Source organism: Ochotona curzoniae, unplaced genomic scaffold, assembly GCF_017591425.1.
Source record: "Ochotona curzoniae isolate NIBS_2020 unplaced genomic scaffold, NIBS_Ocur_1.0 contig_883, whole genome shotgun sequence".
Lineage (NCBI taxonomy): Eukaryota > Metazoa > Chordata > Mammalia > Lagomorpha > Ochotonidae > Ochotona > Ochotona curzoniae.
This window is the reverse complement of record NW_024466599.1, coordinates 22,208,848-22,280,936: the sequence shown is the minus strand read 5'-3', so window position 1 is coordinate 22,280,936 and position 72,089 is coordinate 22,208,848. Positions and strand designations below refer to the sequence as shown.

The following is a 72,089-nucleotide window of genomic DNA, read 5'->3' as shown; positions in this document are numbered from 1 at the left end:
ACCAGTGCCTGTGCTGGTTGTAGAGTGCTTTCTGTGTTTTTCTCTAATAGTTTGATGGATTCTGGATGCATCCTTGGGTCCCTGATCCACTTAGAGCTTGCTTGTTTAAAAATATAAGATGATAAATGGGAATCTTGATTTTTCCTTCTGCAGACTGCTATCCAGTTGTCTTTACTTTTGTTGAAGAGACCAACGTTTTTAGCCTGGATTATTTTCAGTTTTATTGCCAAAGATGAGTTATCTGTACATGTGTGGGCTCTCTTCTGGTGCTTTTATTCTGTTCCATTGTTCTCTGTTTGTGTGCCAGTACCAGACAGTTTTGATGACCACTTCCCTGTACCGTGTCTCAAGGTCTGAAACTGTATTCTGGCTTTATTTTTCTGGAGAGCTTTGACTCTGTAGTCTCATATTTCCAAATGCTTTTTCTATCATTTTTTCTACTTCTGCAAACAACGGTGTTGGGATTTTGATTGGGATTTCTTTGAATCTGTATGTTATTTTTGGTAATGTGGACATTTTGACAATATTCCTGCTGATCCAGGAACATGATCAATTTCTCTATCTGTTAACGTCTTCTTCAATTTTTTTCTTTCCTTTAATATTTTGTTATTTTCATCATAGAGATCTTCCGTATCTTTGGTTAGGTTTATCTTAAGAATTTAAGATTCTTCTCTACTATTTTTTAAAAGATTTATTTATTTTTATTGAAAAGTCAGATATACAGAGGGGTGGAGAGACAGAGGAAGATTTTCCGTCCACTGATTCACTCCCCAAGTAGCCGCAACAGCTGGTGCTGGGCAGATCCAAAGCCAGGAGCCCAGAGCCTCCTCTGGGTCTCCCATGCAGGTGCAGGGTCCCAAGGCTTTGGGCCATCCTCAACTGCTCTCCCAGGCCACAAGCAGGGAGCTTGATGGGAAGTGGGGCTGCTGGAATTAGAACCAGTGCCCATATGATCCTGGTGCATGTAAGGCGAGGACCACAGCTGCTAGGCTACTGTGCCAGGCCCTGTAGTATATTTTTAAAATATGCATTTGCTTTTATTGGAAAGGCAGATTTACAGAGAGAATGAGATACAGAAAGATCTTCTGTCTGCTTATTCACTCCCCAAGTGTTCATGATGGCTGGAGCTAAGCCAATCCAAAGAGCTTCTTCTGAGTCTCCCACATGAGTGCAAGTCCCTAAGGTTTTGGGCATTGCTCTACTGTTTTCCTAGGCTACAATCAGCAAGCTGGATGGGAAGTGGAGCAGCCGAGACATGAACTGGTGTCCATCTGGGATCCTGGCATGTGCAATGTGAGGATTTGGCCACCAGGCTTTTGTGCCAGGACCTCTTCTGAACTATTTTAAAGGATACTGTACAAACAAGGTCTCTTTCAGCCATGAGTTATTTGTATATACTAGGGTCATTGACTTATGTTCATTAATTTCGTACTACTTTGCCCAACTTTGAGCTTTTCTTTACTATGGAAGAATTTTCTTTTGTTTTCAAAGACAAAGGAAAGCTTGGCTGGGTTATTCTTGGCTGACAATTTTTCCCCTTTAAAATCTGGAACATGTCACTCCATTCTCTGCTGGCCAGTAGAGTTTACTCTGAGAGGTCAGCTGTGAGTCTGATTGGTGTTTCTCTGTATGTTAATTGATTTTTAAATATGAATATTTAAGGATCTTTTTCCTATGTTTGACTGAGCAGAGCTTGATTATGATGTGTGATGGTAAGAATCAGCTCGTGGTCAACTCTATTGGGGATTCTGTGCCCCTTCTGTATTTTGTTTCCCAATTCTTTCTTCATATTGTGGAAGTTCTCAATTGTTTTTTTTTTTATTGAATACATCTTTGAATCTGGCTTCTCCTTCTGCCCTTCAGGCACTCTCATAATTGTTATATTAGACCTTCTAATTGGTGTCCCTTAACTCTTACATGCTTTTCTTAGCTCAACTCAGTTCTTCTAGCTTTTTGACTGTTTCAGAGTTATTATTGAAGGTGTCTTCCAATTCTGAGATTCTTTCTTCTGCCTCACTCATTTTATTTTTGAGGCATTCCACTAAATTTTTAATTTGCTGTATTGTGTGCTTCATTTCTAATAATTCAGCTTGATTTTGTTTCAGTTTTGCTATTTCCTATGTAACACATTCATTGAACTCCTATATGTATTTCTCATTTTTTTTAAGATTTATTTTCATTATTTTTTTATTGGAAAGGCAGATATACAGAGAGGAGAGACAGAGAGGAAGACCTTCCATCTGATGATTCACTCCCCAAGTGAGCGCAATGGCCGATGCTATGCCACCGAAGCCAGGAGCCTCTTCCGGGTCTCCCACGTGGGTGCAGGGTCCCAAAGCCTTGGGCCGTCCTTGACTGCTTTCCCGGGCCACAGGCAGGGAGCTGGAAGGGAAGCGGGGCCGCTGGGATAGACCCTGCGCCCATATGGGATCCCGGGCATACAAGGTGAGGACCTTAACCACTGCGCCACCGCGCCGGGCCCTGTATTTCTCATTTTTAAGCAGCTTTATTGCTATTTAAAGAAATCTTTATCCGGTAGTTCCTCAACATCTTCCACAGTTAATTCTGAAGTTGACATAGAATTTTGCTGCTTTGTGGGAGAAGTATCAGTAACCTTATTTGTTGTGTCTCTGTCTCTTCTTTTGCCCTTGATTATTGCAACTCTGCTTAGTGAATTCTTCTCCTTGGGGCCAGTTTTTAAGCTGTGTTGTCCAGAGGTCTACAGGTCGATTTACTGATCCCATTCAGTGTCCATTCTTCATTTTCCATCACTTATGACTCTCCTTCTGGAGTTTTAGTCCTGGGCTCCCATGCTATGCTTGTACTATGGTCTCTGCAGCCCCCACACATGGCTCACCATTCTCCAGCCCCTGTGATTCCATGCTGTGGCCACACCATTGTCTTCTCAGCCTTTCTCCTGTGCCCAGTTCCAGTAGCATCTAGGATTAGGGAGATTCCAGTTGTGACGTTAACCTTGATCACAGGGTTGTCAGTGGTGCCCATTACATGGAATTTTCCCCCCTTTCTTCTTGATGGAACCTCTGGCAATTAGGTCTGGGTGCAATCCAATGCTATTTTGGATGAAACCTGTAGGAGACCAAGTCAGTACTGTTTTCCCAGTGGGACCAGTGCAATACATTGATCTGGAAGTGAGTTCTCCCCTGGCTTGGCACATATGTAGCTTGCTGTTGTCCTCTCCCAGAGCCCCTTCCCCAGTTCACAGAATGGCACCTGATGTGGCACTGCTGTGGGTTTGCACTGTGAAATCCACCCGGTTCCCATACCTGATTGTTGGGGCTCTGCCACTCTGCTTTTGCTCATGGTCAGATTAAACTAGTCCACAAGACAAGTGGTTCTATGGCTGGATTCTCTTCCTGAGTTCCTGGTGAACTCCCCTTCCCACCTGGCTGCTGGTAGAGTGCCAATAGCTGCTGGGATATCTGTTCTCTGCAGCACTGCTCCTCTGTCTGCTGCTTCCCTGTGTCCAAGGGTCTCCTAACCCTCATTTCCTGGGATCACACCTCTCTGCCTCACCTTGGCTAATTCTTCTCTGTTTAAACCTATTCTAACCCAATTCTGTCATCATGAAACTTCTTCTTGTGTGATTATTATGAACTTGCAAATTCTTAGTTTTCAATCCTTTAGGATTAATTGTGGGATTTCTCCAGTTTGACTAGGGGGAGGCTACTCAAGCTGGTTCTGATGTCCCTGTACGTAGTGAATGTTCTAGTATTCTGTTTCCTCAGCAGCCACGTGGAGTGTAGGCTGGGCTTTCTGTGCTGGAATCAGAGCTTAGCTGTCCTTGTTACAATTGCCTGTTCTGACCCGCCTCCCAGTTTCTAAGGCAGCTTTCTGCCTTGAACTACCATCTCCTGTTGGCCACATCCATACGGGACAGCAGAATTTACTATGTCTACTACTCAGGTATTTCCATGTGACTTTCTTTACTAGCCTCTAAAACTTGCCTGGGTCTCACATGGATGCCACAATGACCCCCCACCCTCACCCCCAAATCAGTCACAGCACAATTCCATGGAAACCATGTGGGCTAGCTTCAAAGTCCATCAATTAGCCTATCCCAAGGGTAACGTGGCTTGGTAATGGCCTTCTGTCTTGCTTCTGAGCTACCAGTTAAACATGTGTGTAAGAGATAGCCAGCCCTCTTCACATCACACCTTTAAGGCATGCTACCATCCTGTCTCTGGAATCTGCCAGTGACGTTCATCTGGCTGGAACAATTGAGCCTAACTTCTTTCCTGATCAAGGTTACTAGAGGGTGGCTGTCTTGGCAGGAATAAACTGGGACAAGTTGGAAAAGAGCCACAGGAACAGTTGCCAATAAAAACAAGCTGCCTGTGAGAGGAACACTGGGTCAACGATTGCAGAGGTAGGCTGTGAACCACCCATGAGGAAGTGATTGATCTTAAGAAAGTGATTGATCTTAAGAAATAAGATATACTTATTTCATGAGTATATCTGCTGGAATCCCTTAGGGGAGCTGGGATTATAACTGCTCTCCTGAAGAGACCTGAAGATCAAGTTGAGAATTGTGACATTAGAATGTGTCTTCGCCATTAAAACATTGTTTTGCTTTCTTGTTTAGCAAGGTGTTTCAGCCACATTGTATGCTTTGTCTGTGTCAGCCTCAGAGCCATTTTTTCCCCCCTGAAGCACTCCAGCTGCTTTTAATGGGAGTAGTATTCGAGAGCAAGATCTGGGCAGTGGGTGTGTTTACTGCTATTACTGTTTTTGCTATTAGTGTTTTTGCTTCTTATTTTATATGCAGAGCTAGGAAATATTTATGCATCTGTGCCTGTGCATACATCCACATGAATATACATGGGTATGCTGTGTACAGAATTACGAAGTTTTGAAGTCACATGACCATTTCCAGTTGCAGATTTTCCTTGCAGGTTGGTTTATGTTGCTTTTTACATTCCGTTTTAGAATGTGCCTCACTTCTTCCACAGGGAGAACTTGATTCTTAACAAAATCAATGTCTTCATGCATTTGCTCATTGTCTCAATCCTGTATTGCTCTTAAGATAGTTCTAGAAGTGCTCCATGTAAGAATAACTAATGAAATTAAAAACAACTGTCCAAAAAATGCTTGGTGCCTTTTGTTGAAAATAAGTTGCATGGTTCTATTTCAGAATTCTCCATTCTGTTCCATAAACCCACCTCCTATGATAGATTGCCTTTTGGGTGTATTATTGAGTTCATTTTATTAATAGCTTGTTAAGGTTCTCCTAACTATATCCAGGAGGAACTAAAGCCTGTTTTTTTTCTTGTAATGTTTTTGTCTGATTCTGAAATCAGAATCATATTGATCTCATAAAATAAAGCGGAAGGAATTGCCTCCCATCCTTCCCCTTTGTTTTAAATACCTTGTGAAGATATAACTTATATATCTTAAGTATACATATTTGAAAGCTGCAATTTTATTTCTGAATTATCACAAAATGAAATTTTACAATATTTTTAATCACCTAATAAACTTATGCCCATTTGTAGTCACACCCTTACTTCTGGTTTCTGCCTGTCTTCAAGCCCTAGACACTTAGCTCCTTCAGGCTCTGTACTTACTCCTTCCAGACGTTGAATATGAATTAAAACATGAGGTATTTTGAGAATGGCTTTTGATTTTCATCTTTAAAAAGATTTATTTATTTTTATTCTAAAGGCAGATTTTACAGAGACAGATGGAGAGATAGAAAAGATCTTCTCGCTGCTGATTTGCTTCCCAAATGGCCATAACAGCCAGAATTGTCTTGATGCTGGGAGCCAGGAGCTTCTCCTGGGTTTCCCACATGGGTGCAGGATCCCAAGGACTTGAGTCATCTTCTGCTGCTTTCCCAGGCCATAAGCACAGAGCTGGAGCAGAAGTGGAGCAGCTGGGAACAAACCTGTGCTCATATGGGGTGCCAGTGCCAAAGAGTAGAGGGTAGCTTGCTGCCGCACTTCACCGACCCTACAAATGATTAATATAATGTTTGGGGTTTCACGTTGTATTATATATCAGTGCTTCATTTGTTTTTATGACAATAATATTCTGCCATGTGACTAATTCACATTTTACTCAGTCATTCATCTGTTTGATTAAATTTGGGTTATTTCAGCTTTTCGACTATCATGAATTTGACTGCCATGAGCATCCAGTGTCCAAGGTTAGTGAGACTATATGTTCTCATTTCTGTTAGACTAGGACTGGAATTACTGGGTCATGTGATAGTTTTAAATTAATCTTTTTGAAAAATTGGTAAGTTATGTTCCAAAGTGGCTATGCTGTTTTTCCATTCCCATTAACAATGTATGAGAATTATGATTTTTCTAACACTTGTTATGGTATTTTTGATTATGGCCATCTTATGGGGCTATCAAGTTGTTTCTCGCTGTGAGTTTTTAAAATTTATTTATTTTAAAGATTTCTTTATTTTTTATTAGAAAATCAGATATACAGAGAGAAGGAGAGACACAGAGGACGATCTTATGTCTGATGATTTACCCACCAAGTGGCTGCAGTGGCTGGAGCTGAGTCAATCCGAAGCCAGGACCTAGGAGCTTCTTCCAGGTTTCCCTCATGGGTGCAGAATTCCAAGGCTTTGGACCATCCTTAACTGCTTTTCCAGACCACAAGCAGGGAACTGGATGTGAAGTGGGGTTGCTAGGATTAGAACTGGGGCCCATATGGGATCCTGGCACTTGCAATGTAGGGACTTTAGCCTCTAGGCTAACATACTGGGCCCACAAAATACATTTCTTAAATAAAATGTTGTGAAAGTCAAATTTGCTTGTTGATTAATAGGCTATGGAGTGCACACTGTGTTGGCAGACGTGAAATCAATGTTAATATTCTTGTACATCTTCCGAGATTTTGGTGATGAGATGTGTTTGCTGTGAACAGCAGCATCTGAAAGAGCTCTTGAGTTCTCGTTCTTAGTGGATACAAGTAGTGATATCAAAATATTTGGTAAATAGATGTAATAAAGTTTAGACCTTTTTGGGTTCCATTTATTGAGCATGAGCAGCGAATTTAGTGTGTTCCTCAGGGTCCTAGGTAAATGACATTGGCTTCAGTTTGACATCACCTGCTTCTTTAGCCCCTAGTGAGAGGCAGCGTGTCACTCGGAGCTCTGAAGCTGGGCACTGTCCTCTATATTTTGAAAGTCAGAGATGGCATCATTTTCCAATAGAAGCCCGTGTTGTTTACATTAGAAACCTGTTATTTAGCATTCCCCTTCATCAGCTATCTTAACCATACTGGGTCACTTCACCACCATCCTTGCCCCTCCACCCTGTACTTTCCTTGAACCTCATGAATCAGGCTCTGAGAGAGTCAAGCTTTTTCTCTACAACTTCTCCTACTCAGCTTTCTCCACATCATTAACAAAGTTGTTTCATTTTATTATCCTGCTCATGTTCATTGGCATAGCACTTTAAATCTCCTTCAAGAAGTTTCCCCATGTATTTACTGCTTGGCTAATTGATCTGAGAATTCTGGGGACTGGAAATTCAACCAAGATGGAGATGCCAGTATCATGTCAGTATTTGGGTTGGAGATGGCCACCTTCTTATTGTAGCTCATGTGATGAAGACAAAGAGATTTCTTTCTCTATATTTATATATATTTCTTTTCTTAGTCAGTTTCGGTGCCATCTGTACAACACTGCTTAACCTTACTTCCTCATGGTTCCGTTTCCAGATATAGTCAGATGTTTGAGGGAATACAATTAAATCCACAGCAGGGAGTATGACATCTAACAATACTAAGTTTTCAGATTGTGTTTCCATCTGTTTAAGTCTTCTGTAATGTATTTCAACATTTTCTTCCAGTTTTTAGTATGTAAGTTTGTTTTCTCTTATTAAACTTGTATTTAAATATCTTGCTCTTCTTGGTGTTATTGGTTCTATAATTTCACTTCAGATTTTAATTGTAAGTGTATAGGAATACGGTTGGTTTTGTCTATTGACCTTTTATTTTTAACATTGTTGGACATACTTACCAGTTCTAAAATTTTAAAATCAGATTATATATAAGATCATGTCACGTGCAAATCCTCATGGAGAACTTTGTCTACCTCTGAAGCAGTTTTAAACACTTAACTCTTTGTGTTTTGGTCTTCTGGTATTCCTTTCATATCCCCATTTTATAGTATTTTCTAGACCTTCAGTTTTCCTATGAAATCTGTGACTATTATTTATGACTTATGTTATCGAATGTTTTAGGAATGTCCATGAACATTTATAACTTAGAGAATAGTTACAGTTGTAATATACTCTTCAGAAGAAGTAAGAAATCCTGCAACCTCAAACATTCATAACTCTTTATCCTTTATCATTATGTATATGGTACTTCAAGTGAATTCTAAATTTTGTAAAATGCTATTACAATACAACTGATGTCAGCTTTTATTATTATAGTGCTTTATAGGCTGGATGGCTTCAAAAGACAAACAGTTGTTTTTTCAGTTTTGTGGGCTGGAAATACCAAGGTCAAGGTGCTGGCTGACCAGGTTCTGCTGTGGGTCTTTTTCTGGTTTGCAGATGGCCATTTCCTCACTGTGTGGATCCATGGCCATGTGAATTCATGGCCGAGAGGGATCATCTTTGTTTTTTTAAGGATTCTTAATCCCATGTGTGAGGGCTCCACATAAAGGATATAGTTACCATCTTGAAGTCTCACTTCCTAAACCATCAAATTCTGGGTTAGGGCTTCAATGTATGAACTTTGGAGGGTATGAACCCCCAAATCCATCACATATGGATTAAAGAATATTAAGAGGGACATGGAGGCCAAAAGCAGTGCTGTGTCATCCACCTGGCTGTCCATTTCTGATCTTTTGTATTTTCTATTGCTAAGGATCTTATTTTCATCATGTATCTTTGCCTTTCAACCACAGGAACATTCAGTACCACTTACTTTAGTGTGGTGATGATTTAACATTAAAAAGATTTATGTATTCATTTGTATCCATTTGAAAGGCAGCACTTGCAAATGGGGTAGGGGAAGAGAAAGAGAGAGAGAGAAAGAGACAGAAAGAGGGGAGAGAGATCTGCCATTCATTGATTTATTTCTCAAATACCCACATACTGACAACAGTTGCGCCTGGGCCAGGCTGCAGTGAGGTGCCTTCTTTTCTACCAGGTCTCCCTGGGTGGCATGGGTTCAAGCTCATGAGCCGTCATCTGCTGCCTCCCAGGTGGCATTCGAAGGAAGCTGGATTGCTGCATCAGAAGTGGTACCTCGATAAGGGTTCAGAGCCATATAAAGATTTGCTCTTTGTATTTGGCCCTCAAGAAATCAAATAGGTTGAGCTCCAGTGTGAGCTTCTTTAAAAATCTGAATCTGTAAATTTCTATTTTGTTAATTGAATTTGGAAATATCTTGACCATTATTTCTTTGCACACTTTAAAAAAAATCTTTATTTCCTTTTGAAAAGTAGTTACAGAGAGAGAAGGAGAGATTTTACATCTCCTGGTTCATATCCCAAATGACTACAGTGGCAGGAACTGGACCATCCAAAGCCAGGAGCTAGGAGCAACTTCAGAACCTCTCACATCGGTGCAGGGGCCCAAAGTCCTGGGACATGTTCTTCTGCTTTCCTAGGCTACAAAAAGGGAGCTGGGTGGGAAGTGGAGCTGCTAGGATACAAACCAGCACCCATATGGTATCCCAGCAGATGCAAGGTGAGAACTTTAGCCACTGGGCCATCACGCTGGGTCTGTCCACTAGCACTTTCAACCATTGATAGATATGTGGCTACTTTTAGTTTGTGATTATTATATATAAAGCTGCAATGAAGATTTGTGTACACACCTTACTGTGATCCTACGTTTGCCTTGCTCTTGACTAAACACCTCTAAGTGGGTATATCTGACTGCATGTCAGACTTAACTGTAAAATGAATGGAGGTTTCATATTTTAAAAATATTGTTTCCATAGCTTTGCTGAGTTTTGCCATTTCTCTGCTAAGATTTTAATGTGGCAACAGCAGGTCATGTTTTATGTATTTCTAGGGTTAGCTATTGTCCTTTAGTTTTGTTCTTTTGGAGTAACGAGAGCCCCAAATCCAACAATTTTCCCAAAGGGAAATCTGGGGACCCATGCACATGATCACTTGGCAATGAAAGCAGGAATTAGTATGGTACTTCTCCTTGCCCTTAAATATCAAAGATTTCTAACAAACCATCAAGAGCTATAGCAGAGGCATGGATCAAGTTATCTTTCACCAGCCCTGCTGACAGCTTAGTCTTGGGATCTGTAGGAGAGATAGTGATAGAGAGAGACCGAGAGACAGAGAGACCTCCCTTGCATCCACTGGTTCCCACCTCTAATGGCTGCAATGGCTGGAGCTGAACCAATCTGAAACCAGGAGCCAGGAGCTTGTTCTAGATCACCTGCATGGGTGCAGGGGCCCAAAGACATGAGCCATTCTCTTCTGCTTTCCCAGACCATAATCAGGGAGCTGGATTGGAAGCGGAGCAGCTGAGTGCTCGTATGGGATATTGGTGTTGGCAGATGGAGGATTAGCCTGACACACTGGCCCATAGTCTGTGCTACTTTGTTATAGGAGCCCTGGCAAACTATTAATACCATGATAGCTGCTTGTCTACTAATTGTAAAATTTGGTTTATCTCTGGATGGGATAAAATTGATTTTCTTATCTATTGAGAATGGATATAATTTTATTTTCCTTTCTAATATTCTGTCAGGTGATTTTGGGCTGTATCTTAGAAATGATTCGTGTTAAAGTGTGCAGATCACGGATTGTACTATTTTTCTCCCATTGATATTATTTCCTTTGTTTCAGCAGGTTATGCCTGTCGACTGAACTTGAACTTCAAATTCTGTTTCTTAGTTCTCTACTCAGAACATTTGTCTTATATTGAGCTTATATTGTTTTGCATCTGTACCGTTCACGCATCAGCCTGGGGTCTGGGTAGGCAGCACTTGGTGAGGCCTCTCTCTGATTCCCCCATGTCTAAGATTATTCATCACTGCCACTGCTGTGTGCGTCATTTATGCTGTCTTCAGTGGGGGGTCAAAGTCTCAAAAGGGGGAACATGTACCAATGGCTGTCCATGTCTCCTCTTCAAAAAGCCTGTGAATCTCCATCAGTATCTGTCTGCTATTGTTCATTTTTCAGCATCTTCATGTAGGTTTATCTCTTGCTTAGTTTGGTCATTGTTTTCTGCAGTGTGTGTGTGTATGTATGTGTGTGTGATATTTCCTTATTGAAGGATATTCTCATTGATATTAAGTTGTTGGAATGTTTTTCCCTTTCAGTATCATAGGTATATTTTCAGTTGTCTTTTGGTCTGTGTATTTTCTGGGAATTCTGTTTTTTGGTGGACTACAATTTACATAAATGCATATAATTGTTTTTTTTTTTACTACTTCATTGCCTGTTGTAATTTACTGGATGTTTCATGTTCATGGCAAAGTCCCAACCCACTCATGTGGCTGTATTTGAAGATGGGGCCTCTAAGGGGGTCCTTGAGGCTAGTTGAGATGGTAATGATGAGTTTGTGATCTAATAGGACTTCTGTCTTTAGAAGAAGAGACACTGGGGAGCTCATTCTCACATCTCCCCCACCTTTCCTTCACTGTCTCCTCCCTGACTGCCTTACACATGCACCAAAGTCATACAACAGAACACAAAAAGAAAACAGCTGTTTGTCAGGAAGAGAGCCTGAACTAACGGTGAATTGGTCAGAGACTTGTCTTGAACTTCCAGCTTCCAGAAGAACCACAGAAAGTAAATTAATTTTGTTCAAGCTGCCTAGTCTACAGTAGTGTATATGGGGCGACAATAGAATGGTTAAACAAATACTAGGATACTCACATAATGGAATGCTATCAAACATTGAGACAAAGAAATCATAACTATATAACATGCATGAATTACACACACATGCACAGAATAGATTAATCTGACTTTTAATTTTCTCAGTTTTTGCTGTCTGGCCTGTTGGCCTACAACAGTTCAGGGACTGCCTCTTCTAGGGCGAATTCCTGGGACTGTAAAAGACTCCAGTGGCCCTTTCACATGTAAGCCTACTAGTCCATGGCTGAGATCCCAATCACCTCCAAGAACTGATTTGAGGGCCATTATTCTCTGGGATGATCAGTCGAGAGCCAGGCAATGTAAGCTCGAGACCACCCCTATGCCCTGGAGCACTGGATGTATTCAGGCTAACTCCGTGTGCCTCCCTTGCCCTGTCCTGTAGAAGTCAAACTAGAGATCTTAGCCCAAATGTTCTAATGTCTGCTGTCCTCTGACTGACTCTTGGCGTTTCCTCATGTGCTGCTCTATAGTGTGCAAGATCTCTTCTAAAAACCTGCGAATACACACTTTTTTTTTTCACAGCGGTCATTTATATGTCTGCATGCTTTACCATACCTATTCAAAACACAAATTGCTGATACTTTAAGCATATGCACAGGGTCAGAAGTGCATCATTCTGCTGGAAGTTCAAAATCAGGTGAAACTCAGGGTGTCAGAGATCAGGGTAGCATTTCAACTGGGCAGGGAATGTCAGCTTATATGGGAATTGGAGGCATGCTATCTCTTGGCTCAAGAGAATTCATGTGCTTCTCCTGTTTTGCTTCTATTGTTGACATTAGAGAGGCATATGGGAGGAGGTGGTGGAGTTGGGTTTTAATTTACTCATCTCAAGAGAACCAGCCTCAGCAAAGGCTCTAGATCCAAATGCAGCCCGAAGCTGGCCTCTAAATTGTCCCCCGAGAAGAAGGGATGAACACAGTTGAACTAGCCAAAGCCCAGCTGCATCAAGTGACCACCAGCCAACCCACAGATGCACAGCTGAGAATGATTTTTTAAATTATTAAGTATTGACTTTATGGGTTGCTTGTTTTTCAGCAAAAGCTGTTACAGTGCTGGAAAAGCAATAAAGAAACTCAAAATTGGGTAAAGTTAGAAGAAAAGTGGGGTGGTAGAAGGAGGATTGGTAAAGGACAAATTTCATTTAAAAAAAAGGGGTCATTTCATTGATCTGGATTTTGAATTGTTAATCATTACTCATTCTAAACTGCAGGGCCTCATGAAGTGTGGAGTTGCAGAAGTCTGCAGTTGGCTCTCTGGGGAAGTCATGTCTGTTGACAGAGACGGCCAGCAACATGGAGTGAGGATTTGAGTGTGGGTGGGGTGAGTGGAGCATAAGTGGGTTCATTGTGAGGTAGGATTGAGTTTGAGGTCTCTAAAGGCATTCAAGTCAACTTTTCCAGTCCAGTGAAAATGCAGATGTGAAGCTCCAGTCTCTGCTGGAGGTGTAGGGTTGGTGTCCTCAAGACAGGCAGTAACTGAAGAAGCCAGAAAACGAATGCAAACACAGCTGGTGGAAGCCACTGGGGTAGCTGACACCTGATTATTCCAAAGTGCTTCAGTGAGTCCAAGTGAATCCCATGTGATTGGTTAGAAACTAATGCATGATCATCATTAGGATTTTTTTAGAAAAAAGATTTATTTTTTATTGGAAAGGTGGATATACAGAGAGGAGAGACAGAGAGGAAGATCTTCTGTCCGATGATTCACTCCCTATGTGATCGCAACGGCTGGTGCTACACCAATCCGAAGCCATTAGCCCCCTCCGGGAATCTCCTGCGGGTTCAGGGTCCCAAAGTCTTGGGCCGTCCTCGATTGCTTTCCCGGGCCACAGGCAGGGAGCTGGATGGGAAGCGGGGCTTGCCGGGATTAGAACCGGCGCCCATAATGGGATCCCGGCTCGTTCAAAGCGAGGACCTTAACTGCTACGCTTTTGTGCCGGGCCCATCATTAAGCTTTTAAACTAATTAGGGCGATAGTAAAAACCTACTGGTCAAAAAGCAGAGGATGCTTTCTAGCACCTGCAATCACATGTCCCAGGAGTCAGAAAACACAGTCAGATGGAGCATATGAAGGAGCGGGCCCTTTATTGGAGTAACTGGTCTAACACTGAACAGCTGCTCTAACCCACGTTCTTTGGGTTATCCTGAGTTCCTTCTGGGGGGCGTGGTGATGGTGGTTTGCAGTAGAGTGGAGAAGGATGAAGAAAACTCCAAAGGAAAGAGAGCTGGAAATGGGGGAAGGGCCAGAGGAGAAGATGGGGATAAAGTAATCAAGGGATGAGGGGCAAAAAGATGGGAAAGTGAGATGAACAGCAGGTGGGAAGAGGAGTTCAACCTGGAAGGAGAAAGCCCAGCCCAAGAAAGAAGCAAGGGAGCAAAAGAGGAAAGAGCGCACCATGCAGGAGGAGGCAGGCAGGCAAGTCTGAGAGCGGACTCAGAGAAGGAAAGAGGTAGGAGACCAGGGAGAGAGAAGGGGGGACGGAGAACCGTGTCTGAGTGTTCCAGGCACCAAGGCCACCATCTCCTGACTCCGGGCTCGGGAACTGGGAGAAGGCGTTCCACGGGAGAGGCTCCAGACTTCAGCCTGGTCTAAGCCAGCGCAGGGGCATCCCAGGGTAGCGGAGGCTGGGGCGCATAGACAGGAGTACGACTGCCAGCTGCAATCTGGTGCGTTCGCCCCTGAACCCAGGGGACGTGTAGCTCTGGTGGAGCCGGTAGCCCAAGGGGCATAAACGAGGATGCAGAGTTTGGTACCTGTGGAGGCGGCGGGGGTGGGGGTGGGGGGAGGTCTTGGTGGGTCCACAGCCAGCGCCGATGAGGAGAGGGCGAAGCAACCTGACCAGTCCCGGCGAAGCAGCCCCTGGGTAGGAGGGAAAGGTGCAGGGTTGGGTGGGAGCTGCGAAGTGGGGATGAGGGTGACGGAGCGCAGAGCACCGGGCAGGGATTGTCGGGTTAACGGCACAGGACCTGGGTATCAGCCGGCAGAGTAACCCCGGTTAAATCTTCGCAGTGGTTTTCTCTTCTGATTTCGTAGCCTCAGAAGTTGCAATAGCAGAGTGATGGGTGAGAGGACAGGTGATCAAAGGGCAATCTGGAGAGTGGTGGGGAGAAGACAGGGTGTACTGGCAGCGGCACAGGATGCTTTCCCGCCCCTCCTTGGTCCTCCCCTTCTGCGCTTGTTGCATTCGGAGGCGCCAGCCCTCTGCGCTTGGGGCATGCGGCGGAGCAGAGCCAGAGCTCGTCGGCCAAGGTGGGAGGCACGCTGGAGGGGCGGGAGCCGAGGCCAAAGGGGGCGGACTCGGGGTGGCGTCTGTGCTCCATAAAGGGGCCGTGGGGGCTATGCTCTGCTCTGAGCGCAATGGCCACTGGCGGGGAACACAGCACGATGTCTGTTCCATGCCAGCAAAGCCCGGCGGTGCTGGCAGGCAGCGTCACTTTGACCGTCCTGGGGGCCTGGATCCTGTACCTAGCAAAGCCTTCGAGCTACGGGAAGCACACGGAGAGCCTGGTGCCCGGGGCTGCCAGTCTGCCCGCCCGCGCTGCCTGGTTTCTTCAGGAGCTGCCCTCCTTCGCGGTGTCTGCGGGCATCCTGGCCCGACAGCCCCTCTCTCTCTTCGGACCTCCTAGCACTGTGCTGCTGGGCCTCTTCTGCGCACATTACTTTCACAGGTAGCGTTTCCTTGCGGGAGCCCAGGACCCTCCAGGAGCTCCGGTGGAGCACGCGGGCGGCGCACACGGAGAAGGAGAGCGCAGAGCGGACAGCTGCAGGGCATTGCAGAGCTGCACGGGTGTCCAGGGGCGGGCTGGCTGCGGCAGAGTGGAAGGGGTCCTGGGACGGAGGCCACCTTCCCCGCGCCTCCGGCACCAGGGACCCTGTCCCTGTCCCTCCTCTGGCTGCCACAGGGAGGAGGTTAGCTGTTGGTAGGAGCTGCCACACCACCCCTTCCAGCTCCACGTTGCTATTGCAAAGTGTGGCAGATAGTTTGACTTGAGAATCTCTATGTTGCCACTCCCTGTAGCCAACGGGTCAGAAGTCTGATCCACTTAGTCTTGGCGGGCCTGAGAAGGGAGACAGGGACTAAAGAGATGGGAAAGTAAATCGGGGACACACTCACCACTAACTTAGCAACCAGTGCTTGGAACTCAAATTGGGAATCAGTGTGGAGTTTCAATGTGCTTCTAAATGGGAAACTCCAAGCTCAGAATTTAGCTGTCTCACCTGGGGAAAGGGAAGCACGGAAGCAGGGAAGCAGGGAAGCAGAGGGCATTGGGATCTGCAAAATCACTGTCCAGGACTCTCAGAGGCGGGGGAGGGAAACAGCTTGTTCCTTGCCTGCAGGGCCTCCCCGTTTAGTGTCTCCTTGTCTCGTGTAATCCCACTGGGACTTGGTGGCAAATTAAGCGCCGCGTCCACCTTACAGGCAGAAAGTGGGTCTGATTCAGGTTTTGTTGCTGTAAGAAACTGATACAGCCAGTGGCTGGCGAGATGCCAGTCTGAGTTTGCATGTCTCCTCCTGGTTCAGGGTGGACAGATACTCCAGGTCTGGGCAGGACAGAGGGGAGACAGAGCTCCTGGCAGAATAAAGTGGCTAAACTGGACTAAGTCCTCAGACAGAAACACTGCTTTACGTTTAGTAGCCTGACCCTTGGGTCTCAAGAGCAGAGCAATTTAGATTAGAACTTACATTGAAGAATGCCTCTCACACACCAGGGACAAGGGATGCCTGATTTCAGGGAATGGGAACTCAGGAATTTCAACCTTTTCTCTCCTAATTTCTGTCTCCTGGATCTTTGAGTAGGGTTTAAAATCCATGGAATTTTAACCAACCTCTCTTTTAAAAAGATAAGTGTTGGCAAGCATGATGAACCAAAATTTTTGTCCGTTCGATATATTCGCAAAGAAAAAATGGATGTTGGATGCCAGAGGTGAGAAAGCAGCTTTTGATTTAATGTTGCTGATTTAGGAGAAGAATGTGTTTTTGTTTTTTTTCTTTGACCAGAGTTTTGACTAGAAACTGTGACTGTACTGAGAGTTATTTTTATTTTCATATGAGCTACCATCAGCAATCTAAACAGTATTATGAGGTCATTTCATCTCAGAGTGATAATGGCTAGTTTTTTTTTCTGACAATCCTATTAACATGCATTTTAGACTTTTTTTTTTTTAACCAAAAAGGCACTCTGCACAATGAATTACAACCAGTAGATTAAAATGAGAAGGCAGGGGAGTAACTATGAGACGAATTACCTTTATGCTGCTCTGCTTCTGGGGGCATTTGAAGACGTTGTAAAACATTTGGGGATCAGCTTTGTGTGAGGGAAAATGGCCAGCTGAAGGCACGAGTTCAAGTTACTCATTCCCCTGCGTCAGATATGGGGTTTGTCTCCCTTGTTTGTGTTTGAACTCCTGTTTATTTATTTACTTGTGTTGAGGGCACAGGACTGGTGGGCTGTTGTTTTGAATGCTTACTGGGAACTGAACCCTGTGCTGAGCCCTCAGTGAGTTTCTGCTGACTGCCCCCACACCAAGCCTTGATACAGTGGCCAATACTTCCATCTCTGTTGTTAGGTGAGAAACTCAGGCAAGATTGAATAACATGCCTGTGGTTACAGTTTCACAATGAGTTCAAACCCGACAAGTTAGAATCTGTATTTCAGACTCTTCCAACGAGGAATGTTCAGTGCTTGTTCTTGCTACCTCCTGCTTGCTCTCAAAAAAAAAAAAAAAGATGGACAGATCTGAAATTATTTTTAAAGTATAAAAAGTCATGATCAATGAAGTAAAATAGAATATACAAATACAGAAAAAATTCCCGATTTTAGCATCTAAGTATATTAGGCGTTACTGTTTGGATATATTTTCATCAAGTCTTTTATTTTTCTGAGTAGATATTTACATATCTGTTATTTCAGATATATAGTGGTTTATTCTACTCAATTACCTAACATTTTATGGCGTTTTCCACATAATCATAGAATTTTTGTATCACCTTAACAGCTGCTTGCTATTTCATCTCACATAAAATTAATTCATCTAACCATTCAGTTATGGTTGGACATTTGCTTTACATTTTTTGTCCAGCTCATATACAGAAGTGGTAAGTATTGTTGTGTATAACTTCTCTGCAGAAGCAGGAACTGTTTTATCAGGATTCCCAGATGTGGCCCGGAGCTTCTGCATATTCTTGGGAACCTTGGTGTGTGTCTGCCTTGAGGCTTTAGGAATCATTTGGCTGCACAATGAAGGTGCACCAAAAAGAAAAGCGCGAGGTTGTGTTGGCTTTACTCTGGGATGTTTGTTGTGATCCGGAGCTTGGGGGGAGGGGCCAGCTGCCGGCAGGGAGGAAGCCTGGCCTGGGTTCTGTCTGCAAGATATGTCTTGGGTTAGAAGTTAAATCTCATCACACTTTTCTCATAGAGCAGACACACTGGCACTTAAGTCCCATGGGGGGAAGGGTTTCTGGTGTCTTATCTTCATGGCTGCGTCTCCAGTGTACTAAGTTCTGGTTTGCATCATTGGCTGTCTGATGTCGGAATTAAAACACTACATACAACACAAGTATACAGCGACTGTGAGAGCTGGCGAGTACTTAGGAATTGGGATTGCTGAGGCTGCATGAGTAGATCAACTCAGATAATTCTCTTTTCAGGATCTATCGTACTTGTTTGGGTTGTTCAGCCATGTGCAAATGCTGCTGTCTAAGCATGCTACCCAATCCCTCTGCCAATGTCAGTTGCAGTCAGGCTTTTTCTCTCCTCTTGTTGACCTGCACTACAGCCCTGGAGTGATCCTTTGCCCCAGCTCTCTGATTTATTGTTGCCATTGCCACAGAGTTGTGATGTCCAAAGTTGTGTTGTCTTCAAAGTTAGATGTAACCTTAGTCATTGGGTGACAAAGAGAATTCTTTCCTGACCCCAAAAGCAGCGTGAAATGTACACCTCAGAATCTGAAGCCAGAGGGCTCGTTCTTGAGATGTTGATGCTGAAACACATTCTCAATGTGCTTAGCCCAACAAGGCCTCAGTCAGCTACCATCCTGCTTTATTGGGGGGCTCACTCTCTAGCAGAAGGAATTCTTCCTTGTGCTGTGAGATGCAGGTCAGGCATCACTTCCTCCAGGAAGCCTGTCTGAATTGCCTTTTCTTTCTTTCTTCTCTTCTCCTCCTTCTCTTCCTTCCTCCTTCTTCTTCTTTCTTCTTCTCTCTTCTTTTCTTCTTTCTCTTCCTCCTTCCTTCCTTCTCCTTCCTTCCTTTCCTTCCTTCCTCCTTCTTCCTTCTTCCTCTTCTTCCTCCTCCTTCTTCTTCTTCTTCTTTCTTTCTTTCTTTTTTAAAGATTTGTTTTATTTTTATTGGAAAGGCAGATATACAGAGAGGAAGAGAGACAGAGAGGAAGATCTTCTGTCCGATGATTCACTCCCCAAGCTGCCACAATGGTTGGAGCTGAGCCCATCCAAAACCAGGAGCCTCTTCCGGGTCTCCCACGTGGGTGCAGGGTCCCAAAGCTTTGGGCTGTCTAGATCGCATTTCCAGGTCACAAACAGGGAGCTGGACGGGAAGCGGGGCTGTCAGAATTAGAACTGGCACCCATATGGGATCCTGGGCGTGCAAGGCGAGGACCTTAACCACTATGCCATCATGCCGGGCCTGCCTTTCTTTTTTTTTAAAGATTTATTTTATTTTTCTTGGAAACTCAGATATACAGAGAAGGAGAGACAGAGAGGAAGATCTTCCATCCCCAAGCAGCCTCAATGGCTGGAGCTGTGCTGATCTGAAGTTAGGAGCCAGGAGCCTCTTCCGGATTTCCCACATGGGTGCAGGGTCCCAAGGCTTTGGGTTATCTTTGACTGCTTTTCTGTACCACAGCAGGGAGCTGGATGGGAAGTGTGGCCACTGGGATTAGAACCGGTACCCATATGGGATCCCAGCACCTGCAAGGTGAGGACTTTAGCCACTAGGCTAACGGGCTGGACCCAAGCTCCTTCTTTGTAAATCTGATTGTAATGAGGGCCTTGGGCTTTTGTCACAGCCAGTCCGGGAAGTACTTCCATGCTGGGTCATCGTTTTCTGTTTTAGGAATCAGATCTCCTCTGTTCAATGTGTTCACTTTATAAGAGTAAAAGATGAGTGGTTGAGTCAGGGACAACTGGTGATTGGGAACTTGAATCTCTTCATGGACCCCTACCAATGCTTCTCTTAATTCATGAGATGTACAGGTGTCTTAAGGAAGATTTAGCTGAAAGGCAGAGTGACAAAGGGAGGAAGGAGAGAGAGAGAATGAGAGAGAGTGAATGGGAATCTTCTGTCTTCTGGATTACTCCCTAAATGACGATAATGGCCAGGGCTGGTGGAAGTTGAAGCCGGAAGCCTGGAACTGTATCAGGGGCTCCTGTGTGAGCGGCAGGGGCCCAAGCTCTTGGGTCATCTTCTGCTGCTTTTCCAGGCAGCAGAGCATCCAGCACTTGAACTAGCACTTGGTTATGAAATGCCAGTGTCACAGGCAGTGATGTAACCCATTCTGCCACAATGCCAGACCCCAGGTGGCCTGTATTCAGAAATCATCAAAGCTCCTAAGGAATTGCTCATGGCTGAGAATCAGAGCGCTACTCACTGCCCGCATGGAAACACTAGACAGCTCTCTCCTGTCACAGACTAAGAAGAAAAGCTGAGACACAGTAAGCGCCATTGTTGTCATGACTGAGCCATGTGTCTAGCACATTCACAAGGCAGAATTTGGATCAATTAAGACTGAAAGATGTTTTAAAATGAGGATCAGCCGTTTTCTGTAAAATGCCAAGAATTAGCTATTTTAGACTGTAATAGTCCACCTTTGCTGTTAGGGCAGAAAAGCAGCCATTGACATCTTTTGAACATATGGGTATAATGGTATTCCAATAAAACTTTATTTGTAAATACGGCCAGTACATAATATTTGGCCTTTGGGTTAATCCCTCTCTTTTTTTGAACACTTATTCCCCATCCTTAAGAAAACTGTAAATGTTATTGTTTTACACTCAGTGTTGTGGTAATTCCATAATAAAATTTAGTAAATTTTATAGCAAAGCAATGGACGTATTTTAGAAAATTTACTCTTTTAAAAGTGGAAACTTGGAGACAAATAGTTTTTGAAAATTCTTGGGTTCCAAGTCCTTTATTTGAATCCTAAATGGAATGACATCATAAGCACATCTGAAAGATGTAGGGCTGTGTTTGCCAAATATGTAAATAAGGTTTGGCATTCTTGTTCATTTCACTTTACCACATTGAAGAAAAGACCAGCTTGCTCATTTTAAACCTAACTTAATATTACTTAAGAACACAAACAAAATAGGAAAAAGGGGATCCAGAGTGGCAAAGGGATTTGTACCAAGTTACATGGCAAAAAAGGGGCAGAATGGGGTTTGAACCTGGGAGTCCTGAGTTTATCAAAGCTCTGCCTACTCAGAGCTTTGCTGGATCTGACGTGAGCTGTGAAGAGGCATGGCACCTGGTGCTTGTCTTCCACAGCGAGAGCTGCATCCCTGGGAGCCTCCTAGTCTTTCAGGTGTGACTCAGTATGCTACCCTGAGCACAGCAGATGGGTGGGAAAAGATCACCGCAGGGGACCAGGATTCTGCCTGTGGGGGTCTCGGGGGCCCGGGACTGGTCTGTGTTTGTGTGTACATGGGATGGATGGGTGGATTGACTTTTTTTTTTAAGGGATCCTAAAGGTCACCCTTCTTCAGTATCCCATTTAGAATGAACTGAGTGATAGACTGGGGAATTCAACAATGAGAGAAAGGTGACTACCTCCCTTGCTCCTGCTAAGGTGGTTTGTGAGTGTGATGTTGGATCACATGTCCTCCCAGCATTGCACTTCAGAATTACTCAGCAACACCTGCAGGGCTCTTGCAGTGGTACCAGTTCTGAAAAGACAACTGAGCTGGGTACAGGATGATGAACGCTCACTCTGTGAGAGGGCCTGCCCTCAAATGGGCCCATTCTTTTGGAGGACTGGAGGACTGGGTGAAGGAGCGTGGGAAGACCCACAGGGATGTCCCTGATAAGAGGCCCTTCGTAAGTGGAAGTGGGGAGCATCCATATGCATTGTTCCTACACAGTGTACAAATGGCATCTTCCCACTGGTTTTTGCCAGGGGCTGAGCTTTCTGCTCCCCAGTGTTCTGCCTTACATCTATGGCAAAGGGGATATGAAAGTTTTGACTTCAGTTGCTTCAAAATATTTCTGTGCTCAACTCTGGAGCTTGTGATAAGACTCAGCACTAAATTTTGAAAACCTCTGATCTGAGGCCAGCAGTCCACTTTACCTTCCATCTGGTTATGGGAGAGGGAGAAAGGGAAGGGAAGCCAATATTTATTGGGCTCTGGGTGTTCCAGGCATTAAGTTCTGTGCTTCACGTTGCTTGTTTTGGTTTGCCCTTTTCATCACTGTTACTTGGTGTTGCAGCGTGGCATTTCGTGGGTGGGGGAAGTAGAGTGAGTTTGGGAAGGCAAGTTTTGGAGTTGGTCCCAAAATGACAGGCCACTCCCTGACTTGCGGATGGAAAGTGATGTAGTGTCAGGTAAAGGAACTCATTTGTAGATCCATGACTTAGAATTGTGCTGTAGTCCAAAAATTGAGTTTGAGTTATCTTTCTACTTTTCAATTCCAAACATCTTCCATATTTATATTGTGCTACCCCATCTTAAATGCAGGCTCTGGGTCATTTTCAGAATTATTCCCTTCTGCTTGTTCTGTGCTGTCAAAACCAACCAAGGCGTTATTATGAACAGAATAGGGTAAATGTTTGATGATATTTTTTTTCAGTTTGACTATGAGACATTTCATTTTTTAAAAATGTGTGTGTGTCTACAATTTCTATCTCTGTCTTCAAGTAGCAGAGTGTGGTCTTAATTCTATCCTGCAAAACACATCCACTCTATTCTTCACTCTGTCAGCCAGTGTTCTTTACCTGTTCAAAGTTATGTGTCTCATAAACAAATCCAAATGCACAGTATATTGTTTTTTTTTTACTGAGTTTTGAAAGGTTTTATACCAGATACTAGTGTTTTAGTACTCATGTTTCTTTTAAGATCTTTTTTTTTAGACTTTTAAAACCAGAGTTATAGGGAGAGAGGGAGAGGGATTGTGTGTGAGAGAGACTGAGAGATAAAGGAGAGAGAGAGAGAGAGAGGAGGAAAAAGGGGGAGAGAGGAAGAGAGAATGAATGAATGAATTTCCCATCTGATGGTTTACTCCCCAAATAGCTGTAGTGGCCCAGACTGTCAGAATGAAGTCAGGAGCCCAGAGCTTCTGTCTTGTCTCCCACATGGGAACAAGGGCCCAAGGATTTCTGCTATTTTTCCAGGCCCATCAGCAGGGAGCTGGATTGGAAGTGGAGCAATTAGTGCCTCTATGGAATTCTGATGTGGCAGGTGGCAGCTTGCCTCACTTTGCCAAAACACCAGCCCTACTGCCTAAATTCTTAGCAAACACTTGCTCCCAGTTTGTGTCCTATTTTTTTTTCAGTCCTCTTAATTGAAAAATTGCAATTTTAAGTTAATAAATTCATTTCCTAAGTTTAACTCTCCATTAAGTAGCAATAACACCACATGGCAAGAAGAAAATAATAACAAAAACAAAACAAACAAGAAGCAGAAAGAAAAGAATCAAACGAGAAACCAAATAAAAAGCAAAAAAACTGGTTCCTCAGAAGTGCAAGTAAGGGCTCTATGCAACAGCCAGATCCCAGAATGTCACTGAGATTTTAAATTTTAATGAATCTAATTTTCCTGTTTATTTCTTACAATTTAGAACAGCCACTTATCTTAGTAAAATTTGTTAAAAATACAATTTTTCTCCAATGCATTGCCTTTGCACGTTTTAAAATTGGGAAACTGAGCTAGGCATTTAAGATGCTGATTACAGAGGCAGAGTAGCATACTAGAGTGGAATGCAGATCTGGTTCCTAATTCAGCCCCTTGTGGACTCGAGTTGGCAACAATAATTACTCAAGCGATTCTGTTCCTTCCATCCACGTACAGACCTGGGTTAAATTCTTGGCTTCCAACTTTATCCCCAGCAACCCTGGCCCAGCCCTGGCCATTCCAGGCTTTTGAAGGAAGAGTCTATGGATGGGGCTCTCTTCCTCATTCTCTCTGCTAACCCTGTACCTCTTTGAGTTCATGAGTTCAGGATCGGCTGGAGTTCATGATTGGAGGTGTGTCCTTTGGCGCGCAGATGGAGGAGGGAAGAGATTTGTGCTGATGCAGCAATGTTTGAAGCGCAGCAAGGTTTGAAGTACTCTCTCACCGTTTTGCTGCAGATTAGGGAAAAGACACTTTGGTGCTCTGACTAAAGTTCTCTCAAAGTTCTACTGGAAACTGGCCTCACTGGTAACTCTTCTTAAGATTCCCAGCTAAATAGACGATGATCCTCTGAACTTCACTAACTCAACTTGACATAGCACCACCTTTCTTCTTATGCATAGTTTTACCTTGCTCTGGTTCTTTCTCTTTTGGATGCAAGCTCCAATCCACTGCCCACTGATGACCCAGCCCTTATATAGATCATTTGGAGAAATGTCTGTAAATTTCTGTAGGGATGTTATTTGTAGTGGCCTTTCCTATGAAAGCCTAAGGAATAAACCTCTCTGTTCTCAAATTAGAAGCCATGAAGACCCCACTGAACAACTGGATAATGTTTATGTATGTTGGTTTTTTTACTCTGGACACTTAAAGTCTTGGTTACGAGAAAGTTACCTGTCTATGGATTTATAAATGTTAATTTTTTTGTCCTATTCTAGCAAGTATATATAACTGGTTGGCATTCAGTTTGGGTGCTAACCTTAGATAGAATCTATGTTGCTTTTTATACCTTTTATTTTCATTTGCCTCTTTTTTCTGTAAATGTCACTTCATCATGCTAACTTTATATATCTGTTTATGGCTGTAAGTCTTTTTATACTTTTTTTGGGAGAGCTAATTGGGAATAATTAAAGTGGAATACGTATTAAAATCTTTTCCTCTATTCAAATCTATGTTGAAATATTCAGAGAATAAAGGGAATTTGAGAATAAAAAGGAAGTCTGGCACAACAGTAAGGAACACTTTTCAAAAAATTACATTAACCATCATTAGGAAGAAGGGATACGAATAAAAAAATGGGCTCCCATTGAAACTGTTAAATATATCTTGACAATGGGATGTTGGACTTTCACAATTGTCTATACCTACAGTGCCAGTGTACACTTAAGTAGCAGAGTGATGAACTTGTGACTGTTGTAAAAGGACTATATTCTTGTAATAGTACTGGGAAAACCAGCAGTGGGGGAAGAGGAAATGGGGAGGTGGGGGAAATCTCTGAATCTATGGAACTGTAGCCTAAAAAATAAGAAAGAGGGGATAGTGAAGGGGTCAAAGTGGCATTTCCAGGGAGATTTTTCCTTTACTGGAAAGACACTGTAGGACTTTCTGCAGATGACTTTGTCCTGGTTGAATTCTGGAAAATATGCAAGGAACTGTTTCATCCTGGACTTTGGTTGCAGCAGATCAGGTTAGAATGCTGATGTCTGGAGCCTGGAGACCAGGCAGTTGTGGAGGCCTGAATATCAGGCAATAGATGCTGATGAAAACCGGAAGGCAGAATTATGGGTATCCAGAGGGAGACCGGGTATATTGTTGCTGTCTGTCAATGTGGATGCATTCAGAGGTAAAAATAGAGCTATGTACTGGGTTGACTAGTGGACTTCTCAAAGACCCTTTACAGATGTAATTAGTTTCGATGAGGCCATACTGGGTTATAATTGTTATGTAGCAGATGCCATTTGTGGTAAGTCCTGACTATGATGGCCATTTGGGAAGATGGCCAGTCACTTTCTCTGTCTCTCTGCTCTGTCACTCTGCCTTTCCAGTAAATAGAAAAAATATATTTAAAGAAGAGATCTGAGGGGCTAAAGCCACTTCTGTTGTAGTATGCTAAACTTCTGCTTATGGTGCCAGTGTCCCAAATGTGCACTAGTTTGTGTCCCAGCTACTCCACTTCCCATCTAGCTCCCTGCTTATGATCTAGGAAAGCAGTGGAGGATGGCCCAGACCCTTGGGCCTCTGCACCATCTTGATTCCTGGCTTCGGATTGGCTCACCTCTGGGGGAGTGAGCCAGATGATGGAAGATTTCTCTCTCCCTCCCCTATCTATAACTCTGACTTTCCAAAAAATTAAAAAAAATCTCAAAGACTATAAATATGTGGAATAGCACATTAAATTGCCACTTGTGACTCTGTTACCCTATATATGGATGCTAGTTCATGTCTGGGCTGGTCCACTTGTAATCCATTTCCCTGCTAATGAGTTTGGGAAAAGCTCATTAGCTCATTAGAGGGAGATGGTTCAAGTGTTTGGGCACCTGTCACCCACGTGGGAGTCCTGGATGAAGACCCTGGCTTCTAGCTTCAGCCTGGTCCAGTTCTTGTGGCATTTAATGGGGAGTGAACCGGTGGATGGAAGACCTCACTTTCTCTTTAACTTTGGATTTCAAAGTAAATACGTTAAAAAAAAGAGAGAGAGATGGAGTCATACTGGATTAGGGTGGGTCATAAATACATTATTACTGGCATTTTGAAGAGGAGAGACAGACAGTGTAAAGGCAGCCATGTGAGGACAGAGGTAGAAAGGTGAGTAATGCCACTGCAAGCCAGGAAATGCCTGGTGTTTCTGGCATCACCGGAAGTTCAAGTCAAGCAACTTAGAGGGAGCACAGTCCCACAACTGCTTAACTTTGGATTTCTTGCCTTCAGAACTGTGAGATAAATATTTTCTAGAATTGTTTTAGAAGTTGGTTTAGCCACTGTTTCATAAAGCAGCAGTAGGGAGCAAATATAAAAAGGAGGAATCAAGGGGAAGGATCAGGTATGTTTTGGGTGAGGGCAACTCAAAGGTTAACAAGATGGGTTCTTGTAGCCGAAGGGTCGTTGTGCTTCCCTATGCCCAGGGTCTGGCTAAGGAGGGAGGCCCAGGTTCTTCTACAGTCTGGAAGTACTTCTCATATGTTTTGTGCACATTGGCCCCCCAAATAATAAGATTCCAATTAGAGAAAGTGATCCATAGCTGAAAAGATTTGAAATCCACCGCTATGTGCTGATGTGTAGTTTGTTTAGGGTCTTGCTTCTCAAATTCTTTATAGTGCTAGCCTGGCAAAACTGACCTATGTCAGGCCTGGAGCAGGCTACAGGAGTTCTCTCACAGGCTGTGGATTGCTACAGAACAGCCAGAAGTTGGTTCTGTTTTAAAAGCAATAAGAACTATTGTTTTCTAGGGAAGTCCCTAAAATAAGATGTCCCCTCTACCACCGCTATCCCCTTCTGGATTGCTATTTTGATTATTTAAGATTATTTTTACTTGAAAAGTGAATTTACAGAGAAAAGGAGAGATGGAGAAAGATTTTCCATCCACTGGTTCACTCTACAAATGGCAGGAAACAACCAGAGCTGAGTTGATCTGAAACCAGGAGCTTGGGAACCTCTTTTAGGTCTCCCTTGTGGGTGCAGGGGCCCATGGCTTTGGGCTGTCCTCTGCTGCTTTCCCAGCCTACAAGCAGGGAGCTGGATTACAACCTGATCCCTCTGCACTTTTTTATTCCCTGTCCCCGTTTCCTCAGCACTCAAATAAAAAGAATGTTGATTACTAGGTAAGCTCTACATTGCATTTTCCTCATGAGCAGCTTTTCATAGAAATGGATCAGCTCCAATACAGGGGAAAGAAAGGGACTTAGTTGATTGGAGCCTTTTACTAGATCTGGCACGCCAGTCACTGTGGGAATAACCTATAGAGAGGCTGAAACATCTGAGCAATGCAAACAAAGAAAAAAAAAACTTACCACTGGAAGTCGTTATGTAGTCATCTTTAAATCAATCGGGAAGAATCCTTAAAGTCACTGTGGCTTAAGACTCTGTGTCCAGCATCCTGACCGATGTGTCATCAGGGAGCTTCTTTTCCTTTATTGATTCTAAAACCACTTGGGTGGTTTGGATGTTCAGCCAGGGCTGTGATCCTTTGATGGGGAAATATGCCCACTAGATGACAGTTTCCCCCCCGCCCCCCACTGTGAAGCTGCAATTCAGCCAAGTGCTGGCCAGTTAACTGTGCCATTTCTGCAACCTGAACTTGAATCCCAAGTTGCTATTTTACAGCTGTGTGACCTGGGCTCAGTTAGGTTGAAGTGCCTGTTCCCTTCTTCATGGAACAACAGCAATAATGATAATAATACTATCTATCTCCAGAGTTGTAACAAATAGTGAAGGAATTGTTGTGTACAAAGTGCTTAGCATGTCACCTAGATATGTAAATATGAGTTGCCTGTGTTCCTGTGCTGGCATTTCCTGATTAGATGTTTGCTCTAATATTGCTCTAGCAAGGTGTATTATTTCGTTTTGGTCATATAGGCTCAGGCTGAGTGGTTTAAAGGAACAGACAGTTTTTTTTCCTCTCACCATAGTGGAGGCCAGAAATTTGAAGCTGAAGCACCAGCAAGCCTACACTGTCTCTGGGAACTTGGAAGGAAAATCTATCCTTGCTACTTCCGGCTTTTGGTGGCTGTTCCCTTACCTTGCCTTCAGTCTTCGCATAGCCTGTTTCTCTGTGGGTCTTGCTACTTATCTCATGTGTATCCTGTTTGATGATAGATGCAAGTATAAATAGGACCAACATGAATTCTTCTGGATACGTTTGTTTCAAGAGCCCACCCCATTTTTTTTTTTAAGATTTGTTATTTTTGTTGTTGGAAAGTTAGATATGCAGAGAGGAGGAGAGACAGAAAGGAAGATATTTCATCTGATAACTTACTCCCTGAGTGCTCACAATGCCAGTTGTGAGCTGATCTGAAGCCTCTTCTTCAGAAGTGGGTGCTGGGTCCCAAAGCCTTGGGCCACCTCTGCTGTTTTCCCAGGCCATAAGCAGGGAGCTGCATGGGAAACAGGGTCACCAGGATTAGAATCAGCACTCATATGTAGAATCCTGGTGCGTGCAAGGCGAGGACTTAAGCCGCTGGGCCTTCAAGATCCATTTTTAATCACATACTTTACCATTTAAGAAAATATTCAGTATTTTCTATAGTGTGATACCCACAAGTTCTAGGGATTAGGTAGTAGATACAACTTTTTGGGGGGCAGGCATCATTCAGTTCACCATACAAGAAAACATAAAAAGGGTAAGGTTGGAGAATAGGCATTGAGCATATCAGTTACAATGACCATCCCCCACACTGCAGTGCCTTGGTTAAATTCCCAGTTCTGAGTCCCAACTCCTGCTTCCCAACAATGCAGATCCAGAGGAGCAGGTATGATGGCTCAAAAAACTGGCTTGCTGCTCTCAAGGAAGGCATCGAGTGTATTCCCAGTTTCTCTCTGTCTCCGTTACAGACCTTGCTGTTTGGGATTTGAATCACCTGACTCATTCTGTGTTTAGTTACCTTAGTGCTTGGCCTGTACATCCCATTCTCTAATATGTACAAAACTGTCATTAAGTAACAGGTACCATATGGCAAAACTAACAAATGAGTGTTTGTCAGTGTTTGTGCTTATTGATTTGCGCCCTGAGAAGTGAGCCAAGGACACAGAGGACTTGTCCCACTGCCCTCTGGCATGCAGAGAAGTTCCCACGAGGAAAAGCCACTCTGGGGGTTCTTCTGCATAGAGAACAAAATAGGGGAAACTATTTTATACTTATATGCAATTAAACTAAAACCCCATCGTTTCTCACCTTATACTCAGAAGAATCTGATGGTGATTTCCGAAGAGTGTGTACAGTGTTATCAGGACTGAATTCCGAGTGACAGGAAAACTTATATGAATAGGGTTAAGAAAAGCCTCAATTTATGAACTCCTATAGCTGGAAAATTCCAGCTTCAGGTTCAGATTGTTGCAGTGGTTTCAAAGATACCACCAGGACCTGGTTTATCTTCCCAGGTCATTGTTATGCCTGTGTTGGCTCTACTTTAAAGACCGTCTTTCAGTGACGGCAAGAAGATACCTATAGTCTCTAAGATATTGCATCCCTACAGGCTCAAGGCATATGGAAATAAGCATTTCTGGAAGTAACTATGGACAAAACTTTGGGTTCATTGGGTCACATGTCATGCCTAAAATGACCAATGTGACAGGAACAGCTCCTGTTCAGATTGGCAGAGAAGCATGGTGAGAATGATATATGCTTCCCCCAGCCCTTAGGTTACGGCGGGGAAGGAGGCAGGTCAGGCTGAAGGGCAGCGTAGGTCTCATAAATAGGGAGGACGAATGGGAGGCAGAGAAGCAAATACAATAGATGGTCCCTGTGAGTGCAGTGAGGCCCTTGGAATAAGGTGTGTGAAAGCCAAACCTGACTTCTTTTCAAGAGCTTATGGGTTTTCCAGTTGTATTTTTCAGTTGTATGAGGGCACTTCAAAAAGTTCAAGGAAAACAGACCTGATGAATTTATTTTGGTGCAAGGCATTTAAAAACCCATGCATATGAGAAGCCTGCAAAAGGTTTGTGGGAATACACATGATAAAATCTGATGTATAGGGCCCGGCGCGGTGACGCAGTGGTTAAGCTCCTTGCCTTGCACGCCTGGGATCCCATATGGGCGCCAGTTCTATCCCGGCAGCCCCACTTCCCTTCCAGCTCCCTGCCTGTGGCCCGGGAAAGCAGTCGAGGACGGCCCAAAGCTTTGGGACCCTGCACCAGCATGGGAGACCCACAAGAAGCTCCTGGCTTTGGATCGGCATAGTATGGGCCGTTGCGCTCACTTGGGGAGTGAATCATTGGACGGAAGATCTTCCTCTCTGTCTCCTCTCTGTATATCGCCTTTCCAATAAAAAAAATAATAATAAAAATAAATCTTTAAAAAAATCTGATGTATATATACACAAGGGGATACTCTGGATGTAACAAAATAGTGCAGTCCTGTCATTTGCAGCAAAATGGTTGGAACTGGAAGGCACCATCTGAAGTGAAGTAAGCCAGACACAGAAAGGCAAAAATGTCCTTTCTTATTTATGTACACAGAATGCTGCTGATTAGAGGCTGGGAGGAGTGGGAAGGAAAATGGGAGCTTGGATTAAAACAATAGGGAAAGTTCAGATTATGACAAATATAAGAAGCATTGAGCATGAGTTTTTTTGTTTTGTGAAATTGAAACTGTCCTGAAATTTAAAAAGTAAGGAAATAGTATTCATGGATTTCAACATTTTTGCATCAAGAGAAACCTTCCATTTTCTGTGAACTTTCTGAAGTTTGTATTGGTCACCATTTTCCTTTCCAGAGGGACTTCTGAGGAGATTGTTGGCCTCAGGTGCAGATCTTAAGGGATTTGGACAAAGGAATGGTAATTTTCACAATAAAGCTGAAAAGGTGGGAAGGCTTGGACATTTCTAAGAGAAACAACCTTTTGGGATATGGCCATGCATATCTGCGGTGGGGAGGCAGGATAACACCAAGGATGCAGGAGAAAGAGGGAAGAGGTGATGATGTGAGTAGATGGGGAATGCTCTGCTACCTCCTAGGTCTGGGTGCTAGGATGCAGTGGTGGTCATCACTTTTGTTCTTTGACTAGTGTTGCACTGAGAAACTCACGATGTATTTTCTTACTTTTGGAAAAAAAAGGGAAACTTACACATTAAATTCTAGTATATTCTGGTATATATTAAGAATTATATAATTCATATATCAAGAATCTTCTGATGTTGAGACATTGTAGTCTTGAAAAGATATTTCACAGTTACACTGTCTTATGTTCTGTAAGGTTTCATATGACAAATCTGTGGGTAGGCTTTTTGAGGGCCCCTTGTGTGTGATATGTCATTTTTCTCTTGCTACTTTCAAAAAGTTTGCCTTTTGACACTTTGTTTATGGTTTGCTGTATCTCTACTTTAGGTACTTTGTGATGTGGTCTCATTTCCCTTACATAACTTTGGAAATACTCAAGTTTTTTCTTTAAGTGTTTTATATGTATGTGTAATTTATCTATTTAAATAGCAGAAAACAGATCTTCCATCAACTGGTTCCTCCCCAAACACCTGAAATAGCTGAGGCTAAGCCAGGCTGAAGCCAAGAGCACAGAAGTCAAGCTGAGTTTTCCACATGGGTGACCTGCAAGCACTTGATCCCTTACCTGCCTCTCATGTGTGCCTTGGTAGCAAGCTAGAAGGAATAGCAGACCCACGACTTGAGTGTGTTCTTATTTCAATGTGACCTTTTTTGGTTTTATGTTCATCAGTGGCACTTGCAATCTGTTTTTTTTAAAGATTCATTTTATTTTTATTGGAAGGACAGATTTACAGAAGGAGAGACAGTGAGAAATATTTTCTTTCTGTTGGCTCACTCTCCAAGTGGCCACAATGTCTAGAGCTGAGCTGATCTGCTGCCAGGAGTCAGACCCAGACTTCTTTTGGGTCTCCCATGAGGGTATAGGATCCCAGGGCTTTGGGCTGTCTTTCACTGCTTTCCCAGGCCACAAGCAGGGAGCTGGATGGGAAGTGGAGCAGCCTGGGCTTGAAACAGTGCCCATATAGGATCCTGGCAAAGTGAGGACGTTAGCCACTAGGCTACTGTGCCAGGCCTGCAACCTGTTTTTTTTTTTTTAAATAATTCTCACGGAGGTATTCTGGTGTGTATATCAGTGTAAACTTAGCGATTCTGTAGGAGAATGAAGGTAGACAATCTCTTCTGTTTTTCTCACGTCACTCTTCCGAAGAGCAGATGGTTTTAGTACTGAGGACATCCAAATTGTAGATTTCATTTTATGGTGTTTTGGCATAAATTTAAGACTTTTTTTTTTTTGTTTTGATTTAATTCCTGAGGATTGTCTTTGGGTTGAAAGGCTGTCTTCCTTGTCCTGAATTGTTTTTGCTCTTTTATCAAAACTCAGTTGAGGCCCTTGTATTTGATACAGTAACTCAAGCTGCTGCCAATCCTTACGCCAATTGGATCTCTGGCTGCTAAACTTCTCGTTCAGCTTCCTGTTAGTGTTTCTGGGAAAGCAGTGGATGATAGTTCATGGGCTTGGGTCCCTGATAACCATGTGGAAGACTTGGATGGTGTTTCTGGCTCCTGACTTCAGCCTGACGCAGCCCTGGTTGCTGCAGCCAGCTGTGGGAGGGGAAGAGAGGGACAGTCAGTCAGTACTAGATTTCTCTCACTACCCCGCCACCCTACCTAAATAAGTTGTTTAAAAATCAATTGGACCTGTTTGTATAGGCTTATCTGTCCTTCCCCAACACCACGTTGATGTATTCATTATAGCTACATAATAAGTCTTAGAATCTGGTGGGCTAATTTCTTTAGTTTTATTCTTCATTTTAGAAAAAAAAATTTTTTTTCAGTTATCCAGGTTCATTTACCTTTCTATCTTAATCTTAGAATTCTGCTTGCTATATTTATAAAAAAAAAATACAGGTTTTTACATTAAATTACTTTGAGAATTGGCATTCTGACTATATTGAAACTCCTAATCCATCAACATAATATGTGTGCATTTAAAAATATCTTTGGAGCCTGATGCCATGGTCCAGTAACTAAATCCTCATGTTATAAAAACCAGGATACATATAGGCACCAGGTAATGTCCCAGAAACTCCACTTTCCACCCAGCTCTCTGCTTGTGGCCTAGAAAAGCAATAGAGGATGGCTCAAAGCCTTGGGACCCTACACTGGAGTAGGAAATCCAGAAGCTCCTGGTTCCTGACTTTGGATCATCTCAGCTCTAGACATTGCAGCTACTAGGGGAGTGAATTATGGGATGAAAGATCTTTCTCTCTGTCTCTCCTTCTCTCTGTAAATCTGTCTTTCCAATAAAAATATATAAATCTTTTAAAAAGCCTTTGATTTCTTTTATGAATTCATTTTAGTTTTCACTGTAAAACTCCTATTTGGCTAGCTTTATAAGTTTGGTTAACTTTATAGAAATGTATTTTAATTTATGAGATATTGTGAATATTAACATTTTATTTCAATACCCACATGCTTATTAATAATATATAGAAGTTTGGGTGTATATGCTGTTCATCAGTGGCACTTGCAATCTGGTTTTTTTTAAAGATCACCTTTTAGCTGTGTTTTTTAGAATTTTTCATTTAGACAATTATCTCTTTTATGACAGGCAGATTTCTGATTTGTAGGGCTTTTAGTTCTTGAGTGCTTTATTGCATCAACTAGAATTTCCAGAAGAGTGGTGGGAATTGATGCTTTGTTCATAAACTTGGGGAGAAAGTATTTAGTCATTGACTATTAAGTAAAAAGCTGCAGATGAGCTTTATCAAGTTCAGATAGTTTTCTTCTTTCTCTTTATTTGAGAGATTTTTAAAAAATCACTAATAGACATGGAATTTCATGAAATTCTCAGTGATCAATATGATCAAGTTGTTTCTCTTGTGTTCTATTAATATGGTAGATTGCATTGGCTAAGTTTAAATAGTAACTTGCTGACTTGCAATTCTGGATTCGGCCTCAATTGGTCATTGATGCAGTAAAATTAGTTATTGGTGCATTTTATGAAATATTTTTGTGTTGAGTATTAGTGACCTATATTTTTTCTTTTTCCTCTGTTTGAATCAGGATAATATGAAGTTTGTGAAATGAATTGAGACTATCCTTGAATTTTTGATGAACACTCCAGTTAAGCACAGATGACCACAACAGTCATTGTGGGGACCAGGAGAAAGCCAGGATCCACGAAGCTTCACTAGTTTTTTCATTGCTTTTCTTGGGCCACTGCAGGCAGCAGGCTTGGAAGTGGAGCAGTTAGAACATGGAACTGGCGCTTACATGAGATGCCAGTGTTGTAGGCAGCGGCTTTACATGCTCTGCCACAACTCTGGCTCCAGATAAGTGATTTTCAATTAAAACCTGGACATTCTGTGTATTATGTTATGAGATTGGATCTAGTTTCAACATTTTATCTGCCATCCTCTCACACTGCTATTGGTAGTGAAAGAGAGCCAGTTTATTTTTTTGTAGGGGTAGAAGAGCTCCACTGTCAGGTTCATGTTACTATGTGGGAATGAGAATTTTGGGACCTTAAAAATCCTCGTCTATTACATGTCCTGATGTAATATGAGTGTTTCCTTTCTATTTTCAAATGGGTTTCACGAACATAATGTACTAGGTATGGGGTAACCTTATTACTGCTAGGAGGTAGAAAATATCCCAATTCTCTTAGGTTTTCTCTATCACTACCCAGGCCAGGACAAAGATGTTGGGTTAAGAAATACAAGTTTCTCCCTGTCACAGCCTGATGAGGGGGTAAGTCACGACTTCCTCTAAGACTTTGCTGGTGAGTAGGGATTGGCATTCTGCCCCTGTCTTACTCTCTTTTTAAAGAAATTTTGATTTGAGAGCCAGAGTTGGATAGAAGGAGAGTCAGACAGAAAGGAAGGAGAGAGGAAGAGATAAAGAGTGAGCAAGAGGTCTTCAGTCGGCTGGTGCACTTCCTAAATGGTTGTGGTGGCTGAAGCTAGGCTAGTCTAAAACCAGAAGCCAGGGTCTTCTTTTGGGTCCCCCCACATGGGTGTCTGCTGCCTTCCCAGGCCATTAGCAGGGAAGAGCATCTGTTTCCTGAAAATGATCATCTATTGGACTGCTCCATTGTTTGGTCCCTTGGCTGTATAAAATTTCATTGGGCTCTTTTGTCTGTTCTTGTTGCATTGTGGCTGTCAGCTTCATCAGCAACAAGTCTAGCATGTGGGAGGCTGTAAGAAAACCCAAGGGCTGATCACTGTGTTTTCCCTCAAAAGGCTCTCTGTGTTTTGGACTTTAAAACTTTCCTAACCTTCCATCTGCTCCTTCTATAATATCCAGGGAATTCATTAAATGTAACAGGAGAAACAGGGACAAGTGAAAGTTATGAAGCACATTTCATGGAATATAGTTGGTAAATCACATGTTTACGATATGTATGATTTAAAGCATACAGCTTACTTCTCCATTCAGCTCTTATTACAATCTACTGTGTGCCAGACAGTGTTCAAGTTATTGTGGATGCTGAAGAGAAACATTATATTTCTTTCTTATGAACATCACGTTCTGGTTGAAAGACAGTTCACAAGCTAAATGTAACCTCTTGGGTACTAAATAGCGTTGTTGGAAAAAGGAAAGCTAGTTTATGAGAGCAGCAAGTACTGAAAGTGTTGTAGATTTTGTATTGTACATTAGGTGGTAGGAGAAGCTAGCACTTAGGCAGAAATTTGGAAAAAAGTGATAGGGCAGTCCTTATAGATATGGGGGGAGGAGCTCTCCAAGGCTGGAAGGAGGCCAGAGTGACTTGGGTGAGGGGAACTGGGCCGAAGTAGTAGATGGGTTCTGAGATACAGTAGATGAACCATGTATGAGAGAGTCAAAGATTTCAGCTTTTGGGGGGGCCATGATGGCATTTTTCAGAGAAGACATATGGTCCAACTTATAGCTATGCTTGTTCTGCTTGTAGTTTTACTTTTTTTCCCCAAGTGTTAGCTTACCTAGAGAGTGGACTGTAGTGGAGGGAAGTGTGATGGTCAAGTGTGGGGGCTGTTGCAGATACCCAGGTGGGGCTGAATGATAGCTTGGACTCAAACTGAGTAGTACAGTTGGACAGATACAGTTGTATTCTGCAGATATTTTGTGAACAGGACGTGCTTTACTAATATATTTTTATATGGAAAGAGAGAATATATTAAAGGGGGGGGGTAAAATGTGTCAGAGTTCACCAAATGTCTGTTTTTTGGCAAATAAAGAGTTGGAAAACAGAAAACATTCACTGAGTAAGGGATGGATGGGAAAGACTTAGGGGCCCGAATAGGGTAAGGAATTAGTTGCCAGATTTTGTATGAATTAGGATTAGCACATCCAGGGAAATGGGTGTCTAGTAAGTTGGCTGCATAAGTCTTAGTTCAAGAATTGCAGACAACTTGTGTGATGACATGAATTTTGAAGTTGCTATTTGATAGATTATAGTTTAGTCTATATTGAAATATCAGAGACTGAGAAATTTATAATTAAAAAAGGCAGAAGGGTGTAAAAGAGCAAATCATCAGTTCTCTTTTATTGGCATTAATCTACTTCTGAGGGCAGAACTCTCAGGACCCAAATGCTTTCTTGAGGACCCTTCCTCCAAATACTATTGTGTGAAGTTTTCAACACATGAATTTTGAGGGATACTTTCAGGCAATGGTAATGCTATGTAATGATGACAGATTGTGACTGTAGATGAAGGAGACAAAAATCTTGTGCCTAGAGGTCTCCAGTGTTTAGAGTTCAGGACGATGAAGAGAAGCCAGTGGAGATGTGTGAGGACAAATCGAGTAGAAAAATAAAAGGAATGTGGTGTGCCAGCAGCTGAGTGAAGGCAGCGTTGCCAGAAGGAGGGCGTGAATAACCTGCCAGGTAAAAGCAGAGTTGAAAAATGGCTCCTTAAAGTTTGGAAATGTGATAATGTGATGGTCTCTGATGGCTTCACCAAGATCTGTCACCATCTCCCCCGCCCTGGGGAATAGGATTATAGGAAGAAGACAAGACACAGAAGTAGTGCACATAGATCATGGTTTTTTTTTTTCAGCCATAAAGGGAAATAGAAATGGGGAAGAGTAGATGAAAGAAGACATGGAGTCAGGGAAGGAGTTACTATCATGTAGAGCAACTAGGTACAATACGTGGAGTTTGAATCAATTTTGATTGACAATGAAGGCTGAAATTTCATATTGTGAAAAATCTTCAATAGACCTGATCATCTTAGCAATTACATTTATATTTGAAAAGGATTTAGTTGAGTATGAGCTGGCATATGCAAGATGTGTAAGTTTAAAGGTTTTTCCTTTAATTTAATTTCGGTTTGCAATTTCATTTAACCCTTTCCAATAAGAGACCCCTTAAATGAATATTTACTTAACAGTCACAGAAAATCTTGTTTTTACAGAGTATTTGCCAGTCTCTGTTTCAGAGTAAATACAAAGGAACGAGAATTTTTGTTAGAAGTATAGGAGGTAATTAAACAGATATGGTTCTAGAATGGGTAAACTGAGTCTCAAGTTGTAGCAAGGACTGGAGATTAAGGTAGCCCTCCCTCATACCTCCACACAACCAATTGCCAGTCTCTTGGCTATTTGTTTTCCTTCTTCTTCTCTTCATCATTTCTGTGTTTTTCTACACTGAAGCATACTATCCTGTACGACTTCCAGCATTCCAACAGCAGACATTCAGATCCGGAGAACATCACATTGCCTGGGACATGTAGCTTTGCAGAGCCTTTGCCTGTGCTGTGTATTTATTGAACATCCTTTCCTTTGTCTGCTGTAAATCCAGTCTCTCTTGGCCAGGACCAAAGGAATGAGCATGAGAGAAGTTATGCCACTTCTATGATGAAGAGTGCCTCTACACAGTCTCCCTCACTGTCTTCCTTTGATGGCTGAAAGCTATTTCTATCACTGTTCTGCCATTGAATTTGAGAAGCAGTGGTTCCTACTAGTTTGTCATCTGTACCATGTCCAAACAGCAAAAGAAGAATCAATCACTGAACTCATTCATGCTTATGGCCTAAGATTTTCATTCTTTTGCTTTTATTAGCTCTTTTAAAAATGAGACTTCTAAAGACATCTCCTGTACCCAAATTCAATTTGATCATGAGTTTCTCCCCCTCCCCCCAGATTATTAGTACATCTTAGGGGAGAGAGAGAGAGAGAATGAATGGGAATAAGAATATTAAAGGAGATGTATTCTATAATATGGCAGCCTGGGGCAGCTTCAATGGCAGTGCTTAGAAAAATTAGAAACTTGGGGGGACTGGTGTTGTGACATATTGGATAAAGCTGTTGCCTGTGGTGTCAGCATCCTGTATGGGTGCTGGTTTAAGCTCCAGATACTCCCTTTCTGATCCAACTACCTGCTAATGCACCTGCAAAGGCAGCAGAGGATGGTCCAAGCGTTGCACCTCTGCATCCTCAAGGGTGACCTGGAGGAAGCTCCTAGCTTGTGGCTATTGTTGCCTTTTGGGGAATGAACCAGCAGATGGAGGTTTCTCTCTTTCTGTCCCTGATATTTGTCTTTTTGGGATTGGCTTATTTCACTGGGCATAATGGTCTTCAGTTGAGACCATTTGTTGCAAATGGTAGACTTTCCTTTTTTTAATGGCTGAGTAGTATTCTATCGATAGATGTGCCACAGTTTATTTAGTCACTTCTCTTTCAACAGACAGACATCTGGGTATTTCCATATCTTTGCTATTGTGGATTATGCTGCTATAAATAAAGGGTTGCAGGCCACTTATTCATATTCAGATTTTGCTTCTTTTGGATATATTCCCAGGAGTCAGATGGCTGGGTCATCTGGTAGATCAATTTTTAGCTGTCTTAGCAATCTCCATAGTGTCTCCACTAGCCTACACTCAACAGTGGAGTAGTGTATCTTTCTTTCCATCTTTATGTGGGCAGGTGTTGTTTATAGAGTTTGAAACATAGGTCAGTCTCACTGGAGTTAGGTGGAACTTCAATGTACTTTAAAATTTTAAAAATTTATTATTATTATTTTATTATCATTTTACGATACAGTTCCATAGGCCCTGGGATTTCCCCTACCTCCTTCCTAAATCCGCCCCCCCCACTCCCCCATTGAATTCTCCCATATCATTACATTAGTATAGTTCCTCATAAACAGTCATAAGTCCATCTTTGTGGGCATGGACAATGGCAGAGATTCCAGCATCCCATTGTCATGACACATCCAACAGTTTTACTGGTCCTTACTTGATCCAGAAGTAGAGATGCACACTGCACTCACATCTGGACATGACAGTCTCCACTACACAGTCACTATACAATTACCCAAGTCAAAAACCACACACACACACACACACACACACACACACGTACAAAATCAACAATATAAAGAAAAACAGAAATTTGCAAACCCATGAAGTTAAACAGCATTCCACGAGATATAATAGTCTCAATTACCCAGTAATTATACATCTCCTTAAATGAAAAGCCACAAAATAAAATCAGCATCAGGAGGAAAAAAAGAAATTTACAATATCACAAAGTTAAATAACATGCTACTGGAGGACTACTATGTCGCTGAAGAATTGAAAAAGAAAATCCTAAAAATGATGCTACTGTATCATCTATTAGTGAAAATTTTAATGAGAAAAGGAATATTTTGAAAAAATGAAACTACAAAAACATCAATATCCATGAGATGTAATTTCGGCTCATTTTTTTTTTAAGATTTATTTTATTTTTATTGCAGAGTCAGATATACAGAGAGGAGGGGAGAGAGAGGAAGATCTTTTGCATGAATATTCACCTCTCAAGTGACCGCCACAGCCGGTGCTGTGCCGATCGGAAGCCGGGAGCCAGGAACTTATTCCAGGTCTCCCACATGGGTGCAGAGTCCTAATGCTTTGGGGCGTCTTCTACTGCTTTCCCAGGCCAGAAGCAGAAAGCTGGATGGGAAGTGGAGCTGCCAGGGATTAGAACCTGTGCCCATACGGGATCCCAGCACGTTCAAGGTGAGGACTTTAGCTGCTAGGCCACCATGCCAGGCCCTCTGCTGATCTTTATTAGTGAGATAAAACTCATGGAAACAACGAATAGATTTTTTTTTAATCCAGTCTATTTATGACTTTGGATTGATGAGTTTAAGCCATTTACATTCAGGGTTAATATAAATAGGTCCTGTCATTTTAGCCATGGATTGTTCATATATTTAGTCTGCTGTTGTTATTTCACTAGGATGGTCTTCAAACTTGCCTTTGGTTTTGGTGGGTGCTATTCCTCTTCTCTGTCCAGAGAACATCTTTAGGTATTTGTAGGGCAGGTTTGGAATAGGCATATTCTTGCAACTTTTCTTTACTGTGGAAAAATTTTAATTTCTTTTCAAAGACAAAGGAAAGTTTTGCTGGGTACATTATCCTGGGCCAACAATGCTTTGTTTTTAGAATATGGACTATGTCACTCCATTTTCTTCCGGCTTGTAGAGTTTCCTGTGAGAGGTCAGCTGTGAATTTAATTGCCATTCGCCTATATGTCATTTAATTTGTTTCATGTGCACATTTAAGAATCTTTTTCCTTATGTTTGATTGAAGAGATCTTGATTATCATGTGCTGTGGTGCAGATTGCTTTTGGTCAGTCCTGCTGGAAGTTCTGTGCCCCTCTTGTATGTTTCTTCCCAATTCTTTTTCCGGATAAGGGAGATTTTCCTTTTTTACTTCATTGAATACATTTTTAAACCCAGTTTCTCTTTCTGCACCTTCTGGGACTCCCATAACTCTTACATTTGGCCTTTTCGTAATGTCACTTAATTCTTTAGTACATTTTTTGCTTTTTAGCTTGACCCAGCTCTGCTTCCAGCTTTTTGATAGTTTCTCCAGTGTGACAAGAAATATCTGCAAATTTTGAGATTCTTTCTTCCGTCTCCTTCATTCTATTATTGAGACTTTCCATGGAAGTTTTATTTTGTTCTATTGCATCCTTCATTCCCAATAATTCAGCTTGATTTTGTTTCAGTTTTGCTATTTCCTGTGTGACATAGTGCTTAAATTCCTTTAACTCCTGTATGTGCTTCTCATTGTTGATAAGAAGCTTTTTAATGAATTTTCTGAATTTTGTATCTCCCATTTTCTCAATGTCTTCCTCAGTTAACTGAGGTTGGAAAAGGCTTTTGTTGCTTTGCAGGGGAGTTTTCAGTAATATTCGTTATGCCTCTGTCTCTCCTTCTGCTCTTGGTCATTGTACTTCTGGTTAGCAGATTCTTCTCTTTAGGGCAAGTTTCTAAGCTCTGTCACCCACAGATCTGGAATTCGCTTTTACTTAATACAGTTGGTACATGTTTTTTTGTTCGCAGTCACTTGTGCCACCGTCTTCAGTGAGTTTCAGATCTGGGCTCTTATATTAGACTTTCATCACAGTCTCAGTAGTCTGAGCTCCTGACTTACCAGTTTCTACCTCCTGTGATCCTGTGCTAAGGCTGTACCATTATCTGTATAACCTTTGTCCCACTTCTGCTTCAAGCAGTTCCCAGAATTAGAGGGATAACAGGTGTCCTGAATTGCTAGGTTGTTGGTGGTGCTGATCTTGCCGGAACCTGCTGGCCATTAGTTCTGAGGGCCACATGGACCTATTTTGAGTGATAAGTTGCCAAAATCAGTATTATTTTTGATGTGGGACCATTGCAATGCACTGCTATCAGTGAGTTGGCCCCCAGTTTAGCTCATGTGCAGCTCACTGTTGTCCCTGCAGTCTCAAGACTTTTGCCACACTGTACAAAATGGCACCTGATGTGCTGTTTGTGGAGTTCTGGATCTGCTGGGTGTTAAGTTTGGGGTCTACTTGGAGCTATTTTCGGTGGAATCTGTAGGATGTCATGTCATTGCAAATCACTGAGCTGGAAATGAGTTCACTCCCAGCTTAGTGCATATGCAGTCCTTCTCATAGCCTTTATCTCACTACACAAGATGGTGCCTAATTCAGCTCTGCTGGTGGTGGTCTGGGCTGTGAAATCCACCATGTTCCTACATCATCTGTTTGGGATCTGCTGCTGTGTCTTTGCTCCTGGTCAAATTAAGCAAACCTTTCAGGACAGGCAGTTTTTGTCTGCATTCACCTCCTAAGTTCCTGGTGAACTCCCTTTCTCACCTGGCTATTGGAGTTCCGGCTGCTGGTGGAGTTCAGATTGCTGCTTGCTGAATGGCACTGGGATATCTGGTCAGTGCAATACCACAACACTGTCTCCACTGCTTTCCTGTGTTCATCAGTTTCCGGGTGCTTCTCTGCTGTCATTCTGTCCTCTCCTATTTCCTGGAATGTTTTCTCTCTGCTTCACCCTGGCTAATGTTTCTGCCTCACATGTTTGAACATGTCCTTACCCTATTCTGCCATGTAATTTTATCTGTATTCCCATAGTAGCTAGGGAGTCTGAGCATTTTTTCATATGTCTATAAGGCATTTGATTTAGTTCTGAAATATGCCTGCTCATTTCCTTCACCTGTTTCTTCACAGGGTTGTTTGTTTTGGTGTTGTTGATTTCTGAAGCTCTTTGTAAATCCTGGCTATTAGTCCCTTATCTGTTGTATAGTGTGCAAAGATTTATCTCCTAACCTGTTGGTTGTTTCTTCACTTTGTTTATTGTTTTCTTTGCTGTATAGAAGCTTCTTTGTTTGATGTAGTCCCATTTGTTTACTTTGGCTTTGACTGTTCGTGCTTTTGGTGTCTTTTCTGAGAATTGTATACCAGTGTCTTGTAGAGTGCTTTCTGTGTTTTCCTTTAATAGTTTGATGGATTCTGGATTCCAGTTAGAGCTGGCTTTTCAACAGCATTTGCTGAAGAGACCAACATTTTAGCCTGGATTATTTTCAGTTTTCTTGTCAAAGATGAGTTGTCTTTACATGTGTGGGCGTGTGGGCTCTCTTCTGGTGTTTTTATTCTGTTCCATTGTTCTTCTCTGTGTGCCAGTACCAGACAGTTTTGATGACCACTACCCTGTAGTATGTCTTGAAATATGAAATTGTGATTCCTCCAGCTTTATTTTTCATTCTTCATGAGAGTGCTTTTAGAAAAGCCTGAGTTAAGATGACTTCCCGATTCTCCTCCTTCCTTGTCACCAATGGATCCTGCTTCCACACAGAAGGCCCCTTGCCAGACTCAGAGCCTATGCCAGGCCATACTTTGAGCTTCCAAAACTCTGAAAGAAATAAAACTTTTCTCTTTTTAAGTTATCTGCCTTAGGGATCATGGTTCAGTAACAACACCACAATAAAACAACAACCGTCTAATACACACCTACACAGACACCATGTCACTGACTTTTTAAGAGCACCAGTTGTCTTCTAGAATGTCTCACATATCTTTTCCTTGTCTCGTCTCATTGATGGTTGATTGCACAGACGTGGTTAGACTCAGATTAGCCCGTTTTGTGGAACTCTTTGTAGTTAATGCTAATGGAATCTATGGTGCATGATATGAGGGGCATGCGGTCATACAATTGAGGCACATGGTTGAAAGTCTCTGTTTTCCGGTCATGTGTGTTTGCTCAGTTGGCGGAAGTGAAGACTCTAGATCTCATCTTCGTAAATGGATGTTTTCCCTGTAAGTAGTCTACGACCTATTGGGTGGTGGATACTCTGCTGTTTTGTAGCTGACAAGCTTTAAATTTCATCTTCTCTTTATTAGCTGTTGTTCTTTAACAACAAGCTTTTACTCACCCACTGAAATTTATAGTTCCTTTTAAGAAAGTAGGTGCATTGGACGTGGCATAAGTGCTTAACCATCCCTTTAGTTGTTTTATCAGAGTAAGGGATTGGTGTAATAATCATGTTCAGTGGTAGCAATCGTATTTTAAAGTTTATTAACTACCACTCTGGACCCATGAGTTTTTATTTTTTCAATGGTTATAATTAAATACATTTGTTGCTTTTTTGGCTAACCAGAGTGTCTCAGATTAGGCCCTCAAACCTTTTTCTAGTTATATGTAACTTTGACAACCCCTTCTCCCTCTTGTAATCTTTAGCTATTCCCTTTCTTTGAAGTCCATTCAAACGTCTCACTCTCCTAGTATTTTCCCTGCCTCCATTGCACTATCAGTTCCTCCTCCGTGGTGTCCTGCTCCCTTTAGGGACTGGTATTTATAAATAAATGACTGATGACTCTGTGTTCTTTGGGTGTCACGGTTCCAGAGCAATCCAAGAAGCCTCATGATCTGCTGTCCACCAGCTGGAGACAAGAAGGCCCACGGTATGACTCAGCCTGCACCTGAGGGCCTGAGACACAAGGGGGTGGAGAGGACTTGTTCTCTCCCACTAGTCCTGGCAATGCGGCTGCCATTGTTTCCAGGTTGTACAGAGATAGGCAGTGGGAGATGGGACAGGAGAATGTTAATGTGTCTGGAAACTTGCTGCCCTTACTGAGGTTCTGCCAGCTTCTTGTATCCTGGGGTGCTGCAAACCTTTGGCATGTTGTGGCAGACACCCAGAGAGTGTTTCTGATCTTCTCGCTTGCCCTCCACACACCCACTACTGTCTTTGCTTTCATGGAGGGTTGTCATTCCCGCTGTTTCCAACTTTCTTAATAAAGTTTTATATTCAAGAGTGTTTCCACGATGTGAAGGTTAAGGATGGCATTTCTCAAGTTGTTTTTTGTTTGATTTTAAGATGTATTTTATTCATCTAAAAGGCAGAATTAAAGACAGAGAGAGAGAGAGAGAATGAGTAAGCACTCTTTTGTTCACCGGTTCATTCTCTACATGGCTGCAACAGCCAGGGTTGGGTCAGTCTCAAGCCAGGAATCCAGAACTCCATCTGGGTCTCCCACATGAGTGACAGGGGCTCAAGCAAGTGGACCATCTTCCACTGCTTTCCTAGGTGCAATGAGCAGGGAGTTGGATTCTAAGTGGAACAGCCAGTACCTGAAACTCCCATGGGCTCCTATGAGATGCTGGCATTAAAAACACTGGCCTTGGCATTGGATCATTTTAGATCTCAGGCAAGTGAGCAAAAAAACCAAAAATCTAGGTATTTTGAAGAAAATAAACAACTTCTGCTTACCACCCCACCCCTATACCTGTAGCTGATGCTGTGTGCCTCAACTTTGCTTGGTGTCTTAAGCTATCATTTTCAGAGGCATCAAGCAAATCAGAAGGAGGAAATAGAATCAGAAGTTGCCTTATGAACTTATCCAGAAAAATCAAATAACCTTTTAACATGAAGCCATTAGTACAGAAACCATGCAAACTAGCTTAAAAGTAAGTTAACTTGGAGCGAAGATGGCCGACGTAGGAGGAAGGCTGTGAGGGAGCGTCTAGTGAGAGAGGGATAGAACGCTACAGAAGCAGCAAAGAGGAACAGCAGGGAACCGCAGGGAGAGGTCCGTGAAGCTCCCTAGGACAGTGTGGAGCCAAAAAGATCCACACAACTCGGAAGAACAACGAGAACGGAGCAGGGCAAAGTCAGAGAAACCGACATCCCACTCTAGACCTGCTGAGTCACTTTTGAAAACGGCCTGACGGGAGACGCGGCCAGCTCGGAGGCAGGGAGATCAGGGGGATCGTTGCTGGCGGGAGGCCTTCGGCAGCGGTGGAGGCAGACTGCAGCAGCCGGACGTTTGGTGAGCTCGGGGTTGACGTGGCAGCCTCCGCATTTCTCGCCCCCTGCTGAGATTCCAGCCTCTGAGAAGGCGGAGCAGGCGGCCGAAACTGTTGGGTCTGTGTGGAACTACGCACAGTGGTGTTGTGTTGGTGGCTGAGGGGGGCCGCGGGAAGGCGCCTCGGAAGTTCCTGCGCTGAGGGGACCAGTGCGGCTCGGTGCGCAGAGGCAGCTGGCGAGGGTCTGGAGTCCCCCACATCCTGCCTGGTGAGTGCACGAAACCACCGAGCGCACTGGTGAGTGCGGCGCTGCACCGAGCGGGCTGGGCACCCCGCCTGCAGCAGCAGCACCTCCGCAGCGCAGGTGTCAGGTGTCAGGAGAGCTCAGATTTGGGAAGTGTAGCGCTGTGTGTCCCTGACACGCAGGTACCACTCCCATAGAGTGAACTGCTCACTTCTCGCCTCCCACCCTGCAGTTCTGAGCGTGGGCGACCCACCAGGAGAGCCCTGAAAACTCCTGCACCAAACTGACACGGTGCGAACCTGCCGTGAAGTCATTATAACAGGGCGCCTGGGTCACTCCTCCGCTAAGGGCCTGTGTGGGGGAGCCACACGGGAGCAGGGGCTCTGAACACCCACACACCACGAGTGGTGGATTCACTGCACAAGAGCCACGCCTGGAAAGTGCCTCACCCACAGTCCCGTGTGTGGGAGACGCACCAGGTGGGCTCTGAAAAACCCTGCAGTCCCTGACACGGAGAACGCAGGGAGAAAGCACATAAAACCTTCTAAGCCCTGCGGATTCCCGTGCAGGGGGCACACCCAGAGAGCGCCTCCATCCCTCCACGCCCTGGGGTGTCACACCTGTAGAAGAGGTGCCCAGAGTGTGCCTGGAATCCACTGGGCCCCCAAGGTGATGCTCTACAGCCCCGGGCCCTGAGAACGCACCAACGGTGCCTTGAAAATAACCACGCCCGGCAACACCACGCCTGCAGGCTCCAATCTCTACAGGAAAGCACCTGACAGCCCCTCAACACACGGGTCCATTTGCCTCACCAGAATACACCAACGCAATGGGAAAAACCACCAGAAAGAGTTGTGCTCCAGATGAAAGAGCCAGCACCCCACCAAACAAGGGCCAAAAGCCATTATCAATATCGACGATACGAGATGAAGACATGGAAGTGTTACCAGCAAAGGAATTGATGAAAATAATGCTAAAATTTCTCAGAGACGTGGACACAAAGCTGGAAGACTACCAGAACCGCATAATCACCGAAATACAACAAATCAAAACCAAACTGGACGCCCAAGATAATAAGATTGAAAGCCTCATCAACAGAATAAATGCGGCAGAGGAAAGGATCTCTGAAACAGAAGACACACAAAATGAAAGTGCCCAGCGAATCAAACAGCTGGAGACAAACCTCAGCAAAACTAATAAAATGATGCAAGAGATGAAGGATTACCTTAGAAAATTGAATATTCGGATCATCGGCCTCCCCGAGGGAGTAGAAAGAGAATCTGGGATGCAAGCAGTGCTCGATGAAATTATACAGGAAAACTTCCAAAACACTTGGAACACGAATCCACCCCGCATACAGGATGGACAGAGAACTCCCAACAGACATGATCCAAAGAGATCTTCACCCAGACACACGGTGCTCAAGTTCTACTCCAATGAAGACAAAGAAGGAATCCTGAGACAAGTACGAAGTAGAGAAAAGATCACATACAGGGGAAAACCCATCAGAATCACTGCTGACTTCTCCGAAGAGACCCTACAAGCAAGGAGAGAATGGACAAAGATCTTCCAAGTCCTGAAACAAAACAACTGTCAACCAAAAATAATCTACCCAGCAAAGATCTCATTTGTATATGAGAACGAAATCAGATACTTCAATAGCAAAGAAAAACTAGAAGAATATGTCTACACAAAACCAGCTCTGCAAAGTCTCCTTAGAAATGCGCTAGTCCCGGACAAAAAGGAGGCAAATCACAAACAAAGTTGGCAAATAAGAAGGTCTCCAAACTAAAGGCCGCACAAACAAGACAATTACATAGGCAACAACACACACACAACACAATCACATGGCAGGGCAAAATTGCAACCTCTCAATTTTAACTCTCAACACAAATGGTCTAAATTCACCAATCAAACGACAGAGATTAATAGAATGGATCATCAAACAAGACCCAACCATCTGTTGCCTACAAGAAACGCATCTAACCAGAAAGGATGCAAAGAAACTGAAAGTGAAGGGATGGAAAAAGATATTCCACGCCAATAGACGAGAAAAAAAAGCTGGGGTAGCTATCCTAATTTCAGACGAGATAGATTTCATTCTAACTAACATCAAAAGAGACAGGGAAGGCCATTTTATACTGGTGAAAGGAATGATCCATCAAGAAGCAATCACCATCATTAATGTTTATGCACCGAATCTTAATGCACCTACTTACGTAAAGCAATTACTTACAGACTTAAGGGAAGACATAGACACCCGCACAATTCTTGTAGGCGATCTCAACACACCTCTAACAACAATGGACCGGTCTACGAAACAAAAACTCAACAAAGAAACAACAGAGCTCACACAAACAATAGAACAACTGGACTTAGTAGACATATATAGAACTTTTTATCCTAAGGCCACAGACTATACATTCTTCTCAGCGGTGCATGGCACCTTCTCCAGAATCGACCACATGATAGGACATAAAGCGAATCTAAACAACTTCCAAAACATTAGTATCATACCATGTACCCTCTCAGACCACCATGGGATGAAACTGGTAATCAACAACTCAAAACTCCCCAGGAAGTATAGGCACTCTTGGAAATTGAACAATATGCTATTAAACGAACAATGGGTCAGAGAAGAAATTAAAGATGAGATCAAAAAATTCATGGAAACCAATGAAAACTCTGATACAACATTCCAAAACTTGTGGGACACCGCCAAAGCAGTGCTACGAGGTAGATTCATCGCAATCGGAGCGCATGTCAAGGCCCAAGAAAGACGCCAAATACAGGAACTAACCTCACACCTCCAGGATCTGGAAAAACAGCAGCAGAAGAGTCCCACGCACAATAGGAAACAAGAAATCATCAAAACAAGGGAGGAGATAAACCAAATAGAAATCAAAAAAACTATACATAAAATCAACACATCAAAAAGTTGGTTTTTTGAGAAAATAAACAAAATAGACACTCCACTGGCCCGATTGACCAAAAAAAAAACAAGAGAAAGTGAGAATCAACAGCATTAAAGATGAAAAAGGCAACATAACAACAGACACTGCAATCATTAAGAAAATAATTAGAAATTACTACAAAGAACTGTACTCCCACAAATTTGAGGACCACCAAGAAATAGAAAAGTTCTTGGACTCCCACCATTTACCAAAATTCAGTCCGGAGGCAACTGCAGAATTAAATAAACCCATAACCGAGGTAGAGATTGAAACAGTCATCAAGGATCTCCCAACGAAAAAAAGCCCAGGCCCAGACGGCTTCACTACAGAATTCTACAAAACATTCCGAACAGAACTAACCCCAATCCTCTACAAGCTCTTCAAAACAATAGAGGAGGAAGCAACCCTCCCAAACTCATTCTATGAAGCCAACATCACCTTAATCCCAAAACCGGATAGAGAACCATCAGAGAAGGAAAACTACAGACCTATTTCTCTGATGAACATTGATGCTAAAATTCTCAACAAAATCCTAGCCAATAGAATTCAAAAAATCATCAGACAGATCATTCATCCGGATCAAGTAGGATTCATCCCTGGAATGCAGGGATGGTTCAACATTCGGAAATCCATAAATGTTATAAACCATATCCAAAAACTGCAAAACAAGAACCACATAATAGTTTCAATAGATGCAGAAAAAGCTTTCGACAAAATCCAACACCTCTTCATGCTAAAAACTCTAGCCAAAGTAGGCATAGATGGGAAAATCCACAACATAATTAAAGCAATTTATGAAAAACCCAACGCCAGTATCATACTGAATGGAGAAAAGCTAGAACCCTTCCCACTGAGATCTGGAACAAGACAAGGGTGCCCACTATCACCACTGCTATTCAACATAGTCCTAGAGGTACTTGCAGAGGCCATAAGACAAGAAAAAGAAATCAAAGGCATACGTATAGGAAACGAAGAAGTCAAGCTTTCACTATATGCAGATGACATAATCCTATACATAGAAAAACCAGGAGACTCAATACAGAAACTGCTAGAACTTATACGAGAGTTTGGCAGAGTGGCGGGGTACAAAATTAACGAACGAAAATCAACAGCCATAGTGTACGCAAATAACACCAAGATGGAAGAAGATCTAACCAACAGGATACCATTCAAAATAGCAGAGAGAAGTATGAAGTATTTGGGAATAAATCTAACCAAAAGTGTAGGAGACCTATTCGAAGAAAACTACAAACTATTTAAAAAGGAAATCGAACAAAACCTCAAAAGATGGAATAACATCCCGTGCTCCTGGATAGGCAAAATCAATATCATTAAAATGTCTATACTACCACAAGCAATATACATTTTCAACGCAATTCCAATCAAATTGCCCAAAACATTCTTCACGGAACTGGATACAATGATTCAACAGTTCATCTGGAAACACAAAAAACCACGAATAGCTAGAACCATCCTGAAAAATAAGAAATTAGCAGGGGGAATCACAATCCCGGACCTCTGGACATACTATAGAGCAGTGGTAATCAAAACAGCCTGGTACTGGCACAAAGACAGAAAGGAAGATCAATGGAATAGAATAGAAGCACCAAAAGGGAATCCACACAGATACAGCCAATTAATCTTTGACAAAAAGACTAATGACAGCTTAAGCAAGTGGGAAGGACTCTTTAGTAAATGTTGTTGGGACAACTGGCTGATAGCCTGTAGAAACAAAAAGATAGACCCACATCTATCACCATACACTAAGATCCAATCTACATGGATAAAAGACCTAAACCTACATCCAGAAACCTTCAAACTCTTGCAAGAAAATGTAGGAAATACCCTGCAAGACCTAGGAGTAGGTACCGACTTTCTAAGAAGGACACCAAAAGCAATAGCAGTTGAGAACAGAATAAACAAATGGGACCTCATCAAACTAAGAAGCTTCTGTACAGCAAGGGAAACAATCAACAAAGTAAAAAAGCAACCCACAGAGTGGGAGAAGATCTTTGCACACGATATAGGCGATAGGGGGCTAATTTCCAGGATATACAAAGAACTTCAAAACAACCAAAAAACCAAAACAAACAAGCCACTCAAGAAATGGGCACGGGAAATGGGCAAACATTTCACAAAGGAACAAGTCCAAATGGCAAACAAACATATGAAAAAATGTTCCAGCTCCCTAGCAATAAGGGAAATCCAAATTAAAACATCGATGAGGTACCACCTAACACCAGTAAGATTGGCCCACATAAACAAGAACACCAACGACGCTTGCTGGCGAGGATGCGGGGAAAAGGGAACCCTACTCCACTGCTGGTGGAGCTGCAAATTGGTACAGCCTTTATGGAAATCAGTCTGGAGAACACTCAAACAACTCAAAATCTGCATACCATATGACCCAGCAATAGCACTCCTAGGAATATATCCAAAACACCTGTTTTACGACAAACCAACATGCATCCCTATGTTCATTGCAGCACAATCAGTAATTGCGAAAACATGGAAGCAACCGAAATGCCCATCAGCAGAAGATTGGATAAGAAAGCTTTGGTTCATCTACTCCATGGAATACTACTCAGCTATTAAAAAAAACAAAATGCAGTTCTTTGTGGCTAAATGGGCACAACTGGAAACTATAATGCTAAGGGAAATGAGCGAATCCCAAAAGATTAGATACCACATGTTTGCCTTGATTTAACCTGTAATTTTTTGTTTGGTGGTTTGTTATTTTTTGAACCTGTCATTGATACTGTCTCAACCCAGATGTTTCGAAGAATGGAACTTGCATTATTTTTAACATATTGTTTACCCAATACTATGTCAATTAATTCCATAATGTTGTATAATGATACTGAGGCCTTGTTGGGGCTTTTAACTGACTGGATCTTTACTCTGTTAGACCTATCTTCAGACCATAGAAGGTCTCCCCAAGAGGCCACTGAACTTATCTGGACAATAAGACGCTGAACTTTATGCTAGGCAGGTGTTTGCAAGCAATGAATCTCAACTGAACTTGAACTATGGTTATGCAACAAGGTGGAGGAATCCACCATGGGGGGAGGGGTATGGGAGGGGTGGGGGGGATCCCCAGCGCCTATAAAACTGTACTACATAATATAATGTAAGCAACAATAAAAAAAAAAAAAAGTAAGTTAACTTGCGTTTGGAATGATGGCTCAATGACCAATGCTCCCCCTGCAAGTGCTAGGATCACGGGTGCCAATTCATGTCCTGATGGCTACACCTCCCATCCTGCTCCCTGCTTATCTGTGAAAGCAGTAGATGATGGCCCAAGTCTTTGGGATCCTGCACTTGCATGGGGAACATGCAGTAGGGCCCTGGCTCCTGGCTTCAGATCACTTTATCTCTTGCCATTGCAGCCATCAGGGGAGTAAACTAGTGGAGGAAAGACCATTTTGTTTCTCCTCCTCTTTGTAAAATCAGACTTTGTAATAAAAATAAATAAATCTTTTTCAATGTAAGTTAATTTTCCATATTATGTCCAGAAGTCAGACATGTTCACATCAGTATTAACTGGCCCTGTGACCCAGATGGCATCAGGGATTCAGGTTTTCCCAACTGTGGCTCTACTGTCCTTAGTGCCAAAAAAGGCATCCGATGTGGCTGTAGTGAGGGGTCTGGGCTGTGAAATCTACCCTTTTCCCTGAAAGCCTGTTTGGGATCTGCTGCTTTGTCTGCTTCTGTTCAAACTAAAGAAACCAGCAGGCTGGGCAGTTCTTTGTCTAGTTTCACCTCCTGAGCTCCTGGTAAATTCCCCTTTCAACTTGGCTGTTGGTGGAGCTGCAGCTGCTGGTGGAGTTCAGTTTGCTGCTTGCTGGAGTATCTGGTTACTGCAACACCATTCTATTGTCTGTACTGCTGTTCTTTCCATGTCTGTCAGTCTCCAGGTGCCCCTCTGCTGTTGGCCTGTCCTCTCCTATTTCCTGGAATGTGTCCTCTCTGGCTAATGTCTCTGCATCTGGTTAAACGTGTCCTTACCCCATTCCAACATCTTAATTCCCTTTGTCTCTTATGCTTAAGACCGGTGAAGCTTTTAAGAATTCCTGCAAAACATTTTTTAAGTGTCTTAGTGGGAAAAACTGGTCCCTAATCTGTATACCTATATCTTTACTAGCGTCTATATTATTCTATATTTAGTTACATATTTCTTCTCTAACAAAATATAAATTTTTATGGCCTGAAAGATTTCATTTTTTCTATGAAGTTACCAAAAATAATGTCAGATGTAGTAGGCATGCAAACAAGCAATGACTGCTCAAACAAATGTTCTTGTTAGTGTGTTCTTGCTGGATATTGTTAATTGCTTTTGCCAATTTTACACTTAAGTAGTGGACAAACAGATAACAAACGCAAACTGAGTATTGTAACATGTATTCTATCATCGGTAATTATTGCAATGTTTTTGTAGCACTGTTAAGGATAGAGAACTAATTTGAAGGATGAAATTTTAACTGTTTGAAAGAACCAAAATAAAGCAGTGCCAGAAACTTAAAAAAAAAAAAAGCCATTGCATGTGATGACCTGTTGGAGACCAAACAATGGCAGCTGCAGGTTGCTGCTGCCCTTCCCTGCTCCAAGGCATCCCATGTGAGGTGGTGCTGTCTCACCAGTCCCACAGCCTTGGTGCTGCCTATCGTTTCCTGTTGAAAGAAGTGGTTGGCAGAGACAGGATCGCCAGGTTTCAATGGGAGAATTTCAGATTATGCAAGCAAGCAGAAAGATTACATCCCTTCTAATCACAGTTCCTCTTTCTGGCTCCATCAGCCCTAAATTGATCTTAAAATTAATGTGAACAAATAGCCAAGGGTATCCTGCAAATGCAACCTCCAAAGAGAAATGATATCAAAATAGCTGTAGGTCCAACACTGTGGCTTAATGGGTCACGTGCAATTCTGTCATCCTACTTGGCCACTGGTTCAAGTCCTGGTTGCTTCACTTCTAAATCAGCGCCTTGCTAATTAGCCTAGAAAAACCAGCAGAAGATGGACCAAATTTTTGGGCCACTGCACCTACACAGGGGACCAGAAGAAGCTCCTGGATGTTGGTTTTGGTTAGCCCAGCCTTAGCCATCTCAGCCATTTGGGGCAGGTGTCCTAACTGGCATCGGGTCACAGGCTCCATGCTCACTCCAGTGTTTAGGGATACATAAACATGTGTTACAATTGTAAAAAACAAAATGGTGGCTAATAGGGATCTTAATGAAACAAGACAAATAGAGAAAATGATTGTTCTAAAATTAAGGCTTTGAGGAGTCGCTGAAACCATTTGATACTACTTTTATTTATCAAAGATCTTTTCCTTTTCTCTCCATGTGCCACAGGACATTTATTTACTCATGGCTCATGCGAGGGAGGCCTTTTCCAGCGTTCCTTCTTTTCAAAGCCTTTGTCTTCTGCACTGGGAATGGTTTACTCCAAAGCTACTATTTGATCTACTGTGCTGAGTACCCTGATGCATGGTACATGGATCTCAGGTTTAGCCTTGGTAAGTGAAGCTTACACATCTCCTTCTCCCTTCCCAGCCAACATTCCTTCCCGTGGTCTAAGTCACCCCCACCCTCTCCCCTGCTCCAATTGCTCCTTCTGCCCCTTTTGCCCATCTCGCACCTTGCTGGCAGCCCAAGAGGTTGTTTATGAATAGAGCATGTCATGTCCCACCTCAAAATGCTCCAAAGCTTTCTGTGACTCTACAGGGCAGATACCCATTACTTTCTGCTGCCAGTGAAACCCATGTGCTCTTGGCCTTTTTACCCTAACCTCATCTGCTGCCTCCCTGCACCTGCAGGGCAGGAACCTGACAAGTTCCAGAGCCAAAACTGTTTCCTCTGCCTAGGATGCTGTGCCCTATCACTCCCAGCCTCCATACTGTCTGGACTTCCACAACAGCCTCCTTAGTGAATGTCCTATTTTCATTTCTGTTGGTGACTCACCCTCCAGCAAACATTTGAAAACACAAATGACCAGAGTTTTAGTTGCGTGAATGCTGGAATGTGCATGCAGCAGAATGTGTTATGACGAGAGAGAGAGAGAGAGAGAGAGAGAGAGAGAGAGAGAGAGAGAGAGAGAGAGAAGCAATAGAACAAAAAGCAAAGATGATCTACATACTCAGGTAGAAAGACCTGTAGAAGGTGTGGTTATGTAAAGAAAGATGCCAGCAGTGTATAGAGCAGGCTACATGTCACGAAGGAATGGTCCAGAAGGAATGGATGTGTGATTTGGTAACTGTTGAAGGAAATATTGGAATGATAAAAAAGAAGCTAATAAAGTTTACGGAGAGGGTCTTGGGGCACATGGACAAGGCTTTCCTTTCAGTATTGTTTTTTTTAATCATAAAACTGTTACTTGATTTAAGGGAAAAAACTGATCTGAAGAGGTCTCTAGAAGAAGATGTCTCTGAAGTGCACAGGCACCTCACTGCATCTTATAGGGGTCCTGGAGCCGCCTGATTCCAGGAAAGGCAGCAGCCAGGGCAGCCAACAGAAGGAAGCCAGCCATGGCTACAGAAGGGATGCTGGAGAAGCAGCACTGAGAGCTGTTCACGGAGTTGTTGTTCAGAGAAGCCAAAGACAGGGTCGGGCTTGGTTTGAAGGATCCCGGGGATGTGATGACTGGGCACTTGATCAGCACTGAGGGCCCGGGAGAGGTTTCAGCAGGGACATCTGAGGGAACTGGCATATAGGCTGCAGGTAGGTAAGGTGAAGCCCCTGAGGAGAGCACTAAGGGGTCTAACAGCAGTAGGCTCTGGATGCTAGGAGTAAGTGCTTTAGTTTTCTGATTTATGCTAATATTGAATAGTCTACCATATATGTATGTATGCACATATGTATTCTGCAATACCATTAAGCTGCAACTGGAATAAATTAAAATGTATAAACTGCCTAAAACCTATCAACAACTCCTCATGCACTTAAAACTCCAAAGCCCTGAGACCTTTATGTGACTTCTGACCTGCTGTCCTGTCTTCACCTTCTCTCACCACATCGTCCTCTCTGCTCATGCGCCTTGCCTGTGCACTTGCACGTCCCTCTGCCAAATTGCTCTTCCTCAGATTTCTGGGTTCCCATTATGCAGCCCACAGAATACATGTAAAATCTTCAGGGTACATTTGTCTAGCCACCTCACCCTTTGCTTCTCTGTATGGCAGTGATCATAATGGGACTCCTACTTTAATTTTTAATTCTTTTACTTTAACTCTCTTAAATTTATTTCAGTGTTCTTTCACTAAGATATAAACTCCTTAGCCAGAGGCCCTGGATTTTTTTTTTTTTTTTTGCTACTGGGTCCCAAGTGCCTGGGACAGTGCTTGGTGCATGATAAGGAGCTCCAATGAGTGTTAGTTGAATAAATAAATGAATGATCTCAACCCTCTTCTTGTAATACAGGTGCTGTTAGAGTCTACATTTAACAAGGAAGCTGAGGTTGAGAGAGGCAAGGCGACTTGTAAGGACACACAGGCCGCCTGGCCCATGTCCCTACCTTTGCACCACTATGAATTATTCCCCTCCCACTTTCCTCCTCATCAACCTCTCTTTCCTCTCCTTCCCAACCTTCATCTAGACTGGGTGGGACAATCATCATTTTCCCATCATGCCAAGTCAGGTGACTCTAGATCTAACATGTGTTGGTCAGGACTTGCTGAGGGTGTGCAAGACACAAAGGGCTCTGGGCTATAAATGCCAATGCGGATGCAGGACCTCACATCCCTGACCCTGGCTCTGCTCACCTCAGACCAGCAGCAGCAGGTGCACATGGAGACACCTTCAGGGTGTCTTAATAGACAAAGCTTTTAACCAGGATGGTTAAAAGACAAAGCTGTGACCAATATATATAAGTGTGTGTGTGTGTGTGTGTGTGTGTGTGTGTGTGTGTGTGTGTGTGTGTGTGCATGTATATGAAGTGGCAGGAGTAGAAGTTGTTTTTTTTTTTTTTACCAAGCTCTTTGATGCACCTTAAATTATACTCATGAAAATGGGTATTATCAGGAAAGCTTCCAACAATGTGCCATAGCAAACCAAATAGCAGTGACTTCAACTGTTCAGGATTGGCATTCCTTACATTGCAAGCAGAGTAGAAAGGCAGACAACTTCTGCATTGTTTTGGTTCCTGACTGTGCTGTTAAGAACTCAGGCACTTTCTGTCTGTATTCTCCTTAGCATCTTCACCTGAAGCCTTCATGTCCAGCAGTTCACAAGGCAGTGACTGTCGCTCCAGGCATTACATTTGGCAACCAAAGTGAGGGAGGAAGTAGAGGCATCTGTCTCGTTAATCCTTTTAATCAGGAAAGTCAGAGATGGTTAAGGAAGTCCCAGGAAGCATCCTCTTTGTAGCTCATTGGCAGAACGAGATCAGGAGATGACCTTCAACTTGACATCCTCCAAGGGGTATCAAAAAGAGAAGTTGGCACTGAGTTCTGAGTTAGGCAGCCATGGTTTGATTGCTTAAGAAGAAGCTGAGGGTTTGCTGTTATTCAGCCTTTCATTTGTTTCTTTTTTTTAATTTTATTTTTGATGATGTTTACATAGTTGATTTTGGGGGGAAGGGTCGAGTGCTTGAGGAAAGTGGGTGAGACCATTGCTTCCACATTTTCCTTTGTATTTTTATATCTGGGGCAAGTGGGGAATAAGGGGAGAAGCCTCACCTAGCTTCCCAACTGCCTCCATATCTTGGGATGGCCACCTGATGTCATCCCAGGTATGCTCTCAGAGTTCCGCTCAAGTGGTTTTGATAGTTCAATAGTTCTGAATTGCTGTCGATCTTGCTTCTCCAAGCACAATGAACTCTCTCCAGAATCCACTGGCTGACATAGTCCATCTTAGGTTCTCCATTTGCCCAGATATTCACAACCAACACTTGGCTGGGGAAATTGATCAATTTGTTCTGCCCTCCTTCCTCTGTCATAGAGCCAGATGTCCTCTGCAGGCTGCAATGGACTGCCATATCTTCCATGTGCAACTGGATATTGCTGTCCATTGCTCTAAGTCTCTGAGGAAGGTCCAGTTCTGACATATACACTCCCTGGTCACACCATGGAAACTTAAATTCTCTCAATGGTTGGAGTTATGAGTCCAATGGTTCACTTGGGTAGATCCCCAAAGAAACCTCATCTGAGGTGACCCCAGACCTGATTCCTGTATGTACTTGCCAATACAGGGTCTGGCTCAGTGCATCACCCACATCAGCCTATGCACACACCGGTGGTTGCAATTGCTGGGTCAGCTCTACCTCCAGCCCCATCTCATACGCAAACCAATGGGTGTTGCAGCCCAGCCTGACCCTACCCACCACACACTAGGCTTCATATGCACCGGTGGGAGCTGCAGCCTAGTTGGAACGACACCCAATAGCCCCACCAGGCCTACCCCTTGCCCTTGTTCCTGTGCTTGCCAGTATGTACAGCAGACTGGTCCAGCCTGTCTCACATCCCATTCAGCTCTTGTACACGTCAATGGGCATTAAAGCCTAGTTCAACCCAATCGGCCCCACTATCCAGCCCACACTCACACTATTGGGTGCCACCACCTATCTAGTCAGGCCTACCCCCAGTCTCATGCTCACTGGTGGAAATGGCAACCTAAGAGAGAGATGTCCACTAATTTCCTAATGAGACCACTCCAACTCCCAAATCTTGGACTCTCCAGGTGGTTCGGCAGTTTAGCTCAACAACATTTTCCCCCAGTCCCAGCACCTGCCATGGCAGGTGATGCTATGGCAAAACCCAACCAACCCACACCTACTCTGGCCCATGCATGCACTAACGGGTATAGTCGGTTAGCTCAGCCTTGTTTTCTCCCTAACCCAGCTCACATGCTGGCCACCAGGTGTTGTAGCCCTGTCTGGCCTGATCTTGTTCCCATCCCAGCTCTCACACTCACCAGTGGGAGTAGTGGCCTGGCACGGGAACCCTCTGCAGCCTCCCTTCTGTGCTCATGCTCCACCCCTCCAGGTCACACATGTGCTACAGCCCAGTCTGGCATGTCCTGCTTCACCTCAACATTTGCTGATGGGTTCTGTAGCCTGACCTGGCCTGGCCTGGTCCACCCCAAGTTCCAGCTTATGCTGGTGGGGGCTACAGCTGAGACTAGCCCAGCCAGCCACCAGTCCTGGCCTTAATATGAACTGGCTGATGTTGTGGCCTGACCTGGCTTGTCCCTCACTCCATTCTGGTTCTTATATTTGCCAGCAGATGATATGAACTGGCCCAGCCTGACTTGCCCCCAGATCTGATACATATGTATACTGGTGGATATTGTAACTGGGCCTGGTCTGGGTTGCTTAAGACCAAGCTACTCTTTGCCTTAGTTCCTGCATTCACCTGCAGGGATTGCATCCTGACAGAGGTTTTCCCCAAACTGCTCCATCAGAACGTCTTCCATTGCCAGATCTCATGCACACCAGTGGGTCTATGGTCCAGTCCTACCTAGTCCACCTCCTGTCCTAGCAGGAACAGTGGCCTTTCCTGACCAGCCCTCATCCATTCTGGTTCTTGCTGTTGAGTGTACAGCCCAGCCAAGTCTGATCCACATCCAGACACAGCTCATCCATGACTTGGCAGGGGCAGAGACCTAGCCCAGACCGTCCTACACCTAGCCTGGTTCTCACAAGCCTCACTAAGTGCTAGAGTCTAGTCCAATCTGACACACCCAGACCCAGTTCACACCCACGCCAAGGGACATTGCAGGCATGTCCAGACCAGATTGCAGCTCCCATTCTGGTCCTTGCACTCACCAATGGGAGCCACTACCCAGTTGAGGTGTCCTCTTAACTCTCCAACCAGTCCTGTTCCCAGCTATAGATCTTGTGCATGCCAGTGGTTGCTCTGACCCAGATGGGCATAGCCCCTCACCTGTCTTGGCCTTTGCCTTCAGATGCTGCAGCCTGGCCTGACTTGGCCAGCCCCCAGTCCCAACTCTAGCCTGGCCCTGCTCAGTCTGCTCCCATTCTTGGCTCAGGCAAAATGGTAGGTGTGATAGCCTAGCTCAGTGTGACTTGTACTTCAACCTGGTTTCTGCACATGCCAGTGGACTAAGGTTTGTTTGGCCCTGCCCAATCCACCCCCTTCCAAAACCAACCCACACTCTTGCTGATGGTTAGAGCTACTTTTCCTGGCCTGACTAACACCCAGGCCTGAACCACTTGCTCACCAGTGGGAGCTATGGCTTACCAGGGAGTTTCCCAAGTTCTGCCACCATGCTCATTCCCAGACCCAGATTTCACATATGCCATTGGGTACTAGGCCCCTCCCCATCATAGCCTGTCTTCTCCATTCCGCCCTTTGTATGAGCTGGTGGATGTTGCAGCCTGGGCCACTCTACACCCTGCTTCAAGGGGTGCCTGTAGGTACTGTAGCCTGGACCTCCTCAGTCTATCCACAGCCCTAGTACCCTTGAGTGTTGGCAGGTTCCATGGTCATGCCTAGCTCGGCCTATCTTTATCCCTCAACTCTTAAGCTAACAAGCAGGACTTGTGGTTCCACAGGGTTAGGCCCACATATCCTCCACAGACTCTACCCCTGGACCTGGTTCTCTCACATGCTGGTTAGTGTCATGGCATAGATTAACATTACCTGTCCCCTATTCTGACACTCATTGGTGGGTACTGTGATCTAGCCTTGCTAAACAGGCTCCCAACCCTAGCTTTTGTGAAGGCTGGTGTGTGATGGTCAGCTTGGTCCATGCTAACTAGCCCAGCTGAGATTTCCTACATGGGCTAGTGCATCAGTCTGACCCACAATGGTCCTCCGGCCTCTCCCCTCCAAACTGCTAGGTCTCAGTCCCCTTGCTTACCTGCAAGTACAGTGGCCTTGTTGTTGGGAATCCCTCAGTCATTCCTCACCTGCAACACATTCCCACAGCAGTCTTCCTTCTCCCATATAATCTTACCTCTTTCCCTAGTAAATCCAAAGTCTGTGTGCCCAGGAGCATGTGAGTTCTCCAGTCCAGCCTTCAGAAGCCCATTGAGTGGTGTGCTGTCCTGGAGCTTGGCCCACCCACCAGAGTCCCAAACTCCTGGTCCATGTGCTGGTCTGGTGCCTTACCCTTCCACACACCTAGGATCCAGGCCCATTGAGGCTCTCCAGGCCTGGTCTCCCAGCACACCAAGCCAACATGCTGACCTGAGGCTCTCCCTTCACCTCGCCTCACATTACCTGGGACCAAGCACACTGGGAAATCACCAAGTTTGTTCCACCTGCCTAGACATGAGCTCCCAGTCCCCACATGCCCCGCAGGCACTATGCCCCTAGCTTGTCCCCGCAACAAGCCCACATCCTCAGGTCCCCAGGAACCAGCACTCTGGTCGCTGCCCCCCAGGTAGGTTCGGTGCCAACCCACCACCCCTGCCCATTTGTTTCATTAGTTATGTATTAGATGGTGATGCTTCTTGCTTCCCTCACATCACCGACCTGATTCCAATGCACTGTCAGCCTGTTGGCCTAGTGGATAGCACACCTCTTTCCCCACTTGAACTTGGGATGACTGCTATTTTTCACTCTTCACTCTTCCCAACCTCTTCCCACTCCAAAGATTCAGAAATTAAGTATGCTTCTCTTCATTTTTGAAAAAAAAATGTAGCCTGAGAGGAAAATGCTGACATGAGACTGTGTTTTGACTTTCCCTCCCTCTCTCTTCCTTGCCAGGTGTCTTCCTGTTCTTTTTGGGAATGGGCATCAACATTCACAGTGATTATATATTGCGCCAGCTCAGGAAGCCTGGAGAACTTACTTACAAGATTCCACAAGGTAATCCTCCCCTGGGCCTTGGAGTCCCACTTTTCCTTTGAGCTTGTCCCAGCAGGGATATTCTGGGGGGAGGAACAGGCAGAAAACAAGCAAGTCTGTACATACCCACCTGCTTTTGACTTTTCTTTTGTGCACTGTCCCACCCACAGCTCCTCTGCATTTCTAGTGGGAATCCAGAAGTTCAGGAGAGCACTCAGAACCCCCTAGAAGGAAAGAGCACACTACCCTGAAGGTAGACCGAGGGTGTGAGGTGTGGGTAGCCTGTGGATAGATAGCTATCTGGTAGACAGGACCATCACATACACAGAGTAGCAATTCTAGGCTAGCAGCAAAATCCTTCACAGCCAACATGGTTGTCCTCTTGCTCAATTGGTCTAGACTTACCTAGGGATTACTAGGGACAGTACTTGGATACTTCCTTTTAATAAACATGGAAATATATAACATCATGTTTATCCAATCAGAAGTTAGCATGGGAGGCCTTAGATGTGTAAGTGTAGTAACACACAACAGACCATTCTGGCAAATGTATCCTTAAATGATCTCATTGTTTTGCTAGCCACATGGAATGTACCTACACAGACCTACATGGCACAGCTTGTTAAGCACCTAGGCTGTATGACGCAACCTGTGTCAAATATCTTATTTTTTCCCCTTTTGCTTTCACGTTCAGAAAGAAGGCACAAACCTGCACATTAGCCTAGGTCTATACAGGGTCATAATTTCTACTTCCCTGTTTCATCATGCTGGAACTCTTTATTGGTTATAATGCGTAAGAAACAGTCATCTCTGATCCCAGTGATTTCTTCTGGACACCTAACGGCAGAACAGCTTGAAGCAGTTAACTTTTTTTTTTTTTTTTGACAAATAAAGGTTTACTCCAGAATAATAGTAGTAAAAGTACAGTATAGTGACTGTATACGCCAGTATTATAGTTATTATTGTTACAAAGTGCTATATACTCTGTATAATTGTGTGAGCTCTACTGTTCTGTGGCTGACAGTAAAGTCAGTGTGTTAACGACAGCATCAACACCTGAGGAATGCATTGGGCGATGTTGTACTGACTGTAATGTCACTAGGCAATAGGAATGTTTTTCACATCCATTATAATCCTGTGGTACCACCACTGGTTGACTGAAACATTGTCATGTGCATGATTACAGACTTTCGGACATAAACAAACAAAATATTTGAAATCCTGATCGTTCCCCAGGAGCAAGGGAATGAGGTTGACCAATAGAAGCAGGTGAAAGTGACTCAGTCCAAGTAATCATTTAGTATATCTAGGTGGATATATGCATAGATCAATAGTTGCTACCCTTTTGATATAAATATAGCCCTTTGTTCATAGTAAAAAAACATTCTGAACTATGATATGTTAGTGCAGATTGATATTCATTAAGAAAACAATGGCAAGACGAGTATCAATTCAGTAACATGTTTAAATGAATTCAAACATTGTTGATATTCTCTGAGTATCTGCCTCAAGCAAAATGAATGCAGTAGATTGAAATATTCTGTTTACTGGGTTCATCGGTGATTCCCAGATCCTTTCCTGTGGATCAGTGGTTCCTTCCAGGCTGTAGGAACTCTGAGGCCAGAACCACTTATTCAGTGTCATCCTCGAGAACGTAAAGTTAAGCATCTTTGACTTCAGAACTTTTTGGTAACCAAAGAAGAGCAGAGAGAGCTCTTATAAACCAGGTTGCCGAGGTTAGTTTCCAACTTCTGAGTTATGATGGAAGATGATTTACAAAATACTTTTATGTAACTATAGAGAAAAAATGATTTTGGTTAGAACTTCTCCATTTTATTATGGATCATAAAAGTTGACTTTGGATATATTTAATAGCGTTAGAAATGTGCTGATTTCTAGATACAGTTCTGACAGTGGAAATAGTCTGGTTGGAATGAAAAACAGAAGTTCAAAACAGCAGAAGCTAACCTGGCTAGCCTGCTGTAAGACACATACCAATTGGGGACCCCTAGGAGAACTATGGGACTCCTATTTATTACTTTAAATTTCCACAGACTGTGTATAAATATGTTTAAATGTGTGTGTGTGTGTGTGTGTGAGTGTATGGTGGGAGCAAATGCCAAAAGAGAATTTAATTATTTCTCGTATCAACTGCATTTTGCCTTATTTTTGCATGGTGTGTTGATTTGCTTTGTGTGGCTGTGAATGCGATATATGCTGACCAGCAGTGCCTGCTGTCCCAAAGATGTTCCTTCCTAGAGGAAAGCAAAACCCAGACCTCCTGCCCTGCTAACTTGTCTGCCCAAAGCTAGTGTTGCAGTGATTGCTGGGGATTTGGACGGAGCCCACCAAGCAGCCGGGGCTGCCACTCACAAGTCCAGAATGTTCTACGGGCACCCAGCTGCAGTTTTTTTGTTTCTCTTTCTCTCCAAGAAGATTCCACTGAATGCCAGTGACTGTTGAAGGAGTATGAAGGCCTACCTCTGTTCTAACTGTGTTTGTGTGCTTTGGAACAAGATGGAGGCATTTGGTGTCATGATGAATCAGTTGCAACTGTTGACTGTTTGGTTCTTCTGCACACAGGTGGCTTGTTTACGTACGTATCTGGAGCCAACTTCCTGGGTGAGATCATTGAATGGATCGGCTTTGCCCTGGCCACTTGGTCCCTCCCAGCATTAGCATTTGCGTTTTTCTCGCTGTGTTTCCTTGGGCTGCGTGCTTTTCACCACCATAGGTAAAGCTCTTCAACAGTGGTGACAAAGTTCATGTAACTTTCTTCCCCAGACAGGTTTGGCATCTAGAGTCCAGGTTAGAAAGCTAGGAGTTTTATTTTTATAAAGAAAGGTAGATAGAATAGTCTGGATTGGTAAATTCTGATCATGGCTTTTCTTAAAGTTGAAATTTAACTGGATGACAGCAGCAGGAACCACTTTTTCCCCCCCTGAGACGAACAGGCTGGCCCAGGTAGACCTGCGACCTTTGCTGAAGGAGGGTTGGCAGAGGAGTGCCTGGTGTTGTGCATGTGGGTTGAGATTCCTTGCTGCCTTGCTTGGCTATCATCGCTGATCAGCAATGAGCAGCAGATTAGGCATGAAGAAGCAAAATAAAATAAAATTTCTGTTTTATTGCTTGTTCAGTTCACTTCCACCATGTTTTTTTGAAGTGGGCACCATGGGTGGGACTGTGACCAGCTCTTCCCAAAGCCTCACAGAACATTCTAGGGCATAGGCAGGACATAGTACCCTGGGGGAAGCATTAGCTCTGATGCCCTTATGTCTGTGGTCATTGGCTGTTAGTTTTTTTTTTTAAAGATTTATTTATTTACTTTTATTGGAAAACAAAATCTACAGAGAGGAGGAGAGAAAGAGAGAAAGATCTTCCATCTGCTGGCTCACTCACCAAATGGCTGCAATAACCAGAGCTAAGCTGATCCGAAGCCAGGAGCTTCTTCTGGGTCTCGCACATGGGTACAGAAACCCAAGGCTTTGGGCCATCTGCAAGCAGGGAGCTGGATGGGAAGTGGATCAGCTGGGATATGAACAAGCACCCATATAACATGATAGTGTATGCAAGGTGAGGACTTTACCACTGTGCTAACTGTGCTGGGCCTGGCTGCTAGTTTTAATTCAAGGTTTTGTGCTAGCAGTTCAGGTCATCACAAACCTCCTGGAAACTCCAGGAGGATAATTTTCCCTGGAAGACCAAGGGGTTACGTCTGTTCCTCCCTTCCTATCTCACATCCCACTCTCAATAACTCAAAATAACTCATCATAGTCAAAGTCGTGAAGGGATGCGATTTTCGAACAGCTCCATCTGCTGGGAAGTGCTGGGATTGCGGGTGTTTAGAACCTTTTAAAGTTGCACCTACCTCAGTAACTTTGGGGAACCAGAATAAACTGGAAACATTCCTGGAATTCCAGTGATAGCATAGTAAGTCATTGTCAGGCCTCAGACATGAGCATGAACTTGAGCTCCTTTCTGAAAATTACTTTATGTGAAAGGTGGAAGCCTGTTATGATAGGAGACAGACAAGGAGGGGAGTGGGTACTCCAGTGGGCATGGACTTGGAACTGGGACTAAGAGGGATCCCCTTAAACTCTTCTTTGGCGGCGCAGTCTGGGTAGTGACTCACTTCCTGGTGCTGAAGGTTAAGTCGAGAACGGGCCCCTACTCCTGAGAGAAAATTGATTTGAAGATCGGTGAAAGCATGAATGCAACACCAGCCTTCCTCATGGCCGCTTCCTGCCCTCTGGTAGACCGAGGACGGGCACGTGGTGCAGGGGGCTCCTCCCATGAGCAGTGAGTGTCGCTGTTCTCCCATCCCAGCCAGGTCTGGTGCCTCCTGGGGGCGCAGAGAAGGGAGAAGGAAAGGAGAGGGCGGTCAGACCAGGGACAGAGGTGCCGCCGGACGTCTCCAGGTGGTTAACCAGCATGATCCAAACTGAGTGCGTGACCTTCCATGTCAGATTGCCCCAACAGAGAGTTCTAGCGCTCACAGGGATCTGGGCAGGTGCTTGTCAAGCAAGGCCAGGCCGTGGCCAGAGACAGGGCAGGCGGCGGGGGGCTCAGTGATCTTGTCCACTGCAACACCCACGCCACCCATTGGAAAGGTTATTGGTCTCCCAACTCACGCTAACGTGCTTTGGCCAAGTGTCTCGTCTTGATCATGCCTTGAGAACTACCAACATTAGCTAGTGCACAGACTCCCTATGGGGATGCCATGGCCAGAGATTCCAACGTGAGTGGCTTCAAACCCCAGAAACTTTATTCTGTGACAGTTTGGGAGGTTAGAGGTTCAAAATCAAGGTATGGATGGGGCTGTGCTCTCTGGGCTGGCTTGAGGGGAGATTGCTGCTACAGTGTCATCTCAGCCTATGTCTGCACGTGGCCTCTGCTCTGGAGGGGGTAGGGAAGGGGGAGGGGGGAGGTTGGAAGGGAGGGCTCTGTCTCCACGTCTGTTTTCTGCTTCTTTAAAGCATACCAGTCCTGTAGGTTTCAGAGCCCTCCCTGCCCTGCTGTGACCTTGTCTTCATTATATTAACAGTGATACCTGTTCTAGAATAAGGTCTCACTTTAGGCCCCTGGAGGTTCAGGTTTCAGTATATTTTTTGGAGGGGGCACATGACTCAACCCATAATGCAAGTGTATGCTCTTGTGACATTCCCGGACCTCCTGTCAGGGTATTTTCCTGGGAACATTGCCAGTTCTCTGGGCTTAAATTTGTTCATGTTCCTTGTGGTCTCTGGTATCCTGTATGTATCAGTGGAAACCACATGGTACTTCTTTCCACCTGTTTCATTTTCTTTTAGTCCCAATGAACTATACGTAAGTTTAAGCCTACCATTTTCAAGTGTAAAATTCAGTGGCATTCAGTATAGTCATCATGTGGTACAGACATCATCACTCTGTCCACTTCCCAGGGGGAAAAGCATCAGTGTTGACACGAGACAGACCATAATAAGAAGAAATAAGGTAATGCCAATGACTGTCTAGAGCAGCCAGATTCTAAGATGCTTGCAGATTGGCTTGTAACGAGATTTCAGACACAGCAGAGCTCAACGCTTGATCACTTTGTAATTATTCCTTTCTTGTTTCTTAGGTTCTACCTCAAAATGTTTAAGGACTACCCCAAATCTCGGAAAGCCCTTATTCCATTCATCTTTTAAAGAATGTGATCATTATGATGAATAATAATAAGGAGCAAAGCTCCTACACGCCAATGAAAACAATGAAGCTGCTGAACTTCACCACATGTGTTCCTAATAGTAGGTCTCCTGGGGATTGTGACTGGGGTTGGCACAGAGCGTCTTGTACCTTTCCCCAGAGCTCTGTCCTGGTCTCCTGTTGGAGCTACGGAAAGCGCCTTTGTCCCATGGACACTTTTCCTTTCTTAGCAACTTCTCCTGGAAAGTGCAAGATTCTCCTGGAATCTTTGGGTGGGTGATGCAGGTGTATGGCCCTGACATGGTCTCTGTGTCTGTGTGGAGTAACTGGGCAGTCAGAAATGGTTTGGGTGGAAGCCAGTGCTCAATGAAGCGACGCGTTTTGTGTGCCTTCCTGGAAGAGTGGAGCTGTACATTCTGAAACCACACAGCCCTAGAACAAACTTCCTCCCACATGAAGACCTAGTCATCTCTTCCTTTCCCTTAATTTGGAAGACTATGAAATTACCAGGCAAACCTTGGATGAAAGGGCCCTCTCCTTGGATTGCCGAAAGCATACTCATGTGCTGACTCCATTGCAGATCTGTGCATTGCTTCTGTTGTTGAGAGATTTCTCAATCCCTATTACAGTCTATCCCAGAACATTGGAATGGGTGCTTTCTCAGAGTCAGGCTGCTTAGGAGCCAAAGGAAAAAAAATGTTACCTTGAATGGCTACTGAGAGAGTCAAGAAGTGTTGCAACCACAAAGGTTGCAAACCTGGGTGTTGGGACACTAACGGGACCGTGCTGAATAAGGAGACTCTGGAGTGAGAAAGTGACGTTGTACTGTCTCCCAGGATGTGAAGTGTCTCAGAGGTGCTCAAGATCTTCCCTCTTCTGGATATTTTTTATCGCAAGCCATGTGACCTGTCCAAGATGGTGTGTGTGACCTGGAGACATGGGCACACCAGCCATCCCAGGGCCCATGACCAGGTGCTGGGTTAAGCAGAGAACTGCTAAGAGGCAGCGTCAGTATTATTGGTCTCAGGATTTCTCGTCTGTCTGTGTCTCATACACACACACACACACACATCAAGCTATTTAAAAATGGGGAGTGTTCTGCTTAAAGCTCTGGTATTCTGGATTCCATAAGTAGCTGGAGATTGCAGCTAGCCAGCCCCTGCATTTCCACAAAAAAGACAGAGCTGGTTGTCTGAGTCTGCCCTGCTTTGGGAAGGGATCAGCTGGCATGACTGCCACCGTGTCCGGCTCTCTGTGGAAGGGGCGGCGCACTCACAGGTAGTATCCTTGCAAGTACTTGTCTCCTGGGTTTCTGGTAAGCGCTGGCAGTAGTTAGCAAACATCGGCTCACAGCGGGAGATGCTCTGGAAGACTTGGAAGGTCGAAGATGGCGTGGATGGCTGAAAGCAGAGACTAATCATCTCAATACACGTTTATGCTATTCACGAGATCTCTCTTGAGTCATGGAGGCTGAGTAATTTGCTTTGAATTAAAAGATCCTGGGGCTTCTAGAGACATTCACACTGGAACAAAATGTGTTCTTTTCTCGATTCCCTTCTGTCGTTTTGCTTTGCTTTGTTTTATAAATTTCCTTTTTTCCCCCCAACTTGAGATAAGGAGCTGTGGGCTGAAAGGTGAAGATGCCTGGCTTTTACAGCCCCTCAGCACAGCTCAGTATCCCAGGGAAGTGCTAGGAGGGTCTGGGAAGCTGTTCATGGCATCCTATTCGTGAGGCTGGCTCTCCTCCTGGTATGCAGGAAAATAGGGGAGAAGACCCACTCGGTGAGATATATTTTCTGTATAACTTGGGCTCTGTGGTACACAAAAAGTCTCGTTCTTTGCATGGCATTAGAAACTGCCTTTTGCTAATAATCTCTTCTCTGATTATCCTGTAAAACGGCCACTGAAATGTAGCAAGAGTTCAATTCACAGGAGCTGTGCCTGCAGTCTCAGGATGGAACGGTTATTTGGCAATTGTGTGTTTGTGCCACAAGAGGGCGCTGCATAGTTTTTTTTTTTTTTTTTTTAAACCAGTCCGTCTGGAGCCTTACATAGTAAGGAAAAAACAAAACTGAAAAACAGAAAGCCAACCTTATTGCCACTTGAAGTTAGCACGATCAAAGGCCTTGTTAAAGACAGTGTAGGCTGAACCTCATGGAATCTGAAATCTTTCCTTGGTGATCAAACTATTCTCAATTCTCTAGGGCTGTTTTTAGCCCTGTGGATGTGTATATGGGCTCAATATAATAAAGTTCTGAATGCATGAACCTCTAAATATATTTGTCCCCATTTATCCTAAAAGAGTGTGAGAAAAATAAGGTTAACTCCGATTTCCATGGAGTGGTTTTTAGTTAAAATACTGTTCCAGTGTCTCAGCTTGATGAAGCTTTCACTGAGGGTGTGTTTTCCTGTTGACTTTGTGGAAGATAACATTTCAGACTATAGGGTGAAAAAACCAATGTAGACCTAAAACATTGGCTAGTCCCACCTCTTCCTCTTGCAGGCGGAGACCCAGAAGCCCACCAGGTTAGCACGCTTCCCCACAATACAGAGCCCCAAGAAGCACCATTCTCATCGTGTCCCTGGGGAGCCAGACCTCTGTTCACCTTGAGGCATGGCCAGCTTTGATGAGAGACCCAACAGAGCCCGCCTCGATGGCTCTGAACACACATGCCAGCCGTGTGCTGCAGGTCTGCAGTGCGTCTGTCTGCTGTGCGGACAGTCCTGGTGGGCGGGAGGATGTCGCTGAATGACGTGATGCTCACCCTTGGGGAGCTGCTGTGTGGTGAGTTCTGCAGAATTCACACAGGAGAAAAGCAGCCAGCGCTTCGGGGCTGGGCCTCTGTTCACCCTTGCACTGTGTGTGTTGGCTGGCAGGCGTCCCTCCCTCTGTGAGTGAGCCTGGCAGGTGCCCTGGACATACACTGACTTGACAAGCTCAGGGCTGGGGCGTGGGGTTTCCCCTCTTTGCTGGAGCAGCGATCACATGTGTTCAGCATGCAGTAAGTCCCAAATCACAGCTCCTGTCCCCAGCTCTTCCCTCCCTAAGGAGCAACATGGCTCTACTGTGTTGCAAAAAGGGGGAAAGAACCATGGCAATGAGAAATCATTTCAACAGTGATTGAGTTGGCCTGAATCCTTCCAGGAATAAATGAGTACACATGGCTTTACCATGCTGAGGTTCTATAGCTGTTTTATAACTTCACGATGAACTTCTGTGCAGCAGGTGGGCAAGCTCTTGGCATAGGAAGGAATGGCCTTATGAAGGGCTGTTTCCTTCCTGTCTGGTTCTCTACTCAGCTGTGGGCTAAGGACCAGGCATGGAGCATAAATGCAGCAGCACGAAATGGAGAGCAAATCCTCCGACAGAGGCTGCAGGTGGTTTTATAACATCAACACCATTCCATGATGATGGAAAGTGGTGTGGAGCCAGAGGGAAGTGACTGCTTGGATGCTGCCACAGCACATGGAGTGGAGTGTACATGGGGATCTGTGTACTGGTGTGGGAAGGCCACAGAGTTATGATCTTAGCAGGTTCTATACTGTTAGCATCGTGTTTCCCTCCTTTCTGCCAACCTTGGTTTGATATGTTTGAACTGAGATAAATCACTGGGGGAAGTTCCACCCCAGGCTGTGCTGTCTTACTTTAGTGAAATCCTCTTCCAGCTTAGAGCAGTTGGAGTCCAGCTGAGGGAGATTCAGGGTCCCTTCCCAAATGGCATATTGGTTGGGAGGAGAGGAGAGGAAAGGGAAGGCAGAAGAAGGAGGAGAATAGTGTGGGAGGGACGGGAGACCAAGACCTTGGTCAAGGGAGCTCCCTCTTCCCCCTCTGTGTGTGTAGACTACAGGAGCCTGATCCATTCCTAACCCTTCCAGGAATGCAATTCCTCCGAGAAACAAGAAGCTCTTCTTAAAGAGGATGCTCTCTTTAAAGTACACCCCATAGGTCTGTGTCTCAAGATACTAATTTCATTGTATTTCTGTTGGCTTGTTATGAAAACCTGGATTTAGGTCTGTGTAGCCAATGGTTGTGGGAGGTGTGTGTGAGGCCAGGGGTCGCTGGGAGGGCAAGGGCAGAGCGAGCACCCCAGGGCTCCTTGAGTGGCCTTGGTGTTCCCATTTACCCCCAGGAGGAAGGGCTCCTTCCTAATGGGTGGGGTGGGGGCATTTATTTGTGTTCACTGGAAAATAAATTCCACAGTATCATCAATTTGTTAACCCCTTGGTTGAGGTTTTCTCTGTCACCATTGCCTTTTAGGTGCTCGTTCATTAGGAAATGTCCTTTGTGCTGGTTTGTAACAGAGCTGGTTATTGTCAGAGACATGAAGTGTGAGTAATAAGTGTGAGTAATAAGGACAGAGAAAAATTAAGTATAAAAAGTCTGGTGGACCATCATGAGTGAGGGTCCTCCAAAAAGTGGGTGGAGGAGTGGGCATTGGGGCAGTGGTGAGACACCCCTTGGGACCCTCACATTCCATATCAGAGTGACCGATCCACCCCAGCCCCACTCCGCATGTGGCCGAAACAGCCAGAGCTGAGCCGATCCAAAGCCAGGAGCCAAGAACCTCCTCCAGGTCTCCCACGCAGGTGCAGGGT

At 44.0% G+C, this 72,089-nt stretch overlaps 1 protein-coding gene across 1 annotated transcript; it reads left to right on the top strand.

The window, feature by feature from the left end:
• Positions 1–15,201: 15,201 nt before the first annotated feature.
• On the top strand, positions 15,202–69,764 carry SRD5A2 (steroid 5 alpha-reductase 2). The gene is made up of 5 exons (XM_040993027.1): positions 15,202–15,516; positions 54,436–54,599; positions 61,749–61,850; positions 64,413–64,563; positions 67,429–69,764. The coding sequence occupies exons 1-5, from the start codon at positions 15,206–15,208 to the stop codon at positions 67,493–67,495; spliced, it is 795 nt and encodes a 264-aa protein (XP_040848961.1). The 5' UTR covers positions 15,202–15,205; the 3' UTR covers positions 67,496–69,764.
• The last annotated feature ends 2,325 nt before the right edge of the window (positions 69,765–72,089 follow it).

Coding starts and splice junctions, on each gene's coding strand:
- SRD5A2 (XM_040993027.1), top strand. CDS start 15,206: ATGGCCACTGGCGGGGAACACAGCACGATGTCTGTTCCATGCCAGCAA. Junction 54,600..61,748: donor GGATCTCAGGTTTAGCCTTG/GTAAGTGAAGCT, acceptor CTTCCTTGCCAG/GTGTCTTCCTGTTCTTTTTG. Junction 64,564..67,428: donor CGTGCTTTTCACCACCATAG/GTAAAGCTCTTC, acceptor CTTGTTTCTTAG/GTTCTACCTCAAAATGTTTA.